Here is a 58,525-nt window from a genome sequence, read left to right as displayed (position 1 = left end):
ACATTGCACATCTGCAAAACATCACGTACAGGTTTAGGGAGAGCGACATCAGTTATTGGAAGGTTGGAAGTTTCGGGTCACTTTTTTATTATAGATTCAAGCAGCCCTGAATACCTTTTCAAGAAACATTTCAGAATCCCAGTCACATCCTGTATGATTGCTACACAGGTCTACAGTATACAATCAGAATACTGTTTGTGCATTATATAAAACACACCGCCCAAAGCATTTCTAAAACAGAAATTACATGTTTCTGAATGCGCCCTCCTTTATAAATAAAATAAAAGGTCTGAAGCCTGCTCCAAAGAAGCACTATATTCAGAGCTGACAAAGATGTGATAGGAAACATCTCGGAAAACGAAGATGCAGTCATTTCCACGCGTCGCACAACAAGAGCTGAACCCACCCGACGTTCTCCAAAAGAGTAAGGTGTTGGGAGTGTGGCTGGGTGGTCTATGTGCTGGGTTTGTGCTCCATTTTCTTCGCTGGGTTAGGTTTGAATCTTGCCGCTGCTAAGTGTTGGTGGGTTAAGACCTTCCTTCTATTGCGACTTCAATGGGTAAAAGCTTTGCTTGACAGTCTGTCGAGAGACTGAACTAGGTGTTTCAAGATAGTCTTTGTCAGCTTAACATCAAGGCATGAAAAAGCCTCATTTTGTGTTCCCAACAGCAATGCTCTTTGGTCCCTTCAGCATTATGCAGGGAACAACATCTGCCGTGATCACTTTTGAGTCAGTGTGAATCGTAGTGTGCCGCAATTGTTTTTAAAATTGGTTTTGTAGGCATGGTGCATTTGTCTGTGAAACTTGAAGGCTGTGCTTTTTCACGCAGAATCATCGGCAGGAGCAAAGCTTATTCAATCTTTGCGCACAGCGCTCCATCAGAAATACTTTGTCCAAGTTTTGAAGAGATTGTGGGATTCTCTGCACGCGTTCACATCACGTACCTCAGACAACACCACCATTCGATGGGAAATTGATTCTGCTTCTTGCAGTTGTTCCTGTGGTTGCAGTAGTTACAAAGTCTCACTTTCCTCCACCTTCTGCTATAGTATTCACTGGGTGAGCTTCATCATTTGGCTCAGAAAGGTCAACTGTGCTTCGGAAAAAATCAGCTGCAGTGTCGTTATTTTGTTGGTGAGTATTGCTGTCTTTAAAAGCACATGAAAAACACGAGTTTGTGGATTTCTCCAAATAGCAATGAATTCAGTTGTGCAGTGCTTTACTGCTTTCAGAGGGTCTTTTATCGATGCTGCTATAGTAGAGAAGTAACATAATCACAAACGCAACCATTTGTGCTGGCTGTTTCACTAAGTATTAAGCTTTTTCAACTATCACATGATTTTAACTAATTTAACATCATCTCCAGGAGAGCACCTCGCACTGCTCACTGAGCTGATGTACAGTATGTGCCCATTTCTCAAAAATTAAATATCATCTGAACTGATTTTTTCTATTTTAAATGCTTTCCTACTCTTTTAATATTTCAGTTAAATCTTGAAGTACTTTCCATTGATATTAATCCTAGTCCCGATGAAATATTCCAGGACATGGTATACCTTGAATAATGTTCTTATAGGTTTCAGTTTGGAAAAGTGCGCTCTCCAGAAGCTACCGAAACCTCTAATGGTCGCACAAAGCTTAATGCATTAGCAACGTTTGGGGTTGAAAAAGAATATTACTTGCTATGAATACGAACACTGTTACAGGAGGCGCGTAAGGACTATTTTAGCTCAGATCATCAATTTATCTTACATTTCTACTCCATTAATATCGCTATTGAGTCCTAAAGGTAGGTCCTGGCAATACTTCATGAGATCTTCTTAAGAAAACGTAAAAAATATATTCCCAGTGCTGAACAAAAAGTAAAAAATACCGATTATGTGCAACTGATAAAATCTCTCTTCCAGGGATGTTGTAGCCACATGCAAATTACTTTATCAGCTTTAAAAGTTTCCTTTGCATTTATAAGACGATCAGCATGACACTCAAAACATACCTCTATTCAGTAAGCGCTGAGTCTGCTGGCTGAGCTAGTTGCCTCCTCACACATAATAGCAGCCCAGAAGCTAAGATAAATGAAGAGAAATTGCTTTTAGTGGGCACTTTTCATATCCGATGAGCTTGACATCTCCCAAGGGTGACGGAGTTCTTTTGCGACACTGCTTTTCCCTTTTTTCTTCTTTCTGTACTCTGATGGAAAAAAAACGAGAAAGCATGTAAGGAAAAAATGTATTTTTTTCAAGGAGAAAATGTGCACCAGGAAATGTTTGGTTTTGAAGAAGTGATTTAACATGATACATGACCTAATTTACTGTAGCAAATGCTCACACTGCAAGGTCTGCTTTACTGCTAGAGAGAAGTAGAGTGAAGATGTCATAATTTCACTGCGTTGTTGAAGAAAACATCTTTTTCTTTGAATTCTAAATCAATCAGAATTTCAAAGTGACACACAAACCCTTTGTCTGTATTAAAGAGATGATATTTTAAAACTGATAAAAATGTAGAAAACACGTTTCTCACTTAGAAATTTTAGATGGGATGGTGTATTACTAGTTGCAGTGCTGAACTCACCATGGTGCCATTCAGTTACATGATTGGCCAGTGGTTTAATGGATAACGCGTCTGATTTTGCATCATGAGATTGTGGGTTCGACTTCTACCGGGTTCGTGTGATTTTAAATCAGACTACTCAGAAATAGATGTCCATTATGTGAATGAACCACACCTGAAAGCAAACGTTGGTCGGGTTTCCTTCTTTCCAGCATGAAATAGCAAATCGTTACAAAAAGCACCAGCTAATGTCCAATAGCGTTAGTCATTTTAATTAACATGAATATACTGTAAGGTCTTGGTACATGGGAGTGGATTTCATCCACAATTTAAAAAAGGGCAAATTATATTTACAGGCTTCAGACACTTTTTAATACAAAAGTGACCTAAAACTCTGTAACTTTCAGGTTTGTTTGAACCTGTAATGAAAAAGGGGCCTGAAACTTCCATTCTGTGATGTAACTGTCTCTAAAGTCGGATGTGATGTTTCACGGATGTGCAGTGTGCCTTTTCTCTTGTCGTGTTCAAAATGACTTGCTGTGTAATTTCCTGAATGCGTGTCCTGTACTGCTCTGTTATTTCATTTAGATTATCTATGTGGTGTACAGATAAAATCAAACTGCATGGTCTAATTTCCAGGTTCGGCACCAGCTGAACCTGAACATACACCAGCCGATCTCGACATGATTTGAGCACACAACCTTTTGATGTGGTATCAGATGCACTACTGTTGCACCACGAGGTCACTCCCCATAAGGGCTTTTAATTCCCGCAAGGAGAAAAATCAGCGTCCCTGAAAAAGATTTTTTTTTTTCATTCTCTCCTGTGAGAAGCGCCGCTCTTCCAACGAGGGTCTCTTCTTCCCAGACCACAGATTATTCTTCCTGTCCGGCTCTCACACAGAGAGCAGACACACTGTCTCCACTAATGTGTTTACTACATCTATAGATCTGACCCCCTTACAGCCCTGATATTCCTGGACAGGATCCCATATTGAGCAGTATTTCTCGCGTTCTGAACTTACAGTGTGTACACAATGTACTTTATACACAAAGTAAGTGTTTTCGTAACTCTTGGATGTTTTGTGAAAATGTTACTGGCATGCCAAAATCGCCCCCTCAACTGAACAGTCCCACCCACCTCAGTTTTGGATAAAAGGTTTGGATAAAAAGTTTTTGAACACTTTCACTTACTTAACTTGAGCCGTAAAAAATAGTTGTACTTTGTCAATGGTCAGATAACTACACTAACCCCGAATTCACAGTTACTACATCAGACTGTTTGATGTGCAGGAGGGCTATCCATCCAGGAACAGCACGTTACATAGTGTCTATGTTTTTGGGTGTCAACATTATTATGACCTTATTTGCTCAGGTGGACCAATGCCTTGCAGTAGTTTATCCTCATACTTACAATCGTTATATAACTAGGACTGTAGTTATAGAAGTTTGTACTTTCTGTTGGTTTTACAATGATTTCTTAATGATTCAGAACCTCGTTACCGTTGATGTTGTTGCAAAAATGAACACATATGGTTGATGCTCCAGGAAAAAATAATCACGTGAGTTCTGATGAACGTGGAACTGTTCTTCATCACTAAATACCAGATTGCTTGTCGTTATCTTCTAACATGAAATACTAATCAGTGGCATGCTTGTGAGAATTCACTTGGATGGTTGTAATGGCTCCGTTTAAACCGAAATATCACTGCCCCCCTCAGGATTTCAGACCCCCCCCTCCCTACAGATCATTCCCCTGGCGCCAGTCCTGGGTATAATGATGAACATAGCTGCCTTGCAAGCAGTGAATCCAGGTGTGATTCCCACCTGACCCATCGACAAACCTTTTCCAATGAATCTTTGATCAATTTAAAAAAAGTCTTGAAGCTGGTAGGCTAGGGAAGAAGCACTGTTTGAGTGCACTGAGGAAAATGTGCTACTGTGCTGTGCTGCTCCAGTAGCGCAATTTGTCAGGTTGTGGTGCTTTTATAGTGGAGTTATGCTGAGGTTGTGAGTTCACTTATCACAGGGAATAGTTTCTGTTTTCAGCCGCAGAAACTTGCTGTTTAATTTAAGGCAGTTCTTGTGTTACTTTTTCCGCTCGATGGAGCTGTATTAATGCAGGCACACCTGCTTCCACGTACACGAGGGTAATTTTCCTCTTCCACCTACAATTTCAACATTTACCTTGGGAGATGTCAAACCACAGAGCCTGTGCTGCGTGTCAGTGCCGGCTTATTGGACACCCCGTTGAACATAAAAAGCATATTGAGCTCCTTGGACATAAGCCATTTCTCGTCACTTGCTCAGCGAGCAGGCTCAGCGCACACTGAATGCAGGTGTCTCAGAGCAATTGAGATGTGTCCAAGTGGCTGTAAAAGGGATATATATGATGCCAGTGCTGTGGCTTAGTTCTCCAACGGCAGGTGTAGCGGCACGCCGGTTGGAGTATTCTCGGTCGCATTTAATGGCAACGTCAGCTCAAAGATTTGGTTCAAACCACCAAATGGAGACGGGTGTGCAGACAAGCTGACCCTGCTGATGTGGGATTAACACTAGGATGAGTGAGTGCTGTGGCTTAGGTGGTTAAAGCGCCTGCCTTGTAAACAGATGATCCTGGGTTGAATCCTAGTGGTGCCATTCTTCCTGTCTTGCTGCACAGTTTATCATTATGGACGGCAACATGCTTCTACATTAAATGTAATGGAAGTGTTCATTTAATTTTTGGAACAACTTTTTAAAAAAAAATCCATACAAATTGCAAAAGATAAAATAGTCATCTTTCTTGTCGGTGCAGAGGAATTACTGCCAGCTGGCCAAGAAATGAAACGATTTTTTTGTCTTTAGCCAAAAACCTGTGAATGTAGAAAAAAGGTGACGTGCGTTAGTTTCTATGGCACAATCAGTCATCGTATCCTTCAGTAAAACATAACGTTGGTAAATCAAAAGTCCCCACAGACGCATTTCAAATTAATCTGACCTCAACACCGTCTCCCCTAAATGTGATGGGGTTTCTTTGGATGTCCTTAAGCATCCTGATAGTTGCAGAGATTTCAAACTTTTGGCACAAGTCAAACTCCAAGAAGTTAATAGTTGAGCGCCTAAGTCAATATCACCTGGAATGTGACTATGTAAACTTAAATAGTATTCAAAATATTGCAATTTTGTTGTAGTTTAAAAAGATATTTTAGCTGGGGATTCTCAAATGATGAGGGTAGAAAAGAGAACCATTCGACACCATCAGGAATGCTTAACGTGTGATAAAAGTGTTTTTTTAATCACAAAGTGAAAATAGTGAATTTGTCTTTCATTTAGACGTTCATCAAAAGCTCTTTAAACGATGAAGGAGAGGTTTGTGTTCCGAATTCTCTTCGTGTCTCATTGTCTTGCTTTGATTTTTAAAATGTACACTGTTGACTATTCACTCTTCCTAACACAATTAAAGAGCCGAGTTTAGTTCAGAGGTAAAGCATCTCATGCATCGTATGAAGCTCTGTTTTCTATCACCAGCGTCTCCACTCTGGATTTCTTTTTAAGTGCGATATCTTTTCTGTGATTTCTTTCGTTTGAATACCCTCATGTGTGATGTAAGAGAAAACCGGCTCAGGGACGCCAAATATGTAACGTTGTGGCTCTCTGAAGGCACCAGTTCTGTAGGGTTTGGGCATTTACTGTGACAATTATTAATTGTAGCAGTAAATCACAAAGTTGTTTCTTTTGATGGCTTTAGAACCCAACCATGCGACATAACTCAAACAATGCACACACACAGGTACTAATACACGAGGATACATTTATTAATACATAGAATATGCATATAAACCTAACAGATCTTATCGAGAGGGTTATCAGAATACAAAAGATATATATTCATTCAGTTACGAAGAGTTACACATCAAGAGGACATACGTGCAGTATATCATTCATTTAGACCGTTTCGTAAATGAACTTGGTTATAACTTCTACATTAGATACTCAAAACAAGTACATAACTCTTAGGAATTAAATTGATATCAACTGGTTTGGATAACAATTGAATTCTCGAGCTGTAATGCATTGAAGTTGAATACTCATCCAATTTCTTTGGGGATTCATATCTCCTGCAGGCTCAAAGAAACAGTTGCAGGCTGTTGCTGTCCAATCCGCGCTCTCTGGCTCGGTGCCAGGCTGTGCTGTGCGGCTTGCGACGGTGCGCTGCTGATGCTCACTGACCGGCTAGTTAGTGTTGGCTTTAACTAGCAAAGTTTTCGCACAGGAGAAAAGATGACTGTGGGTCCCAGCAAGTCAGGAAGAGGACCGGTTCGGTCCTGATGAAGAGCTAGTTCTGAATAGTGATTCAGCTGTCCACAGTTCCGACCTGTTCACGAGGCCTGCTGCTGGCGCTAACCTCGGGTGGATCCTCTGGTTATTCTCTGGCAACCTCCGCTCTAGACTCTTAGAACAAAGGAAAGTTCTGGCACTCGGACACACTGGCCGTTCCATGGTTGTCCGGGCTGAGTCTCAGGATGGTCAGGAGGCGCGCTGCGAGAATGTCCTGCCCTTGGGAGCCTTCTGCTCCTGGGCCGTCCTGCCCTGGAATTCTCCTTTGAATTCCCTTTAGAATAGTCCACAGAATCCTCTCCAGAATCCCTCTGAATCTCGTTTTTACCTGGAGGAACTTCAGCTCGTTGATTGGCTGAAAGTTCCATGGGCATCAGAGTCCCACGTGGGTTATTCAGCCCTACCAGTCCCTGATTGGTTGATCAAGGTGAGATATGAGTCATTTACTCCTGACACCTAGAAATGCAGTCCAGATGTCCATCTGGCACTCCCTAGACAGATAGGCGCCAATGGATGACCATTGATCATGATAGCCAGGCTTAGCTAAGTGCATCCCCCTTTGGGAGCTGTCCTAGGACCTTAAATCACCCTGCACTAATGGTCTCTCTGTGGCTGCACCACAGAGATGAACAGAGAAATGGGGCCTCATTTGGGAAGCTCAGAAACACTTAATTCTGCCTTATTATTAAGCCTCGCCGCTACAGTGAATTTCAGCGCTTTAAAGAGATGTAATTTTTAAAACAGACAAAATGAAAGACTTATTAACTAAATACACATAGAAAACCTGCACCTAATTGAGAAAATTTGGACTGGGGCGATGTATTATTGTAGCGGCGCAAGCTCACAGTGGTGCACTTGAGGAATGCGGTACAAGGGCCAGTGGTGCATTGGATAACGCATCTGATTATGGATCAGGAGACTGTAGGATCGTAATGCTCTTAAACCCAGTACCATAACCGCAGTGTGTTCAGTCCTACACAACCTTTCTATCGACTGAATAAACCTCCTGTTCCATCTCCATCTTCTTCCCACACATTCCGGCTATTTCACCACCGTTACTGTTGGACCACAGTCACAGATACGTAAGGGACACTATTCTGAAGAACCATCTTAAATAAATAACGTTGCAAAAGGTAACAATAAGGGTTTCTTAACGTAACCTTACATCTGGCCATACAATACAATTTCTGTACCCTCAAATAAAAAAAAAAATTGTACTGCTTTCTCCTGAGAAGTGTAGTGTCAAATACAAGTGTAGTGTCAAATCACAATAAATAATACATCAAATATACTAAATTAACACCCAGATATGACAGATGTGACAACACACAGCTATGACAGAACACATTGAAGACTTAAGCCCTTTAAATTTTTATTTCCTTAATTTCCATTCTCTTCCCTACCCAGGATAACTGAAAACTAACTGTAATAAAGACTGTATATGCATTACTTGTAATACAGCTATTAATAAAGATATACATGGAACCTAATTATTCATAAATAACACTTGTATTACTAAAAATGTGTTATGATAACATTCATTGTGAATATTTGTGGTGTCTGGAAAGCAATTTTGGTTAAATATAATAATAATTTTCAAGCAAGTGGTGCATAAGCTTGTTAATTAATGAGTACATTATTTCCATTACATTCAAGACAGTTCTAATGTGATCAATTGTTCTGCTTAGTCCGCTACCGAGTTGCTTAAAACCTATGAAGAGGTGGTTTAAGCTAGACTCCTAATGCAGTAACATCTAATGGGCAGCAGCTGTTATTTTAGGTTTGTTGCAATCGAGAACAGGTTTAGTACAGAGCTGCTGACAAATTTCAGCGGAGTTTATTGTATATAAGTTTATTGCAATTGACCCATTGTAGCTACCAATCAGCAGCAAGGAAAAACAAACTTCACTTGTGCCTTTTAAAAAAAGGGAAACAGAGTAGTAGTTTATGTGGTAATTTCAGGTACTGTACAATGTAAGAACTAAAGTTAACTACTCCCATAGTAATGCGTGGGGTCCTATCAATAGAAAAAAAAATGTTGTAACCCAAAAAAACAACAAACACAAAACGAGAATCTTCCAGGAACCCAGGTAAATCCCTGTAGTAGTCTAACAACTATGAAAAAAAAAACCAAACGCAACACCTTCAAAAGAAAAAGAACATTAAAAACAAATCTGGGGAACAACAAAAACACAGAATCTAATGTGAGAGCTTTTTCAAGTCTTCAGTGCTCCTCTCATCTCAGTAGACCTCTCTCATATATTTGTGTACAGGTCAGTTGGAGGTACACAGCTGATGGTAATTTTAGTAGGGAGCTGCGTCAAGGTTTATTCCATGCTGAAAAGAGAAGGAAACATAATGTTTCAGCTGTGGAGCCTTCTTTGATTGTGACTCAAAATAAACCTTTACTTGTTCATTTGATGTTAGTTTATCTCCATCAAATACCTAAGAGTATCTAAACTCGACAGTTGCTTTCAGTAGCTGAAAACACTGCTCCAGGTGAGGCTTGAACTCACAACCCCAGCATAACTCCGCTGTGCACTGTTGTATAAGTACCACGCGCTGATTGATTGCGCCACTGGAGCTGTGCAAGTTGTGATCCTTATACAGACTGACGCTGCAGAAACACAGGGTGAAAACAGTTTCGGTTGTGGATCCATCTCCACATGGGGAACACTAAAATAGCAAGGAAAATACAAGAAAAGAAACTGAAAGAATTGTGCTAACAGCAAATGGGGACGGAGGGAGGTGGTCGAACAAGTAAATAAGCCTGGCAGATTATTTGTAGCGACATTTTTTGAGTCAATCAGCACACTGATTTCTCTTCATGTACCTTAAACTGTGCAGTTTGTATTTTCGTTGTAGATAGGTTTCTTCAGAAGTCCAGTAAATTGACGATAATGGAGAACTAGCTGACACACCCCGTCGTGAAGACCCTCTGTAAGGTGATTACACGTTTCATTTTCAAGTCGCCTCCTTTACACGCAATTGCAGCTCCGACACTGAGAGAAAGCATGAGAAATGGCAGTACAGGCTCGATGGCTTCACATCTCCTATCAATCACATAAAATTGCAGTAAAGCGCTCTAAATATGACTCTGAAGTACTGGGAAAGATGATTATTTTGAGCGTGCCTCCCAGGGTCTGCTACAAGGCTGAAGTTGGCTTCTTATTCGCGTTTTTCGTTCCGCCTTAAATGCTGCTGCTGTGATGTTATGTCGCCTTTCGCCTGTAGATGGCTCTATTCGATCAGTACTAATTCGGCTGGAAAACTGTAGACATCCTCAGTGAAAGGGAATATCCAAATAAATAGCGACTGTCCAAATTATATTTTTGTATGGAATATATTTTAGAAAATCGCAAACCAATTTTAAAAACTCACCATAACATGGACTTGCACTGGGAAAAAGGTGATTGTGCTTTCTGCTTATTGCTACGGCCCTCCCCCCTGATTATAAAAACGTCTCACAATTCTGACACCGAGGTGTGAGAGACAATGTAATAGACTTTCAAAATCCTGAAGTACAAGACATTTTAATGCACCATTTTTCAAATATGACCCTCTGATCTTGGCTTGTCAGAATACATTGCGAAAAAGTATGGCACGAATTGCAATGGCACAAATTGTTGAGAATATCACTGACCATGCCGATATTTGCAGGGGATATGAGTGTTTTGCGCACGTTGAACTACAGCACGTAAGAATTGAGCTTCTTAGTCAATATCACCGGGGAATGTCCAATAATGACGAACATCTGTAGCTTCAAGGAAACTTCGACTCGCACATGGAGTTTTATCTTCGAATGGAGGGTGGGAGAATTCATTTATACTCTCGTTGCTCATTAGCTAAACTATTTTAAAAATATGACGCAGATTTGTTCGAGAAACTTGTAATCGTCTTAAAGAGAGTCTTCTTGAAGACGTGCACCAGGTAGCTCTCCACTGTTAATTGACAGGACTTTAGAATAAACTGTTCTCATACAAATTACTGTTTGTTCAAACATACAAATTACACATCTTAAGGAACATGAAGAGAAATCTGTGTACTAAATAACATAAAACTGTCGCTGCAAATTATCGCCAAGCTGTTTTACGTGTCCTAACACCTCTTTCTTTCCTATTTTGCAGCGAGCACAATTCTTTCTGTTTCTTCGTCGCTATTTTACTGTCTCTTCCCCCATGTGCAGATGGATCCACAGCCGAAACTTGAGGTCGGTTCCTATTACTCTGTCTGATTGAAAGAGCTGTATTAAGGGCACTCCCATCTCTGCAGGAAAGTTATTGCTGCTCTCAACACAATATACTGCAGACAAATATAGCGATACTGTCACGTGTTCCTGCTGTCAGTCTATTATGTCATGTTCATCCACACCCAGAAACATTACTGCTGTAGCACCAGAGTTATATAGGCGCAGTCCAAAGAGCAAGAATCTCTTAATCTCAGAACTGTGGGTTCAGCCCCCACATTGGGTCCCTCTGTGTCAATTTGATCCCGCCAATCCTCCTAGCATGACCTGATGGCGTAACAGTGATACCCAGTACCCAGCGTAATTCAGCTTTCTTTCCACTTGATTCAGATTTTGATCTGAAATCATCGGCCGAACAAGAGTTTGTCTAAATCGAGGGAGATCTGCTCACAAGCAAGTATTAAACACTTCAGGATTATCTGTTCGAATACCACACTTTGTCAAAACACTGCCGCTTCTTAAGCTAATAAGTAATGGTTTTTGAGCACGCATTGTATTGTTAATGCTTATATTAAAAAAGCATAAATTCACATAATGGAATTTGGACTGAACAAAGTAGTCCAGCCCCTTTACAACATTACATACCCACTGATTAAAGCTTAAAACTACAGCAGCAGGAGTAACAATAATGGCAACAACATGTTTGGAGTTCGGCATTTCATTTATACTGCGGAAACATCGTATCGGAATGAACTGCCCGAGATAAAAGAGCAATTGCGGCTTCAGATCGTTTTTACAGAGCATTGCGTTGTTCTGTTCATGCTGACTACACGCTTTAAATTTGTCATTTACTGCAAGCGTTGCTTTTCCAGGTTTTTCTGAAATTCCTCGCATTTGAGCCAGCACTAAAATATTTCATTCCCGTCGCTGAATACATCGTGGAAACGGTATTTGCAACGGAATGCTGTCACACATGAAATCTTTTTGTTATTCGGTTCTGAAGTTTGAAAATGAAAATAAAACGGGGGTCACTTCATAGGCTTGAAAGAAATCCAAGCAGCATAAAAACCAGCGAACTCTCACAAATTGCATTGTGCTGCACCTTTCTTCTGCTGCTTTTATAAATCTGCCTTAAACATTTGAATGCATACCTTACTGCTGCTAATCACATTCACGTGCTTACGAAGCTTTTTTCTGTCCGTTATGTTTTTCCAAAGCGGTTTCTCCGTTTTCCTTGTACTGTGATTGTCAGCGAGCACAACAAGACTGAAATAGTGTAAAGGCAGGTAAAAAAGACAAGGTAAAACGCCTGACTGTCGGGAGTGGGATTTGAACCCGTGCTTCTATTTGGAGAGCGGAACACAAAGATTGAAAGACACAAAACTGTGAATTTGCTGTTTTAAACCGCTCCACTATCCTGAAGAAATGGGTGCTGACTGTACCAGTTGCATCCGATTTTCTGTAACTTTAGGACGATTGATACGACTGGACGAACACAATTTGTGGCGTTTAGCATGACATGGAAAACGGTACCGGAGCATTCGGGTCCGGAGTACCAGACTCAGAAACAGTTTTTACCCCCGCACTATCAAACTATTAAACTCCCAGCCTCTCTCACTCTCACCTCACCTCTCACCTATGATCTGAACCTCACAGTGCCTTCTTTCTTACCAAAAACCCAAACACATTGAAAATCTACCTCTACCATACATGTCAAAAGTTCACTCCCCATAATTTCTATCCCTTTATTTCATTCTTTTGATGCATGTTTTTGCACATAACCTGTTACCTTTTTGTTGTTTTGCACACTGCCTGTTGTTGTTTTTTGCACATCGGCTGTTGTCTCTGTCTCTGTGTTTTTTTCTTTGTACTACTTATGTCCGAGAGCTAGCTAAATAGCATTTCGTTATAATATATACCTGTATATGAGTATAATGACAATAAACTTGAATTTGAACTTGAACTTGACATAGTCTTGCAGGCAGTATATTATTTTATCGTTTACTCGTTAAAAAAACACGGTCTTCTCGTTCCAAAGTCAGATTTTTAGTGCTTTCGAACGTCACTTCCAACCTGGACTGACAGCTCACCCGATCTGTTTGTGATCAGACCATGGGGGGGGTTTACCAAGCGCACGTTCCTTCCCAGTGCTGAGGCGATCATTCGGAAGATGGGTGTGAAGAGAGACAAGCTTTGTCGACTAAAAAACAAGGCAGGATATGCAAGAATAGTAATCACTGGCGACAGTTATGTTCTTTTACTATTGAGACTCCTACATTACGAGTTCTTTGAAGACATTGAAACTGAAGGAAAGCGGCGACAAATGAAACAGGCACGGGTGGGGATTGAACCGACGGTCTTCAGTTAACGAGACAGACGCCTTACCACTTGGCCACCGCGCCTTCGAGCAAATATGGGAATAATGTTGTTCAAATTATTTTTTTCTGAATCTGGTTTACATCGCCTGGAGGCAGCAACAACAATAAAAGGGATACTTAACAAGGAGATATGCTGTAGCAGTGCGAATCCAACAGATGCTCCTGAAGAGACTGGAGGTTTAAGCCAACTCCTTAGAGCGCTCGGCCGCGTTACTCTCTTCAGCTCTTGTTGTTTGACCTAGTGGTTTTATAACGCGTGGAAACGACCGCAACTTCGTTTTCTGAGATGCTTTCTCTCACGTGGTGAAATCTCGACCTCTTTGGCATCTCTGGCTATAGTTCTTCTGTAGAGCAGGCTTTCACACCTCTGCTTATAGTGCCCTTGAAGTCATTTTATTTTTACAGGAAGACGCATTCCCTAACGATCTCTCCTGTTTTAGAAATGCTTCATAAGGCGTGTTTGATTCAACGGACAAACAGTATACTAATTGTACAATGCAGATTTATGCGGCATTCGTACTGGATTTGAGTGGGATTCTGAAATACTTCTTGCAAAGGTATTCAGACTTTCTTGAACCTATAATAAAAACACAGACCTGAAACTCCCTAGCTTCCAATCTCTGATGTTGCTGTCCTTAAACTCGGACGTGATGTTCTGCAGACGTGTGCATAATGTCCTGTTTTCTTACAGTGTACACATTTTGCTGTTCACGCTCCGCATTCATCTGCTTTGTGCATTGTTAGTCCGCACCTGTAACATGTAATGTCAGCCGTCCCCTGTTCTTCTACAGTATATCTCTAGCATGACTGCGTCCTGCTGCTCGGCTTTTGTTTGTAAAGTTTGAGCGAGCGCCCCGTTCAGTGTCACTTTGTCACTGTGGTCAGAAAGCATTCTTGATTCTGCTTGAGCTGCTTCATGAATTCTAGCGACTGTAAGAGCTCTTTCTAAAGTCAGCCCTTCCTCCTGCAGCAATTTATAGTCTCTTATGTGCACATTTTTCCACAAGTTGATCTCTTAACATGTCAGTTTCCAATACTCCAAAGTCACAAGATTTAGCCAGTCCTCTTAGTGCAGTCACAAAAGCATCAACTGAAGTTCTCTGCCTAAATTTATGCCGTTCCAAAACCACATTTCTCTGCGGTGTAAAGTAAGCGTCTAAGGCAGCTACAGTCTGTTCATATGTACCTTTTTCAACAGGGAGGTTGGCGAAAATCCGCTGCACGGGCACCCAGATACAGTGCAGTAATGTAGCACGTCTCACGGCATCCGGAGCTTCTGTAGATCCACTGGCTATTTAAAAAAATCTGTACGACTCCATCCATATCTTGTATTCCGCATACAAATCCGGAGCTCCGAGTTTCAGTAGAAGCGGTAGAAAAAGCTGGGCATAAGCAAAGCTTCTCGGCGCGGCTGCCATATCTTCCATGGCGCAAGCTAAACGAAAAGTCCGAAAATTCAAAAGTTCGTTTCTACCAGCAAGAGAACAAAAATCTGCAGTATTCTGCTCGCTTTGAGTCCGTCAAGCACTCATCTCTCGTCGCCATAAATGTTGTGTATCTTAATAAAGAGACGTTTTTATATTATTTTAACTATTTTGTTAACTACACAGATCACGCCCTTACACCATATATTCCCGCCTTCTACTCTCTCGTTCTGTTGTCTCGCGATTTCTACTCACTATACTACATTTAGTATGACTTCTTGTTGCAGTTGAGCTCAAAGCTGGAGATGATCTCCATATTCTACCGCACTAACTAGTCCGAAACGTAGTACACAGTACACACTTTTTAAGTGAAGTCAGGTTGTTAAAAAATTAAACCAGCGCCCTGTCACAGAAACGTACCCCGGTCTACCGCGCAACAAGCGGGGGTACTCAGCAGTATACTGTAACGCAACGGGGGCTCAGGCGGGCGCCCTTGCCGCATCAGGTCGGCCCCACACCGTCCGGGGCTCGAACCCGGGACTTCCGCGTCTCTCTGCAGCGACCCAGCCCCGTGAGCTAAAGAGAGATCTCTCCACAGCCCAGTAGCTGTAGTCCTGCTATCACAGGGAAGGGCGGTGACGTCACCTGCTCTGGTACGCCGGCTCTTACACAGTACCTGTCGGCCGTAAGCGTTACACTCTCCCCCGCTTAAATCGCCGTCCCCGGCGAAGGGCTATCCCACCCCGCTTCTGACACCAATGTAACGCAACGGGGGCTCAGGCGGGCGCCCTTGCCGCATCAGGTCGGCCCCACACCGTCCGGGGCTCGAACCCGGGACTTCCGCGTCTCTCTGCAGCGACCCAGCCCCGTGAGCTAAAGAGAGATCTCTCCACAGCCCACTAGCTGTAGTCCTGCTATCACAGGGAAGGGCGGTGACGTCACCTGCTCTGGTACGCCGGCTCTTACACAGTACCTGTCGGCCGTAAGCGTTACAATACTAACGAGGAGCGCTTGTCTGCAGCTGAGCGTCAGCTCTGTTTACTGTTAGCAGTCATTGCCTCATTTCCAAACACTTTTTCACCTGCTCTCAGCTTTTAAAGACAGTCATAAACGCTCAAGAAGTAATTCATGTCAGTTTGAAGTCTGTTTCTGTTGTCTCAGCTCTTGATAAAGAAAAGCCGTGCGTGGGAGACTCCCTCTCTGAAGAAGTTTGCCGTCACCCTGCGAGGGAAAAGAGCCATCAATCACCGAGGCAACCACTGAGACAGTTAACATTAAACACGTGAAATGCGAGATGTTGTGATTTTTTTCCTGCTTAAGGCTTCTATCGTTTCTATTCTAACGAGAAAGACCTCTTTATTAGAAGTGAGATTTTAACAAACGTCTCCAGGGGTAACTGCGACCTGAACGCAACGCCTTAGACCACCAGCCATCTTGCCTGTGGTACTTATAATGAAGTATATATTTTATTTCTACTCGTTGATAAGAAAAGTGAAATCATGTAATTAGGGATATGTCTTTTTTTCATGGGGAAAACTAGCCCGAGCAAATGTAAAGTTTAGAGCAGCGCTCAATAAAAATGATCAGAAACCGAAAGCGCTTCTTATACGGATCAATATATTCCGATACCACTGGTTCTGCAGAAGAAATAAGAAAAGCCGAACTCAAAGCACTGTGTTGCCATTACGGCTACTCCATCTGCAGCTGCTTTAAGATTACTCACACTGTGTTGCCATTAAGGCTACCTAGTTAAAAAAAAAAACTTATCGTCACCTTTTTGAACGTGATTGTTAGACACCCGTTAAATCTCAACCGAGGTTTCTTGAGAGATCGTTCAGCGAGCGAGTAATAAAAAACTACTTCGCTTCTAACCTCTGCTGTCGCTGTAAACTCGGACGTGATGTTCTGCAGATGTGCAGTGTGCCTTTCCTCTCGTCGTATTCAAGAGTACTCACTGTGTGAGCTCCTCACTGCGTGTTCTGTATTCTACTGTGATTTAATTTAGATGATTACGTGGAGTAGAGTGACAAGATCTATTGAACATTTTCGGTTTGTGAAATGAAACACTAAATACACTACAGTAAATACAAGTAATGGACATTTAAAATAACCACAGTACAGCTAGAAGAGTGAAAGATAAAAGACTATTTAGAATGAGATTCACAATAGACTTAAGAAAGGCACAACCGCCCGAACAGGGACTTGAACCGTGGGCCCTCAGATTAAAAGTCTGATGCTCTACCGACTGAGCTATCCGGGCTCTGAAAGAAAGTCTACACTGTCGGGATCCTCGCAAGTCACGTGTCTCTTGTGCCGAAGAGCAGTCATACCTGACCCGTCTGGGATGACCACTGACAGACTTTATCCAGAAGCGACGGCACCACTCCCAGTAGAATGAGTGAGAAATACAGCATGACATGGGTAGTTAAGGGGCTCCCACAATCCATCTTTCCTCACATTACTGATTTTTTTCAATAGCATTTTGACCTTTTTTCACATTCAGATTTTTTTCACATTTAATAAAATCTTTCAATCAACAACAGTTGGGGTTAAGGGCCTTGTTCTGGAGCCCCATGGAGTAGGATTCCTCTGCCGACCGTGGGATGTAAACCAGCAACCTTCCAGCCACAGGTGCAGATCCTTAGCCACAGAGCCACCAAATGTGCCAATTCTTTAGAAAGAAGTCCAAAGAATGCAAATTTACTTTTTTAAAATAGCTGTTGTAAATAACATCAGTGGCTATTGAAGAGTACATACAAGCACAGAGACAAGTTAATAAACTTGGAATGACTACTTACAGCTCTGGAAAGACCGAAGATATTGTTTCCGGTTGTTAAGGAACAAGTAATAGGTTTATTCCATGCTGAAAAAAAGAAAACAATGTTTCGGCCGTGGAGCCTTCTTCAGGTGTGAGAGAGAAGGCAGTAGGCAAAGGTAATGTAGTGGGAGAACAAAAGCTGGGAGGGAGGAAGGGTGAGAGGCGGGAGCAGGGGACAGAAAGAGAGGCCAATCAAGAGGTGTGAAGTCAGAATAGGTGTTGAGAGGTGTGAAATGAAACTTCCAATGAATGGAGAAAATTTAGTAGAATAGTAGTCTGTCGTTTAGAGAAAGGGGAAGTTGTGATCCTAGCTGCAGGATAAGTTTGGTTTGGTATCGGTAGTCTTTCTAATGTATGAGTTCAGAAAACCATCTTTGAGAACAAAGACGGAGAGATTAGAGTGGTCATGGCCATCAGAGGTTAAATGAGAAACAATGGTTTTTGGAGAGATCTTTAATCTTCACAGCCCTGACATGTTCTCTGAAGCGGTCTCCAAGTCCCCTTCCTGTTTCTCCAATATAGAGAGAAACTGGGCATTTACTGCAAGAGATACAGTAAATAAGGTTGCTGGAGGTACAAGATGCCATCTGGGTGATCCAGAATTGTCCTGAGGGGCCTTGAATGAGTGTGGTGTTGGATGTGTACTTGCAGGCGATACAGCGAGCTCTGTTGCAGGGGAAAGTACCTGGTGTGGAGGGTTGCTGAGGGCGGTCAAGGGAGCTGTGAACAAGAAGGTTGCGCAGATTAGGTGATTGACGATATAAGATGATGGGGCAGTCAGAAAAGAGGGCCCCAATGGAGGGATCATCCTGTAGGATGGAAAAGTTGTCGTTAACAGTCCTGGGGATAGGAAGTGTGTTAGGGAAGCACCAAAGGAATGCGGTTGTTACGGTGGGAGTTCCTGATTGGGTTGATGGTCCAAGGGGTGTTTTTGGCTCGGGCAAGGGCCCTGTCAATAACACTGCTGGGGTATCCTCTGTTGTTGAAAAAGGAGTACATTTTGAGGGTTTGGTTCTGGAAGTCGATGTCGTCGCTGCATATTTGTTGTAGCCGAAGGAACTGTGAAAAAGGGAGAGAATTTTTAGTATGTTTGGGGTGAAATTAGCTATACAAGAGATAGCTGTATGAAACCGTGGGTTTGTAATAAACAGAAGTGGAGAGTCTGGGGTAGTTGATGGAGAAGTTGATGTCCAGAAACGGAAGAGTAGTGGAAGATATGTTAACCATATATTTGAGGGACAGGTGGAAGTTGGTGAAATGGTGCAGGAAGCACTTAAGCTGATCGTTGGAGCATGTGGCGGCACTGACGCAGTCATCAATATATCGCTTGAAGAGGTCAGGGACATAGCCAGTGTAGCAAGCTAAGAAACGTTCTTCTACCCAGCCAACAAAGATATTGGCATAGCTGGGTCCCATTCTGGTGCCCATGGCAACTCCACTCACCTGTTGGTAAAAAAGATTATTGAAGGAGAATGCATTCAGTGTGAGAACCAGTGTTTCTGGTTGTTGTCCTTTAATTGATCTGCCACCAAAACATTAATCCTAAACAGTCAAACAAGTCCATGTGATGAAAACCTTTATGCTCTTTAATGTTTTTTTATGGATTGTGCATCTGCACTAATTTCCCCCCCTCCTACTCATCAGCTTTTGGATGAGAGATTCTGACCACTGTATAAGATCAGAAGCAATAGAAGAAACGGGCTTCTTTTCTGCTTATTAAACACACTCCTAATGCAAACAACACATTACAAGTACAACGCAAAGGTTGCACCAAATGGGATCAAGCAATTTAAAACATATGTTCAGGGTACAGGAAAGTTGTTATAGAGATGAATGGTATTCATGAAACAAATAATGTTGCAAAAAACTTTGCCAAAAGTCACAACCCATTTAACATTCATCAGACAGGTTGAATCAGTTGGATATCTCTTAGGTTTAAAATGCACTCAACGGCTGTATAATGCAAGCTCAAGAGTCAAAAGAACAATAGTGAACTACAGTTCTTACAATAATAAACAGCCATTTGATCTTGTGAATGATCTATCATACACCCTTGAAATGATGTTACAGATTTGGAAGTTTGCACAGCTTGTAGTCTTTCTAACTCCATGAGACACACAGACAGGGAGAGAAGCTGGGGGTCAGAGCGCAGGGTCAGCCACTGTGCTCTTGTGCCAAACAGGTCATACAAAGACCGCCATTCCTTATATCTTTCCCTGAACCTGTGCGTCACTACCTCACCTTCCAGAAGCAAAATATCGAGCTTCCACACACCCTTCTCCACAGTAACAGCTGTTGGAATAGAAATTGTAAATGACAGTAGACAATGGTCAGAGAAAAAAAAAAACAGGGGTTAGGCCTGCGGTCATGCAAGTAAAATCAAGTACCAAAACAAAATGCGTGAGCCTTGGGTCCCATTAGACTTGTGGCATGTGAAACCTGCCCTCCCCTGACTATGAAGTTTGAAGCCATCTTTCAGTTTAAAATCTTTACATAATGTTTGCAATAATATTGATGATTTATCAAATTGGACCTGTCTCTCGCCCGTTATTCTGCCTTCTCTTTCTAAAAGAGAATTAAAATCCCATCCCAATAAATATACTCAGTTCCTGAATTAGGACATATCTGTCATGTGAGCAACTCAGACAATATATATTTAAGCGTTTAAATTAGACATTCATGAAACCCAGATATACCACCAGTGCTCTCCCTGGTTTCATTACAAGGTGCTGTCGTACCTCTACCATCTTATTTTTAATTAGAACAGCTATACCATCAGATTTATTTTCTTTGGACCCACACCAGGTTGATCGGCCCAATGTCCACAGTTCTTCCATATCCTTATAGCAGTTTTTAAAGGGTAACCCACACTCCTGTAACAACACAATATCAGCAGTTACCTTCCTCACAAATGATAATATAGTCCTTGCCCTTAACTTGGAGCGAATGCTTCTCACATTTATGGACACAATATTAAGAGCCACACTTAAAGTAGGACCAGGGGAGACTAAAAGATCTGGCTACAATCATTCAAGTGTATAGACACCTACTATACAGGCCTCCCCCCCCCACTTTTGCTTTAATTGTCTCCTCCTCCACCACCCCCACAATCCATAGGATATTTCTCCACCTGCCATCCTTGAGTCTCTGGTTCTGAAGCTTGGTCAGTAAGATCACATATATTGGAGACATCTAAACCCATGGGAGAACCTACCTGAGGACTTGGAAAATGATCTTCCCTCACTCTGCTCGGAGTTAAATCATTTTCTAAATCCAATGTCTCTTTTAGACTGCACCCACTGTTCTGTACATTTCATTTGAGCACTTTCAGTCTCCACAGGTGGCAGGCTATTGGAAGAGATGCTACCAATCAAATCAGATTCCACCTCACTTTTTGCAACATTATCATTCTCTTCTACCTCAGCCTCATCTCCTTCACTCCATTCTGAACCCTCGCTCTCTTTTTCACCACTTTCTTCAACGTCAACCACATCCAGTTCCTGATCCAGAACCACTGCTCCAGCCCTAAATACCTCTTCAAACTCTTCCTGTTTTTGCATCGGTCTTACCAGTTTTGTTCTATTTGCAAAGGAATTTGGACAGTCTTTAAACACATGACCTTCACACTCACAGAGATTACATTTCCTCACGCTTGTACATTCAGTATATGCATGTCCAGTTTCCTTGCACTTACCACACACCACCTTTGTACAGGCATCCACAAAGTGACCCAGCTCCCCACATCTCCTGCACGGTTTTGGCTGCCCTTGGTAGAACACAAGGCCTCTATTTTCACATAATCCAATCAAAGAAGGAATGTGTTTAAATCCACCATAACCATTTTTTGTCTTCATGCAATGAAACAGGTACTCTCCATGAACAGTTCCAGATGCCATCATCATCCAAGACTTTCTGAAGCTCACCTTTCACTAAACAATACTTAGACAACCATGTCACAACATCTTCCTTCATCACCATCTCATTAAACATGCGAACAATCACAGTCCTATTAATCAATAATAATTGCTTACACTTATATAGCGCTTTTCTGGACACTCCACTCAAAGCACTTTACAGGTAATAGGGACTCCCCTCCACCACCACCAATGTGCAGCATCCACCTGGATGATGCGACAGCAGCAATAGTGCGCCAGAACGCTCACCACACATCAGCTCTCAGTGGGGAGGAGAGCAGAGTAATGTAGCCAATTCATAGAGGGGGATTATTAGGAGGCCATCATTGGTAAGGGCCAATGGGAAATTTGGTCAGGATGCCGGGGTTACACCCCTACTCTTTTCGAGAAACGCCCTGGGATTTTTAATGACCCCAGAGAGTCAGGACCTCGGTTTTACGTCTCATCCGAAGGACGGCGCCTGTTTACAGTATAGTGTCCCCGTCACTATACTGGGGCATTAGGACCCACACAGACCACAGGGTGAGCGCCCCCTGCTGGCACCACTAACACCTCTTCCAGCAGCAACCTTGGTTTTTCCCAGGAGGTCTCCCCTCCAGGTACTGACCAGGCTCACACCACATTAGAAAGATCCATCAGCTTCTGCCATTCAAACATTCTAATTAGGCCCACATCTTTTTTTCTCCTCTATTTTCATCCAAAATTCTTCCAGTAACTTCGCCGATTGAAACTAATGTCAAAACCAATTCCCTTCAGAAAAGTGATTAAGCATTTGACATCTAATGCCTTAATCCTTTCTGTAACACCTTCCTTAAAAAGTCCAACCGTGAAATATCACCCGAGTGAGCCGAACCCTCACCACCCTTATTCACCAAACGTGCGCAAAAGTAACGGCGCATGCCGAATCTACAGGCCGCCATGGCCGTTACAAATGTGTCAAAAGCAAACTAAACCTAAACCGAAACCTCTTCTGTGCACCAAACTCCCCAAAACCCTATTCCCTTAATCTTACACTTATACAAAAACTCCACTCTCGACTTCTGGGTTTAACCCTTTACATCGCCAACGCTGGTTAGAGATTCAGTGTGTCCCAGGCTCAGCGGTTATATAGGACAGGACTCGGTGAGCTGCAGGGGAAACTCGTTGTTCTGCGCTCCCCGTGCGGAATGCGCGTCTCCACCCTCCAGACTCGTCACACCGCCTTCATACTCTACAGCGGGAAAAAAAACTCCCTTTACTGTCTTCATACAGTACATCCCTCTTAAATCCCAGAAACACAGAAACTCCGGGGCGTTTCTGTGAGTCAGTACCGGGTTTCTCTGTTCGAGGTTACAAGCAGAAACAATAAAAGCGCTGAAAGCAGGAAGTTATTTCTGCTCGTAGGCATAAACGTACAAATAAATTTTCTGATTCCTAAAACCTAATAAAATCCATGTACAGTGCCTTGCGAAAGTATTCGGCCCCCTTGAACTTTTCAACCTTTTGCCACATTTCAGGCTTCAAACATAAAGATATAAATTTTTTATTTTATGTGAAGAATCACCAACAAGTGGGACACAATTGTGAAGTGGAACGAAATCTATTGGATTTTTGAAACTTTTTTAACTAATAAAAAAATGAAAAGCGGGGCGTGCAAAATTATTCGGCCCCTTTACTTTCAGTGCAGCAAACTCACTCCAGAAGTTCAGCGAGGATCTCTGAATGATCCAATGTTGTCCTAAATGACTGATGGTGATAAATAGAATCCACCTGTGTGTAATCAAGTCTCTGTATAAATGCACCTGCTCTGTGATAGTCTCAAGGTTCTGTTGAAAGCGCAGAGAGCATCATGAAGACCAAGGAACACACCAGGCAGGTCCGTAATACTGTTGTGGAGAAGTTTAAAGCCGGATTTGGATACAAAAAGATTTCCCAAGCTTCAAACATCCCAAGGAGCACTGTGCAAGCGACCATCTTGAAATGGAAGGAGTATCAGACCACTGCAAATCTACCAAGACCTGGCCGTCCCTCTAAACTTTCAGCTCAGACAAGGAGAAGACTGATCAGAGATGCAGCCAAGAGGCCCATGATCACTCTGGATGAACTGCAGAGAACTACAGCTGAGGTGGGAGAGTCTGTCCATAGGACAACAATCAGTCTTACACTGCACAAATCTGGCCTTTATGGAAGAGTGGCAAGAAGAAAGCCATTTCTCAAAGATATCCATAAAAAGTCTCGTCTAAAGTTTGCCACAAGCCACCTGGGAGACACCCCAAACATGTGGAAGAAGGTGCTCTGGTCAGATGAAACCAAAATCGAACTTTTTGGCCACAATGCAAAACGATATGTTTGGCGTAAAAGCAACACAGCTCATCACCCTCAACACACCATCCCCACTGTCAAACATGGTGGTGGCAGCATCATGGTTTGGGCCTGCTTTTCTTCAGCAGGGACAGGGAAGATGGTTACAATTGAGGGGAAGATGGATGCAGCCAAATACAGGACCATTCTGGATGAAAACCTGTTGGAGTCTGCAAAAGACCTGAGACTGGGACGGAGATTTATCTTCCAACAAGACAATGATCCCAAACATACAGCAAAATCTACAAAGGAATGGTTCACAAATAAACGTATCCAGGTGTTTGAATGGCCAAGTCAAAGTCCAGACCTGAATCCAATCGAGAATCTGTGGAAAGAGCTGAAAACTGCTGTTCACAAACGCTCTCCATCCAACCTCACTGAGCTCGAGCTGTTTTGCAAGGAAGAATGGGCAAGAATTTCAGTCTCTCGATGTGCAAAACTGATAGAGACATACCCCAAGCAACTTGCAGCTGTAATCGCAGCAAAAGGTGGCTCTACAAAGTATTAACGCAAGGGGGCCGAATAATTTTGCACGCCCCACTTTTCATTTTTTTATTAGTTAAAAAAGTTTCAAAAATCCAATAGATTTCGTTCCACTTCACAATTGTGTCCCACTTGTTGGTGATTCTTCACATAAAATAAAAAATTTATATCTTTATGTTTGAAGCCTGAAATGTGGCAAAAGGTTGAAAAGTTCAAAGGGGCCGAATACTTTCGCAAGGCACTGTAAGTCTCCTTTTCGTCCCCAATGCATATAACTGAATATAAATCAGTCAAGTTCAGCTACTTTTCTGATGTATATGAATACACTAGTTCTGGTGCAGCTGTTACAACAAAGATACTGAAGAACTTTTTTTTCATACGAGCTCTTGCCGTTTTTTAAATTGAATATTTTTTTCATTTCGGTAAATCACACGAAACACCAGCAACACTCATCGTAAGCATCTGACCAATCACATTCCTGAATTTTAAAACCATTTAGTATTTATTTTTAACTTGTTTTATTTATTTTTTAATTTTACACACCTGTTTTAAGTATTCTTGCCATTTTTAGCATATTGTAAGTGGATTTTTTTCAAACATTTTATTTTTTAAATCATATCAACCCATTGTAACTTCCCATTGATAATTCCTGAGCTTTATAACTGTGTATTATTTATTTTTACCTTGTTTTATTTTTTATTATTTTACAGAGCTTTTTAATATATTGTGAGCATTTTAGTGTCATTTTCAAATAGGACTATCAATGCTCTTGACTTTTAAACCTGTATTTATTCTGACATTATTCTCTCCACCTGCAGATGAGGGAGGTATTTGATTTTAAATTTGTTGATTTTGGGGGATAATGTACATTCATTTCCTTGTATGTATCACCAGTGGGAAACTTTTTTTGGATGAATTGCATTTTTGGATGAATTGCAATCTTTACTTCAAGGCCTTCAGACTGATATAGAAATGACGGGAGATTTAAATGACACATTTGATAAATCAGACAGGAACAGCATAACATCTAAAATGGCAGAACCCTCTAAAGTACTGAAAAATTTCCGGCACATTCATAATAAATAAAATGTATTGAATTTGAAGCATAAAATTTGCTTTTTTTCCCACCTCACCTCACCTAATGCTATTGCATTAACGAGGCTGAAGTTGGCTTCTTATTCGCCAGCTTCTTCGCGTTTTTCGTTCCATCTTAAATGCTGCTGTTGTGATGTCATGCCGCCTTTCGCCTGTAGATGGCTCTCTACAGTCATTTTTAAAAATACTTATCCGGATGTATTACTGTACATATCCTCAGTAAAGGGGAATATGTAAGTAGAGACTGTCCAAATTGCATTTTTGTATGAAACACATTTCAGAAACACAACTCACAATAATACAATCTGGCATGTTATACAACGAGTAAATAAGACAAAGGCAAAACATAAGTTCACTGGCACTTTCTGCATATTTTCCACGACCTTGCCTTCTGGTCATAAAAAGTCTCAAACTCTTGGATTTTGCAAGAAATTTTAATATAGCAGTTTTAAATGGGATATTTAGAACATGGCATATGAGAATATATGGTTAACTGAGGATGAGCAGAGGGTGATCACACTTTCTGCTTATTGCTGTGAACCTACCTCCTGGTTATAAAAATGTCTAAAAATTCTGACACAGATGAGTGAGAGACAATGGAAAAGACTATCAAAATCCTGAACTTCAGGACATTGTACTGTACCGTTTTTTAAATACGACCCTCTGAACATGGCATGAGAGAATACATTGTCAAATGGTAAATGCAATGTTTGTTATATTGCTAGGGCCCTCCCTCCTGATTTTAAAATTGTCTCATATTTCTGACATCAAGGTGTGAGACACAATATAACAGACTGTCACAATCCTGAACTTCAGGACATTTTACTGTACCATTTTAAAAATATGACCCTCTGAACATGGCATGGGAGAAAATGGCATGTGAGAATGCATTGGGAAAAGGTGAATGCAATTTCTGCTGATTACAAAATCGTCTCACAATTCTGACACTGAGGTGTGAGACACAATGTAACAGGCACTCATAATCGTGAAGTACAAGAGATTTTACTGTTACGTTTTTTTTAATAATGACCCTCTGAACACAGCATGTGGGGATTTATAGTCAACAAAATAGCACACATTCTGCCAAATTGCTTTGTCCCTCCTTCCTCGTTACCAAAACATCTTAGTATATCGACACTAAGGTAAATATCGGAGTCAACCGATACTGATCAGGGTCTGCTGCTGCTGAGCCCGCAGCCTTCACCATAAGGTCCAATTCCCCAAGCCTGCTGACCATATATGTCTATCCCTTCTCGTCAAAACTCGTATTTTCACAGGGTACCCTTCAGAAATCGCAGTATAGAATGAAAAAAAAAACCTCCAATAGATCTCGGCCGCTGTTGGTGATTTTCCTTTAAAAACAAATGAATGTCTTGAAATTTTACGGAGTGTATCACTTTCACCGAGACCGAGAAGTCTCCACGACCGGTCTTGTACCGCAATGAAATACAGAGCCCGTAGGGGGCAGTAGGCTTGCAAATATAGCTCACTGTGTATATAATGAAGAAGCAGAGATTAGTTCCTCGTCTGCATGTTGCAGAGCCTTACGCTACTCGTACCAGCAGCTGGGGTTTGATCCCTGCACGGGCGATTAGTTGAAAGACCATTTAGCCGGCTGGCTTTTATGTTTCACACTAAATTGAGATCTCGAAACCAAAATAGTTAGAAATATGGAACACAACCGTTGTTCCCCAAGAAGGAAAGCTGTTTTGTACTGACGTCACTCCTTTTGATTTAACCCAGATTGTGAAGACAACTCCGCCCTATCAAAGAAAAATGTTACTCAAAAGTTGGAAAGCACACTCTTAACCCATCTTATATCTGATTCCCGCGATCCGTTCAAAGCTGCTTAGTGTTTCGCAAGCAAATCATTTCAGGGAAGAAACTCAGTTTAGTGAACTACTTTTGTATTTTCACTCATTGAATTTGATATTTGTACTCTCTTTGCATTCTCAGCAATAATAATTCAAAATTACAGTTCGGATTTATTGGAAAACTTCACAAGCATTGTTAGGTTAGGACTTTAAAATTGTATTTTAATATCTTGGTATATTTACCTTCATTTTAATATAGATATAACCATAAATGTTGTTAAGCATATTGTACTTATGTCGTACTTTTTAAAACATTTTAGCTGAGGACGCACAGCGACTATTATACCTTGTGATACATGCAAGACATCTGTAAACAAAGATGTAATTACAATAAAATTGGCAATTAACAGAAAACCACAATTTGTGTAATATTATTCCTCGATATCGATGATCAGTTGAAGGATTTGAAGAAACTATCAAAGAAACAGCAGCAATAGCAGATGATTGGTTTTGAACCCATCTTTACACCTCAATAATCCATTTGTCCTCAAAAAAAGAAAAGACAGGCATGTTTCGAGTCTCATAATTATCCTCCTCTCGATCCAAAAGAAACGTATACCTTTGATTGCTTCTGTAGTATTTTGGATTTTCTTACAAAGATCTCACGAAGTATTGCCAGGATCTATATTTAGCGTTCGGTAGCGATAACACTGCTGATATTGATTGAGTAAAAATCTATGATGTATTGACAGCTTTATCCGAAGCGAGAAGTCCTTGAACGCCGCTTATGAAGTGTTGGGATCCATACCAAGAAATGCCTTTTGTTTTCTCACCCAAAATACTGCTATTGCATTACACATTACATGAACATTACCAGTTTTGGTAGCTTCTGGGTGCGATTTTCCAAAACTGAAACTAATTACAAAATTATTTAAGATGAACCATGTCCAAAAATTGTAAATCAGGATTAATATAATATCAAATGAAATTACTACAGAAGAAAATGTTTAACTGAAATATGAATAAGACTATGCAAGCCTACAAAATAGAACAATTCAATATTTATAACTTATTTTTTTTATATTTTGAGAAATGGGCTCACAAACTGGAAGACACTAACGTTTCTCTTTGTTAGAGTATGTGAATAACAGTTTAACCCCAAATGTCTGTAATTGTGATTTTGTTAAAATTCCAAAAAAGCATCTATCAATACTAAGAAATTATTAAGAAAGGAAGAAATTGTATTTCATAACCTGTAAGACATGAAGACATTTACAGGTTATATCCTTTGCTTTGTCTTTTAACGCAAGCGTTAAAAAACAGCAGTACTGATGATTTTCATGGACTGATGCACACTTGTTCTGTACAACTCCAGTGATAAAACCTTGTCTGTAAAAATTGTAGAATGTAAAAGGGCGAAACAACGCTCCAACCACAGGAATGGTATCATAAAGGATCATTTTCTTATTTAATACATCCTTTTGAGATGCCTTGTCAACGCACACAGACGTTAGAGCTGAACAAATATTTTGTACACAAGACGGCAGTGCGATATTAGTTTTCCTGTCTTCTTGATGGATTCAGAGGTCCTTGCTCACCACATAACTTTACAGCTAAGGAACAGTAGCTTGGAAAATACCCAACTCAACAAGTGAGCATGTTGGTTGCTCTTGCTCTGAATGCAAGGAGCTGTTTTTTTTTCGCATTAATCATTATTAACCAGAAACAGCTGCACAACTGGTCGCATTTGTGATTATGTCACTTCTCTGCTTCAGCAAGGTCAATAAAAAACTCTGAAAGTAGTAGAGAAAAACTGAATTAAAATCATATTAGCAATTCTGAGCGATATCTGCATACAGGCAATCCAATAAGAACATTGAAATCTTTGAATATCATCTCTCTATATATTGCGCTGCTTTTTACTTGGAGTAAAACTATTGGATTGGAGGAATGCTAACCGCTGGGTTAAAATGTATTGTTGTTATTTGGAGAAATCAATGAACTCGTGATTTTATATGTTTTAAAAGACGGTCATGCACACAGAAAAAAGACAGTGCTGATTATTTTTCTGGAGACGGAGCACTGATGACCTATCCGAGCCAATTGATAAAGCCCACCCAGTGGATACTCTAGCAGAACGTGGAAGAATGTTCACCATTGTAACCAAGGCAACCACAGGAACAACATCAAGAAGCACAATCAATTCCCCATTTAAATCTTTCGTGTAAGGTATGCTATGTGAAAGTATGAAGTAAATCCTCTGATCTCTTTTGAACATGGACAAGGTATTTCTGATGGAGCGCTATGAGCAAAGATTTAATAAACTACTCCTGCCGATAATTCAGCTTGAAGAAGTAAAAGCCTCACAAACAAAAGCAGCTCGCTACCACAGCCAATATTAAATGTACTTGGTGGCACATTACCATGTGCACTGGCTCAAAAGTGATCTCAGCAGATGTTATTCCCTACGTAAAGCTGAAAGCGCTGATGAGCATTTCCATTGAGAAAAAATAAATCTGCCTTGATGTTAAACATAGAGAGCCTGTCTTTTAGACGTTCTCCCTCTAAACACCTTGTGCAGCCTCCCGACAGACTAACAAAAAGCGCATTTTCACCAACTCAATTTATAATACGCCCCTCAAAACTCACAACCAAATAACAATCCATCCGTATATTTGAATTCCAAGATCCATTCAAGGCAACTTGGCTCTTCGCAAGCAAATAATTTCAGGGAAGAATCTCAGTTTAGTCAACTACTGGTGCATTCAGCACACACCTTGCTTTTGCTTGTCAGGGTGGCCGAGTGGTCTAAGGCGCCAGACTCAAGGATGTGTGTCTTTTCAGCTGGCTTGGGTGTTCTGGTCTCCAAATGGAGGCGTGGGTTCAAACCCCACTCCTGACTGCTTCTGTTTTTACCTCTCTTGAATTGTTCCAGTGCTAGCTGACAGTGAATGACTGAAATATAAAAGCAGCAGAAGAAAGCAAGCAACTCAGTGCAATTTGTGAGTATTCTGCACTGTTAAAATGCACAGGTTTTCATACTTTTTGGAATTTGTAGCTCAAGAAGTGACTCCTGTTTCATTTTCTATTCACCAACTCGATTTGCATTCCGCCCCTCACACCTCACAACAGAATAACAAACGGCTTCATGTGCCACACCATTCCCCTGTAGATTCGGTTTGCACTATGAATTAGGCGACCCCAAATGAAATATTTTAGTGTTGGCTCAAATGTGAGGAATTTCATGAACCCTCAAAAAGGAACGCTTTCAGAGAATGCCAGCAATTCAAAGCGTGTAGGCAGCAATTCTGCAATTTATTTTATCGGGGCTGGTGCTTTCCGAGTCGATGGCTCCGCATTAGAAATGAGAAGTGCTGAACTCTAAACATGTTCTTGCCATTACTGCTACTCCTGCTCCTACTCCTTCGTCCTCGAAAAAAGAAAAGACAGGCATGTTTTGAGTCTCAAAATGATCTTCTGGATCCACAAGAAACATGTAAATTTGATTGATTCCGCAGTATTTTGGATGTACTGTACTTATAACTTCCATCGAAGAGAGATTTCATCAGTTGCATGAAATTGAAACTTTCGACTTTTTGTCTGGTATTGAAAATATGTTAAAAAAAAACATAAACAATTTTCTAATGAACAACTCATGAAGTATTGCCAGGATCTATATTTAGCGTTTGGTAGTGATAACACTGCTGATATTGACTGAGTAGAAATCTATGTTGTATTGACAGCTTTATCTGAAGCAAGAAATCCTAGAACGCCATCTATGAAGTTTTAGGATTCATACCAAAAGATGCCTTTTGTTTCCCACCCCAACTGCTGCTATTGCATTACACATTATGTGAACATTACCAGTTTTGGTAGCTTTGGGGCATGATTTTCCTAAACTGAAACTTATTACAAAATTATTTAAGATGAACCATGTCCAAAAATTGTAAATCAGGACTAATTTTAATATCAAATGAAATTACTACAGAAGAAAAGGTTTGATTTATATAACTTATTTTTTTTATTTTTTGAAATGGGCTCACACATTCAGATTCGTTCTCAGTGGTTCTTGCTCACCAAATAACTTAAAAGCTGAAGAAGAATGCTACGAAAAATACTAATCAAAATACAAAATAATAATCATTATTAACCAGAAACAGCAAAAAAACTGGTCACATTTGTGATTATGTCGCTTCTCTGCTTCAGCAAGGTCAATAAAGGACTCTCTGAAAGTAGTAAAACACTAAAGAACTGCAAAACTGAATTCAGAATCATATTAGGAATTCTGAGTGATGCCTGCTTACATGCAATCCAATACGGATGTTGTCTTTAAATAAGAATTCTCTATGTTTCCCTGCCTTTTCCCTGGAGTGAAACTATTGGATTGAAGGAATTCTTATCACAGGTTTACAAGGTGTCGTTGATATTTGGAGAAATCTATGAACTCGTGATTTTTATATACTTTAAATAACGGCCATACGCACAGAATAAAATGACAGTACTGATGATTTTTTCCTGAGACGAAGCACAGATTATCTTTCCAACACAGCTGATAAAGGCAAGCCAATAGATACTCTAGCAGAACATAAAAAAACAGAATCAATTCCCCACTTAGATCTGACATCTGAGGTATGCAATCAGGACTCTGTATTAGCTACTATTGATCCATGCAGGACACAGCACAATTTGAGCCACCACTTAGACCTGGTGCCCTCTTGTCTTGGATGAGATTGGCACAGCGATTGATTACTGGGGATCATCTTCTTCATCCCTGAACTACCTCACTCACACCGAGATCCCTGGCTGTAGTCCCCTTTACCTAAAGTGGGGTCTCCCTCACTGTCATCCACACTGTATCCAGAAGGTGCCGCATCAGAGAGGAGTCTCCCTGTGAACAGAAGAGCAGGTCAGTAATCTCGCTGTCATTCTGACACATACTGGCTTGTCAGAGACTATTTCTCTTCCAGGTAGTGTTTATTTCTAATGACAAAGGCTAATGCAGGCTGGTACAGAGTGTACTACCAAGTCTTATTTATGATAACTCACCTGACACTGTGTCTGGGCTCTGGGGCACAGTTACAGCATCATCATAGTACTCTGGAGCCTCTTCTTTCACAGAAGTCATCAGCTCTCCTGAAGCACACAGAGACAGTTTTACTGTTACACATCAGATTTAAAATACAGGGGATCAGGCAACCTGATTATATAATACATTTCAAACCCATTCCATTTTTTTAAATTGAGATGGTGACTGACAACAGTGCAGCCTGTATCAGAACAGAGAAGGCAATGCTTTGTATCCTTGTGAAATATTTGAAGAGGAGCTGGACACTGGCAGCAGAATAAACAGACTCAGTGTGATGTGGTCTGCAGTACATAGAGGAGAGAGACTCAGAGTTTCTGGGATTGGTACAAGGTTTCTCTTTGGGACTGGACTGAAATAACCCACCTGACAAGGCATCTGGACTCTGAGGTATAGTTACAGCATCGTCATAGTACTCTGGGGCCTCTTCTTTCACAGAGGACATCAGCTCTCCTAAAGCACACAGAGCAGAGCTTCACTGTCACTGTCACACATCAGAACACTGATTCACTCGGCGTCAACATGACAGAACAGCAATCACTTGAAAACAATGTTCCACACTCCGTAAGCAAGAACTTCAGTGTTTGCAGTCACCCGATATGCCGATAGTCAAAGGAGCGCAAAACACGAAGCGTCAAAAGACAAGATGAGTTGATGGAAAGAGGGTTGAATTGATGAGCACAAAAGTTCAGCTCGTACAATAGGCAACGAAGGTCCCAGCGTCGTCATCGCACTTGAAAGGACTGCCTTGCAGACCAAGGGCAGTGGGCGGTGCCTGGCAAGAGGGGCAGAGGCGTTAAGACATGATGCCGAGAAGCATGAAGCGCGGGGGATTAGCTCAAATGGTAGAGCGCTCGCTTCGCATGCGAGAGATAGCGGGATCGATTCCCGCATCCTCCAGGTCTGAGTTTGGAGCTCTGGGAGCCCGGTGCTCTAATTTAGCCTCTGCGACTTCTGATAGGTGCTCCTCCGTTGTGGAGAGAATGTCCTTCAGTTGTCAAGCGTTGAAGGGCCACACCTCCTTCCCAACCTCAGTCTGCACTGAGTGCGTCTCCAGCATTTTCTCGTCCAGTTTGTCAGCTTAGCAAGTGAGAAGTATATCCGAGTGAAAACAGTGCTGATAATACTCTCACAAATTGTTAGAAGACGTGCTTTTGATCATCGATTGCTTAACAATCACATTTGTTCGACTTGAGCCATCAAGCTCGTAGTTTTCCTTCAAATCTTGAAAGCTCTCAGTGAGAACATCATAGGCTGCAGGACGCCCCGTAACTTGAGTACTTCAACAGAAAGAAGAGCAGACAGCTCCACAAATATGCGAGGCGCAGAGAGCGCAAGGCGAGCCGCACACGTTTCGGTGGCTGAGAGAGGGCAGTTTTTGCTTTTGCATTTCCCAAGTAAGGACGCATGACAACAAGCGATCGCGGTGCTCATCTACGACATAGTGGTGATGAGTTTTCAGTACGTGTTCTTTTGAACGAGCAATGAGGTTGCCGCCTTGGAGAGCTGACTGCACGCTCTCATTGTGCCACGTGATGAGAATTCGCCAGGCTCGTTCAGTCATTAGTCACATTCCATCGTTTGCCATAAGCAGACGCTGCGAAGTGATGTGGATATCAGTTCCCAGTCTTGTGGAAGAGGAGGAAAAGAGCACACGAGGGCTCGTCCGGGAGTCGAACCCGGGACCTCTCGCACCCTAAGCGAGAATCATACCACTAGACCAACGAGCCACGGCAACATTGGCTATTTCAATCTGTCAGTGAGCTTGAGGATGGGGGAGAGGCGTCATTCGCTCGTCCAGTCAGACCTTCATCAATAAGTCAAGAAAGCCGCAATTACACGGCTGCCTTGCAGACGAAGGGCAGTGAACTTTGCCTGGTAAGAGGGGAACAAGTGGCACTAGGTGACGCCGAGGCATAAGCCCCAGCAAGCGGGTTTGGCTTGTATGGTACAGCGCTTGCCTTGCATGTGGGAAGTAGCAGCATCAATTCCTGCGTTCTCTAGGTGTGTGCTTAGAGCTTGATGTGCTGAAAGGTGTCTTTTAGCCTGTGGTCATGCCTTTCATGGAGAGCATCGTGCAGCTGTCAAGCATTTCGCAGCCACGCCCCCTTTTCATCTTCTCTCTGGCTTAAGCGTCTCCGCCACTCTCTCTTGACATTTCATGTCAGCATGTCAGAAGTCCGAGTGACATTTTTAATGGCTGAGTGAGGGCACGATGCTGAAGCAGAGAGGCCACTTCAGCCAGAGAGACTTGTGCTAGGTGAGATCTGAAAGACGGACTCGCAACAGAAACAGACCAAAAAAGTATCGGTGAGATCAAAAGGCAAATGCAACATCCAGCAGAGGGCATCGCAAGATTAGTGTATAGGTGACTGAAATTCACGTGAGGCAAACTTTCCGACACATGCACTGCAGCCGGCCTCATTGGCGTAGTAGGTAGTGTGTCAATCTCATAATCTGAAGGTCGTGAGTTTGTTCCTCACATGGGGCAGGGTTGCTTCCTCTCTTGCTCTTTTCAGACTCTTGTGCCAACTGTTCACTCATAACCACGTCTGGAATGCGTGACCTTTACACGGGCGAGAAGCAACGCCGCATCCCTTTCCTAAAGAACATTCACATTCAGAAATAAGTCAAGAAATTTGCCATTACTTTCGCTCGCGCTGCTGTCGGCCTGCCCATGTTGCCAAAGAAAGATTCACTCGGCGTCAACATGACAGAACAGCGATCACTTGAAAACAATGTTCCACACTCCGTAAGCAAGAACTTCAGTGTTTGCAGTCACCCGATATGCCGATAGTCAAAGGAGCGCAAAACACGAAGCGTCAAAAGACAAGATGAGTTGATGGAAAGAGCGTTGAATTGATGAGCACAAAAGTTCAGCTCGTACAATAGGCAACGAAGGTCCCAGCGTCGTCATCACACTTGAAAGGACTGCCTTGCAGACTAAGTGCAGTGGGAGGTTGGTGTTTTGAGACGGAGGCATTGGGATGGTGGGCTGAGATCTATTCTTCTTAAGGAATTCTTCATCGTGAAAGATCGGTCCACAGGTCATCCAAAGAACTCAGGGAATCATGTGCTACTGAAGGGAGTGAAGTGCTGAAACACATGACATGCCCCCTTGATCTCACATGCACAATTCTGCTGCAACATGCACAGCTACCGTCCACACCAGGCAGTGGGGCTTCAGCAGAATTTGCTACACCACCTGCAATTACATATCCAGCTGCACACATATACATGGCCCCTCTGTCCTTTTCAGGATCTCAAAAAAAGCAAAAAGCATAGCGTGGTTTTCCTGCCACCTGATTGACCTCATCTCCCTCAGAATATGCCCCGCCACATTCATTGCTGAAGCAGGACGTAGGCTAACGGACATGTCAGAACAGTGAGGTTCAACGATCTCTCCAAAATATTGTGGTTGTAGTGGAAGAGATATGTTTTAAATTGTACCTTGGTATTTCAAACTCTCTCTAGAATGTTTTCCATTTCTATTTTATTTTGACAGGAACTGTTAAAAGGCTAATGACACTAGATGAAAAGAGAAGAAAGAAAACACAACGTTTCAGCCGTGGAGCCTTCTTCAGGTGTGAGGGCTCCACGGCTGAAATGTTGTGTTTTCTTTCTTTTCTTTTAAGCATGGAATAGACCTATTACTTGTTCCTTTGCAGCCTACACATGGTGACGCAGCTCCCCACCTGAACTGCTAATGATACTAGATGCCTGGTAGTTTGTGGTACTTGGTTATTGTCTTATGTTTGCTCAAACTGCATATGTGTTGTAGCGGCGAGGCTTATTAATAAGAAAGAATTAAGTGTTCTGAGCCTTCCCAAATGAGGCCCCATCTCTGTTCATCTCTGTGGTGCAGCCACAGAGAAACTATTCATGCAGGCTGATTTAAGGTTTCCTTTGATAAGGGACAGCTCCCAAAGGGGGATGCACTTAGCTAAGCCTGGCTATCATGATCAATGGTCATCCATTGGCGCCTATCTGTCTAGGGAGTGCCAGATGGACTGCATTCCTAGGTGTCAGGAGTAAATGACTCATATCTCACCTTGATCAACCAATCAGGGACTGGTAGGGCCAAGTAACCCACGTGGGACTCTGATGCCCATGGAACGTTCAGCCAATCAACGAGCTGGAGTTCCTCCAGGTAAAAACAGGCAACACAGAGAGCCTGTAGTAAGATTCAGGAGAATTCTGTGGACTTTTCTAAAGGGAATTCAAAGGAGAATTCCAGGGCAGGACGGCCCAGGAGCAGAAGGCTCCCAAGGGCAGGACATTCTCACAGCGCACCTCCTGACCATCTTGAGACTCAGCCCGGACAACCACGGAACGGCCAGTGTGTCCGAGTGCCAGAACTTTCCTTTGTTCTAAGAGTCTAGAGCGGAGGTTGCCAGAGAGTAACCAGAGGATCCACCCGAGGTTAGCACCAGCAGCAGGCCTCGTGAACAGGTCGGAACTGTGGACAGCTGAATCACTATTCAGAACTAGCGCTTCATCAGGAACGAACCGGTCTTTTTCCTGACTTGCTGGGACCCACAGTCATCTTTTCTCCTGTGCGCAAACTTTGCTAGTTAAAGCCAACACTAACCAGCCGGTCAGTGAGCATCAGCACCACACCGTCACAAGCCGCACAGCACAGCCTGGCACCGAGCCAGAGAGCGCGGATTGGACAGCAACAGCCTGCAACTGTTTCTTTGAGTCTGCAGGAGATCTGAATCCCCAGAGATTGGATGAGTATTCAACTTCACTGCATTACAGCTAGAGAATTCAATTGTTATCCCAACCAGTTGATATCACTTTAATTCCTAAGAGTTATGTACTTGTTTTGAGAATCTAATATAGAAGTTATAACCAAGTTCATTTACGAAACGGTCTAAATGAATGATATATTGAACGTATGTCCTTTTGATATGTGTAACACTTTGTATCTGACTGAATATATACCTTTTGTATTCTGATAACCCTCTCGATAAGATCTGTTAGGTTTATATGCATATTCTATGTATTAATAAATGTATCCTCGTGTATTAGTACCTGTGTGTGTGCGTTGTTCGAGTTATGTCGCATGGTTGGATTCTAAAGCCATCAAAAGAATCAATTTTGTGATTTACTGCTACAATTAATAATTGTCCCAGTAAATGCCCAAACCCTACAGAACTGGTGCCTTCAGAGAGCACACTACAGTGTGATTGCATATTTTTGTGTATTTTCATATGTCAATATTTAATTCACTCACATTCCTTTATGCTTGGAAGGAAGGCAGATTGGATTTGGCACAGGACGCCTGCTCATATATGTTGATCTTTGTTGGGCTGGAAAAACAATGATAAAAAGTGAATGAAAAAAGATCTCTCCAACATTTCCCTTCTCTTGGCCATGGTTACACTGCCCTTTCTTTCCATCTTTTGTCCTTCTACAAAGATTCCAGGGCTCTTTATCCACCATAATATCAGAAGCCAAAAATAACCATCTAATGTGTAAACAGCATTTGTAATGTTGGTAGCTGGAAGAGGTTAAGTATGTTTGCAAGACCTAGTTGATTACACCACAGACTTACCTTGTTTTTTTTCTCTTTTAAAGGCTGTGCTGGACTGTACCACTATCATAGAAGATTTTTTTCAAGACACATCGCAGTTCCATAGTAGAGTTTATCAACAGTAGAATTCCATAGGACATTATTTATCAACATCTAACATTACCCAGTGTGAGACTCTGCCAGTAAACCTCAGAGCATTGAGTTCTCCACTAGTGAAGATGGCTTTCTGAAGTCATGAAATCCACTGCTGGGATGCCTGAGAGACAGTGATTGAATCCTGGCTGGAATTAGGCTCTCTGTTAGTGTTGATCTGTGGGAATTATGTGGTAAAAAGGGAAAACTCCTTTACTTTAGTCACTTTGAAAGTTCAAATGTACAGATCTTCAGAAACCCCAGTCTGAAGGGTGAAGCAGGTTCTGCTCAAGGAGTTGCCTGCGTTTTGCTCCATTCAATCCAAGCAGATAGTCCAACATTTGCCTTTTCTTGGCCATGATTACACTGCCCTTTCTTTCATCTTTGTACTTCTACAAAGATTTCAGGACTCTTAATCCACCATAATATCAGAAGCCAAAATTAACCTTCTAACATGTACAAATCATTTGCAGTGAAAGGAGGTGGAAGGGTTTAAGAATGTTTGTAAGACCTGGTTGATTACCACACATAGACATACTTTGTTGTCAGTTTTTTTTTTTCTCTTTGAAAGGCTATAGGAGGGGTTTGATGGACTGTACCACTATCATAGAAGATATTTTTCTTCTAAGGACACTTATGTAGCGGCAAGGCGTATTTAAAATACAGGAATTAAGTTTGCTGCTCCCTTGCCAGTCCCTCTCTCCCTCATCTCAGTGCAGCTGGATACAGAGAGGCCATTCCATCTGGTTCACATTTAAGGTGTTTTGCTAGCTGATAGAGTTTCCTGATAAGGAACAGCTCCCAAGGCTGAGATTCACCAGCCACCCTAATAAATGGTCATCTCTGGCGCCTTACTGTCTGGGAGATTCCATGGGAGAGGCTCATCCCAAGGTTTACAACCCTAAGGTCAGAGGTCACTGTTACTCATCCTCCACCTCAATCAGCCAATCAGGAACTGGTAGGGCAGGGTAACCCCACGTGGGTCTCGAATGCCCGCGGAACTTTAAGCCACTGAACTACCGTAGTTCCTCCAGATAAAACAGGCAGCACAATGCCCAGAAGGTGCCCCTAACAAAAAGATCTGCCCAAGGTTAGCCCAGCTGACAGCCTCGTGAACCACCGGTACTCCACCGCCAAAGCTCGCCTGATCAACGAGTGAACTACGGTCGGAACTGTCGACAGCTGAATCTCAGGATTCAGGGCTAGCGCTACATCGGGAACGAACTGGTCTTCTTCCCATCTAAAGAGTGTGACTGGCTTGGACCCGCAGTCACTTTCCATATGCACAAGCTCTGCTAGTTTCAGCCAACACTAACTAGCCGGTCTTCAAAGAGCATCAGCAGCGCATCGCAGCAGGAATCTCTCCCTCCTCTCCTTCTCGCCAGCCGCACCGGCCACTGCCTGGCACCGAGCCAGAGAGTGCCGATTGCACACAGCAACAGCCTGCCACTACTTCTTTGTGTCCGCGGGAGATCTGAATCCACACAGATCGGATGAGTATTCAACATTCTGCATTACAGTTCGAGAATTCAATTGTTACCTCAACCACAATTGATATCAATCTAATACCTATGAGTGATGTACTTGCTTTTGAGTATCTAGTGTAGAAGTTGTAATCCCAGTTCATTTACGAAACAGTCTAAATGAATGGTATACTGAATGTATGTCCCTCTTGGTTTGGAACTCTTCATGATTTAATATATACCTTTTGTATTCTGCTAACCCACACTCTTAAGATCTGTTATGTTTATATGCACATTTTATGTATTAATAAGTGTATTAGTATCTGTGTGTGTGCGTTAATGAGTTAACTCACAAGGTCGGTTTTCTAATAGCCATCAAAGAATCATTTTGTGACTTACTGCTACAATTAATAATTGTCCCAGTAAATACACAAAACCCCTACACATTCATGGAAACCAATATTTACCTGCTAATCCAGAATGCAGCAGAGAACAGTTGGACAGAAGGTTAGTATTTGTCGATACTGCATCACAGAAGTCAGTCTCTTCCCCCTCATTATGCAGGCTGACTTGTTGAACGATGAACTGTCCTCCAGTGACAGTCAGCTGCAATCACTGACTCAGACATGGTGTTGATCCATTGATGGCACTTTGGCTGATTTGGTTAACATGCTTTCCTCTTAAAACAGGAGATGCTGAGTTCAAATCCCAGCAGTGCTTGTCTTACAAAATGAATCACTATGGATGATTACGTACAGCTTGATTTTGTTTAACGCAAGTTTTCATTTTCTTTCTGGAACAACTTGCTTTTCATGAAATTCATACAGCTTGTGAAAGATGAAATACAAATCTTGCCTTGTATATCGCAGGCTGGTAAGAAAAAAGCATTATTTTCTTTTTTTAAGCTTGCAAATGGAGAAAAGGGACACATGTGAGTCTCTGTTAATTGAAAGGTTAGTGGTTTGAGCCCACCCAGAAATGCACTTCTCATTATTGCAATGTAAACCTCATCTCTACTTATTCGGATTTCTTAGCAAAACCTTAACCCACTTGATATTTGCAAGACATGTGAATGTTTTTGTTAAACAATTAAGTATGTAAGTCAATATCACTGGGAATGGCCAATAATGACCAACATTCAAGGACATCATATTCAGCCAAGGACTGAACGGCTGGCAGAAGAATTCATTTATGCTCTTGATGCATCCTTAGTTAGAATATTTAAAATTACGACACAGATTTGTTGGAGAACTTGACAAGCAAAAAAGACAGTTGGACAGCATGATTATGTTAGGACTGTACATTTGTATTTTAATACTTTTGTATATTTATCTTAATTTTAATATACATGTAACCATAAGTGCTGTTCTATGTAAATAAATTTTGTTGTATTTTATCATATTTTAGCTGAGGGCACAAGGGGGTATATTATACCTTTCGAAACTTCCAAGACAACTACAGTATAACAGAGGCTCATACTTTAATATAATTTGCTTTAAAAGAAAACCACAATTTGTACGATATCATCCCTCAATATCGACGTTCAAATGAAGGATTTAAAGAAGCAACAGCGATAGGAGAGTACATTGATTTTGGACCAATGTTTGCATCTGAACAATCCTTCCTCCTGGAAAGAAGAAAAAACAGGTATGTTTTGAGTCTCATGATGATGCTCTTCTGGATAAAAAAAACAGTGCAAATTTGTTTCGGATGTATTTTAGATAAAATTATAACTGTCATCGAAGAGAACTTTGATCAGTTGAATGCAGTTGAAACTTTTGACATTTTATATGATGACAGGACGTACATTTAGGACTCAGTACCGATAACGCTGCTGCTATTGATGGAGTAGAAATAAGTGTATTGGCAATTTTATCTGAGGCAAGAAGTACTAGAACACCTCCTATAAAAATGTTAGGATTCAGAGCAAGAAATATTTTTCCACTTCACCCAATGGTATTGCATTAACGAGGCTGAAGCTGGCTTCTTATTCGCCAGCTTCTTCTTCTGCCTTAAATGCTGCTGCTGTGATGTTATGCCGCCTTTCGCCTGTAGATGGCTCTTTACAGTAATTTTTAAAAGTACTAATCGGGATGGATTACTGTATTTATCCTCAGTAAATGGGAATATGTAAGTAGTGACTATCCAAATAACATTTTTGTGTGAAACACATTTCAGAAAATTGTAAACCAATTTTCAAAACTCACAGTAACACAAACACAATAAGTAAATAAGACAAAACAGAAGTTCACAGGCACTTTCTGCATATTTACCACGACCTTGCCTTCTGACCATAAAAAGTCTTAAAATCTTGCATTTTACAAGAACTTTTTAATATAAATGGGACGTCTAGAACATGGCATATGAGAATATATGGTTAACCGAGGATGAGCAACGGGTGATGGCACTTTCTGCTTCTTGCTATAAACCTACCCCCTGGTTATAAAAACATCTAAAAATTCTGACACTGAGGTGTGAGAGACAATGGAACAGACTATCAAAATCCTGAACTTTAGGAAATTTTACTGTGCCATTTTTTTAAATATGACCCTGTGAACATGGCATGTCCCTCCTTCCTCATTATCAAAACATCTCAATGTTCCGACACTATGTACATTGGTAATTACAACACTTCACTGTTGCATTTCTGAGTTGTGACATTGTGAACATGGCATGTTAAAGTATATAGACAATCTAGATCAGAACAGGCTTAATGCAATTCATAGTGATTTATCATTTTCTTACTTTCTAAATGAAAAAAAAAATTCAGTGATTATGACACTTCGGTATGACATAAAATATGCTTCAATGACAGAATAAATAATCATGGAAAAAATACCCACAGTAGACATTCATATTTGTGATTATAGGAAATTTAAATATCAGGTGAGTAGCTGCGTCAGCATGCGTAGGCTGCAAAGGAACAAGTAAAGGGTTATTCCATGCTGAAAAGAGAAGAAAGGAAACACAACGTGTTGGCCGTGGAGCCTTCTTCAGGTGTGAGAAAGACAAGGCAGTATGCAAAGATCATTTTCTTTTTATCTTTGCTGACTGCAGTTTATCTTTGATGACAACATCAAAGACATTAAGGAATTCTTACGGCTAACAGCTCCACATCAACTTCCTTCTATAACTAACCTCATCAGATCTCTCAACTCCCAACTCTTCCAGTTTCTCACTTCAGAGAAGGATAAAAAACTCAATCATCCTCTACAGAGAAAAACCATCAACACCCCTACCACCTCCACCAATCCTAACCTTGTTGTTACTATACCCTCTGACCTTTCCCTTTCACCCCTTTGCATCCTCAGCTAACATATTTTAATATTACAACACAATTACAACAGATTGTACAGTATTTACAGTTTAAAATTAGGGTAAATATGTCAAAATATCAAAATCCAGATGCACAGTGCTAACAAAACAATGCTTGTCAAGCTCTCAAACAAATCTGCGTTGTATTTTTAAAATATTTCAGCAGAGGATGTGAGGGGAGTATAAATGACGATTAGACGATCATTTTCCTTGGGTGAATATGGTTTTCTGGGGAGTTGCGATGTTGGGCATTATTGGACATTTTTGACACGTGTTGAACAGTCGCATCTCCTACAAATATTAAAATGGCTATGGTTTAGCTGAGAAATCCAATCGACCTATGCAAAAACAATGTTTACATCGCAAAAAAAACCACGTCCCTGGGTGGACTTGAACCACCAACCTTACGGTTCATAGCCGAACGCGCTAACCGATTGCACCACAGAGACTGACTGGTGGAGTCTTTTCTCGAATCAAAAAAAAATCTCTTACCGTTCTTTTTGCCAGCCGGTAATATTTCTTCTGCACTGATAACCAAGAACTGAATTTCATGTTTCGCAAGCTGTGTGAATTTCATCAAAAAACAAGTTTTCCAGAAAGGAAATGAACACATGCATTTAACGAAATCAAGCCCTTTGTGAGTGCCCAAAATGGTAAGATCTATACTACAAGATAGGAAGAAATACACGGCTGGGATTTGAACATAGGTTCTTTTGTTTAATAGAAAGGTGCTTTAACCAACGAAGCTATGGTGACAAGATAACCATCACCTTTAACAGCTACTTGGACACACCGCTCTGAGACATCTGCGTTCAGAAAGCGCTGAAACTGCTCTCAGAGAAAATTGCCTCTTTTACATACAGTAGCAGCCCCGACACTGAGAAACGAAGAGAAATGGCTTTTATTGGGCATTTTTCATGTCCAATGCGTTTGACATCTCCCAAGGGCGACAGAGTTCTTTTGCGACACTATTTCTTCTTCTTTTTTCTTGCTGTACGTTTTGATAAAAAACGAAAAATCGTGCAAGGGAAAAATGTATTTTTTTCATAGAGAAAATGTGCACCAGGAAATGTTGTGTTGAGAAGAAGTGATTTAACATGATACGTGACCTAATTTATCGGAGCAAATGCTCACCCAGCAAGGTCTGGAGAAGTTGGAGAGTCTGGGGGATGTGATAATTATACGGTGTTGTGGAAGAAAACAGTCTTTCTTTGAATTCTCAATCAATCGGAATTTCGGAATCGGAATCGAAATTTTAGACGTGGCGGTGGATTACTAGTAGCGACGCTGAGCACACTATGAGGGAATTCAGGTTATGTGAAATGCCAGCGGTTTAATAAATAACGCATCTGATTTCGGATCGTAAGATTGTAGGTTCGACTTCTACCTGGCTCGTTTAAATTTTATTCGAGCTCCTCAGTAATATCTTTTATGTAATGAACCGCACCTGAAAGCAAACATTGGGTCTGTTTCCTTTGTTTTCCAGCATGAAATAGCAAATCGTTACAAAAAGTACCTGCTATTGTCCAATAGCGGGTTTTTTTTCAAATTACATTTTCAGGCTTCAGACACTTTTTAATAAAACAAAAGTGTCCGGAAACTCCCTAACTTTCAGGTTTGCTTGAACCTGTATTAAAAGAAGTTATTTTAAACTTCCGGGATTCCATTCTCTGATGTAGCTGTCTCTAAAGACAGAGGTGATGTTTCGCAGATTTGAACTGTGCCTTCTCTCTTGTGTTCAAGGGTATTCGCTGTGTGAGACCCTAACTGCGTGTCCTGTAGGGTTCTATTGTGTTTAGATTATCTATGTGGTGTACAGATAGAACTCAACTACATGGTGTGAATTCCGTGTTCCGGACCAACAGAACCTGATAAACTAATAGCAGACCTCGACGCGATTTGAACACGCAGCCTTCTAATGTGGAGTCAGACATGCTACCTTTGCGCCACAGATATCAGCAATTTTGAAATCCCCAAAGGAGACAAATCAGCTTCACAAAAAATTCTCCTGTGAAGCGCGCCGCTCTTCCGAAGAGAGTCTCTTCTTCCCAGACCACATTTTATTCTTCCTGCGCAGCTCTTGTGCAGGTGTTGTTCTCGATAACAGATCCAGGAACACTGACTGTTTTTCTATTTTTTTAAATCAAATACCCCATGGTGCAACGGTAGCACGTCTGACTCTAAATCCCGAAGTTATTTTTCAAAGTATATCGGAGTCAACTGACACTGATCAGGTTCTGCTGCTGCTGAACCCGCAGTCTTCACCTTAAAGTTCAATTCCCCAAGCCTTCTGACCTTATATGTCCATCCCTTCTCGTCAAATTTCGTATTTTCACAGGGTACCCTACAGAAATCGCAGTATAGAATGAAAAACTCCAGTAGATCTCGGCCGCTGTTGGTGATTTTCCTTTAAAAACAAATTAACCTCCAGAAATTTTACCGAGTGTATCACTTTCACTGAGACCGAGAAGTGTTAAGCTGTACATGAGTCCTTGTGGCTCGGTTGTTAACCAAAAGGGTGGTGGTTTAAGACCTCCCAGGGACGCTATGAGCCTTTTAATGAACACACCCTCTTCACTTCATTTCTCCACGGCCGGTCTTGTACCGCAATCAAATACAGAGCCTGTAGGGGGCAGTAAGCCCGCATATATAGCTCACTGTGTATATAATGAAGAAGCGGAGGTTAGTTTCTCATCTGCATGTTGCAGAGCCTTACGCAACTCGTACCAACAGTTGGGGTTTGATCCCTGCGTGGGCTATTAGTTGAAAGACCATTTAGCCGGCTGGCTTTTATGTTTCACACTAAATTGAGATCTCGAAACCAAAATAGTTAGAAATATGGAACACAACCGTTGTTCCCCAAGAAGGAAAGCTGTTTTGTACTGACGTCACTCCTTTTGATTTAACCCAGATTGTGAAGACAACTCTGCCCTATCAAAGGAAAATGTTACACAAAAGTTGGAAAGCACACTCTGAACCCATCTGTATATTTGATTCCCGCGATCTGTTCAAAGCTGCTTAGTGCTTCGCAAGCAAATCAAATCATTTCAGGGAAGAAACTCAGTTTAGTGAACTACTTTTGTATTTTCACTCATTGAATTTGATCTTTGTATTCTCTTTGCATTCTCAGCAATAATATTTCAAAATTACAGTTCAGATTTATTGGAAAACTTCACAAGCATTATTAGGTTAGGACTGTACAATTGTTTTTTAATATCTTGGTATATTTACCTTCATTTTAATATAGATATAACCATAAATGTTGTTAAGCATATTGTACTTTTGTCGTACTTTTTAAAACATTTTAGCTGAGGACACACGGCGACTATTATACCTTGTGATACATGGAAGACATCTGTAAACGAAGATGTAACAATAAAATTGGCAATTAACAGAAAACCACAATTTGTATAATATTATTCCTCGATATCAATGATCAATTGAAGGATTTGAAGAAACTATCAAAGAAACAGCAGCAATAGCAGATGACTTTGGTTTTGAACCCAACTTTACACCTCAATAATCCATTTGTCCTCGAAAAAAGAAAAGACAGGCATATTTTGAGTCTCATAATTATCCTCTTCTCGATCCAAAAGAAACGTTGATTGCTTCTGTCCTTTTTTGGATTTTCTTACGAAGATCTCACGAAGTATTGCCAGGATCTATATTTAGTGTTCGGTAGCGATAACACTGCTGATATTGATTGAGTAAAAATCTATGATGTATTGACAGCTTTATCTGAAGCGAGAAATCCTCGAACGCCGCTTATGAAGTGTTGGGATTCATACCAAGAAATGCCTTTTGTTTTCCCACCCAAAATGCTACTATTACATTACACATTATGCAAACATAACCAGTTTTAGTAGCTTCTGGGCGCGATTTTCCAAAACTGAAACTAATTACAAATTATTTAAGATGAACCATGTCCAAAAATTGTAAATCAGGATTAATATAATATCAAATGAAATTACTACAGAAGAAAATGTTTAACTGAAATATGAATGACTATGCAAGCCTACAAAATAGAACAATTCAATATTTATAACTTATTTTTTTATTTTTTGAGAAATGGGCTCACAAACCGGAAGACACTAACGTTTCTCTTCGTTAGAGTATGTGAATAACAGTTTAACCCCAAATGTCTGTAATTGTGATTCTGTTAAAATTCAAAAAACCATCTATCAATAGTAAGAAATTATTAAGAAAGGAAGCAATTGTGTTATTTCATAAACTGTAAGACATGAAGACATTTACAGGTTATATCCTTTGCTTTGTCTTTTAACGCAAGCATTCAGGATCCAAGCCCATGTTCGGACGGTTGTGTTTCTCTTGTAATCATCAAATGGCATTGTTTTGTCCGTCAGTTCCTTCTCGAGTTGTACCATGGATATTTTATGCCATCAATACTTTTCATGCTCTTTTGCATTTTCCTTCACATCCGGAAAAAAACACTCAAGGCGTTCTTGTCACTGTGCTACACAGTACAGGACACACAATGAGGAATTCGCGCAGCTTTCAGCTCAGTGCGGAATCCAGATGGAGGACTCGCTCGGTGAATGATCTCTCAGGAAAACCCGGGTGAGATTCAACATCCCGGGTGAGGTTTTTCTGCAACAGCCATGACAAGTGTGAAGACGTTCTCTGGATTTCCTGAATGTGACTTTAAATTAGTTCACATTCTTTGGTAGTTAACAGAACTAAATGCTTTGGAGGTACATTTAAAACTGCAGAGAACACTGTAGCACTTCGAGTTTAATTGTGTAAACCTGGCTCTCTATGAGCACGAGCAAAGAGTTCTCACTCAACAGAAGACAGCAATGTGAGCACAGTAACATAAAGCACTTGGAGATGCCTGGGATTGAACCCAGGACCTCATACATGCAAAGCATATGCTCTACCACTGAGCTACATCCCCCACATAAAAGGCTGTGGAAGTGACTTAGAGATGTGCAGGTGCTCACAGAACACAATCCATCTTTTGCATCTTTTAAGTGCTCTTGATTAAACTATGCATAGAAAAACAGCAGTACTGATGATTTTCATGGACTGATGCACACTTGTTCTGTACAACTCCAGTGATAAAACCTTGTCTGTAAATATTGTAGAACGTAAAAGGGTGAAACAATGCTCCAACTACAGGAATGGTAACAGAAAGGATCATTTTCTTATTTAATACATCCTTTTGAGATGCCTTGTCAACGCACACAGACGTTAGAGCTGAACAAATATTTTGTACACAAGACGGCAGTGCGATATTAGAATTCCTGTCTTCTTGATGGATTCAGACTCCTTCTCAGAGGTCCATGCTCGCCAAATAAGTTTACAGCTCTAGCGGCAATGCTTGTTAATAAGACAGAATTAAGCGTTGCTGTGCTTTCCTAAATGAGGCCCCATCTCACTCTCCCTCTCTGTGGTGCAGCCACAGAGAAAGTATTCATGCAGGCTGATTAAAGATGTTTTCTTTTGATAAGGGACAGTTCCCAAACGGAGATGCACTTAGCTAAGCCTGGCTATCATGATCAATGGTCATCCATTGGCACCTATCTGTCTAGGGAGTGCCGAATGGACATCTGGACTGCATTCCTAAGTGTCAGGAGTAAGTGACTCATATCTCACCTTCATCAACCAATCAGGGATTGCCAGGGCGTGGTAACACCACGTGGGTCTCCAATGCCCGCCAAACTCTCAACCAATCAGCACACATCTGTGTCTTGGTCAAAAAGGGAGCAAAAGAGTAGCTCGGAAAATACCCAACTCAACAAGCAAGCGCGTTGGTTGCTCTTGCTCTTAATGCAAGGAGCTGTTTTTTTTCCGCATTAATCATTATTAACCAGAAACAGCTGCACAACTGGTCGCATTTGTGGTTATGTCACTTCTCTGCTTCAGCAAGGTCAATAAAAGACTCTGAAAGTAGTAGAGAAAAACTGAATTAAAATCATATTAGCAATTCTGAGCGATATCTGCATACAGGCAATCCAATAAGAATGTTGAAATCTTTGAATATCATCTCTCTATATATTGCGCTGCTTTTTACTTGGAGTAAAACTATTGGATTGGAGGAATGCTAACCGCTGGGTTAAAATGTATTGTTGTTATTTGGAGAAATCAATGAACGCGTGATTTCATAATCACGTTTTAAAAGACGGTCATGTGCACAGAAAAAAGACAGTGCTGATTATTTTTCTGGAGACGGAGCACTGATGACCTATCCGAGCCAATTGATAAAGCTCACCCAGTGGATACTCTAGCAGAACATGGAAGAACGTTCACCATTGTAACCAAGGCAACCACAGGAACAACATCAAGAAGCACAATCAATTCCCCATTTAAATCTTTCGTGTAAGGTATGCTATGTGAAAGCATGAAGTAAATCCCCTGATCTCTTTTGAACATGGACAAGGTATTTCTGATGGAGCGCTATGAGCAAAGATTTAATAAGCTAGTCCTGCCGATGATTCAGCTTAAAGAAGTAAAAGCTTCACAAACAAAAGCAGCTCGCTACCACAGCCAATATTAAATATAATTGGTGGCACTTTACCATGTGCACTGGCTCAAAAGTGATCTCGGCAGACGTTGTTCCCTACGTAAAGCTGAAAGCGCCAAAGAGCATTTCCATTGAGAAAAAAAAAATCTGCCTTGATGTTAAACATAGAGGGCCGGTCTTTTAGAAGTTCTCCCTCTAAACACCTTGTGCAGCCTCCCGACAGACTAACATAAAGCGCCTTTTCACCAACTCAATTTATAATACACCCCTCAAAACTCACAACCGAATAACAATCCATCCGTATATTTGATTTCCAAGATCCATTCAAGGCAACTTGGCTCTTCGCAAGCAAATAATTTCAGGGAAGAATCTCAGTTTAGTCAACTACTGGTGCATTCAGCACACCACTTGCTTTTGCTTGTCAGGGTGGCCGAGTGGTCTAAGGCGCCAGACTCAAAGATGTGTGTTTTTTCAGCTGGCTTGGGTGTTCTGGTCTCCAAATGGAGGCGTGGGTTCAAATCCTGACCGCTTCTGTTTTTACCTCTCTTGAATTGTTCCAGTGCTAGCTGACAGTGAATGACTGAAATATAAAAGCAGCAGAAGAAAGCAAGCAACTCAGTGCAATTTGTGAGTATTCTGCACTGTTAAAATGCACAGGTTTTCATACTTTTTGGAATTTGTAGCTCAAGAAGTGACTCCTGTTTCATTTTCTATTCACCAACTCGATTTGCATTCCGCCCCTCACACCTCACAACAGAATAACAAACGGCTTCATGTGCCACAGCATTCCCCTGTAGATTCGGTTTGCACTATGAATTAGGTGACCCCGAATGAAATATTTTAGTGTTGGCTCAAATGTGAGGAATTTCATGAACCCTCAAAAAGGAACGCTTTCAGAGAATGCCAGCAATTCAAAGCGTGTAAGCAGCAATTCTGCAATTTATTTTATCGGGGCTGGTGCTTTCCGAGTCGATGGCTCCGCATTAGAAATGAGAAGTGCTGAACTCTAAACATGTTCTTGCCATTACTGCTACTCCTGCTGCTACTCCTTCGTCCTCGAAAAAAGAAAAGACAGGCATGTTTTGAGTCTCAAAATGATCTTCTGGATCCACAAGAAACATGTAAATTTGATTGATTCCGCAGTATTTTGGATGTACTGTACTTATAACTTCCATCGAAGAGAGATTTCATCAGTTGCATGAAATTGAAACTTTCGACTTTTTGTCTGGTATTGAAAATATGTTAAAAAAAACATAAACAATTTTCTAATGAACAACTCATGAAGTATTGCCAGGATCTATATTTAGCGTTTGGTAGTGATAACACTGCTGATATTGACTGAGTAGAAATCTATGTTGTATTGACAGCTTTATCTGAAGCAAGAAATCCTAGAACGCCCTCTATGAAGTTTTAGGATTCATACCAAAAGATGCCTTTTGTTTCCCACCCCAACTGCTGCTATTGCATTACACATTATGTGAACATTACCAGTTTTGGTAGCTTCTGGGCATGATTTTCCTAAACTGAAACTTATTACAAAATTATTTAAGATGAACCATGTCCAAAAATTGTAAATCAGGACTAATTTTAATATCAAATGAAATTACTACAGAAGAAAAGGTTTGATTTATATAACTTATTTTTTTTATTTTTTGAAATGGGCTCACACATTCAGATTCGTTCTCAGTGGTTCTTGCTCACCAAATAACTTAAAAGCTGAAGAAGAATGCTACGAAAAATACTAATCAAAATACAAAATAATAATCATTATTAACCAGAAACAGCAAAAAAACTGGTCACATTTGTGATTATGTCGCTTCTCTGCTTCAGCAAGGTCAATAAAGGACTCTCTGAAAGTAGTAAAACACTAAAGAACTGCAAAACTGAATTCAGAATCATATTAGGAATTCTGAGTGATGCCTGCTTACATGCAATCCAATACGGATGTTGTCTTTAAATAAGAATTCTCTATGTTTCCCTGCCTTTTCCCTGGAGTGAAACTATTGGATTGAAGGAATTCTTATCACAGGTTTACAAGGTGTCGTTGATATTTGGAGAAATCTATGAACTCGTGATTTTTATATACTTTAAATAACAGCCATACGCACAGAATAAAATGACGGTACTGATGATTTTTTTCTGAGACGAAGCACAGATTATCTTTCCAACACAGCTGATAAAGGCAAGCCAATAGATACTCTAGCAGAACATAAAAAAAACAGAATCAATTCCCCACTTAGATCTGACATGTGAGGTATGCTTTGTGATCGCTTGAAGTAAAACCCACGATCTCTTTTGAACTTGGACAAGTTATTTCTGATAGAGCGCTATGCAGAAAGACTTTATCAGCTCTACCTCTGAGGACGACTCGACTTGAAGACGCAGAACGATAAAAGGACCACAACCGACATCATAATTGAGGGCACACTGTGATTTTCACTGAATCAAAAGTGATCTTGGTAGACAAACTTCCCTGCTGAAGGTGGAAACGAGAATTTGTGTTGAAAAGACGAAACATTTTTTTTCCCTGCTTTGATGTTAAGCTGATAAAATAGCTTTTGCTCCATTTATCAAAAAAACACATGTCCCCCCATTGGATTCCTAAACAGTAGGAAGGTGGTTCTAACACAAAAACACCAGACAGCAATGGGATTGGATTCCACACCTCCGAAAAGACTGAAGCCTTAAGCCAGAGCCTTAAACCACTGAGCCACATTACCTGCCTGGATAAAACAGGGTGGCTTTTGCTCTTGTCGCCCGACTTAGTGGCGTTATGACCGTGGAACCAACTGCACCTGCTTTTTCTGAGATGCTTCCCCTCTCATGGCAAGATCTCGACTTCTTTAACACCTCTGGATATAGTTCTTCTGTGAAACAGGCTTCACACCTCTGCGTACAGCGCCCTTGATGTCATTTTATTTTTACAGCAGCCGCATCCGGAAAGTTGTGTCTTTTATTTTTTATTTGAACAACAAAACTACATACAATACCAAAAAGAGCACATATAACGTATCAAGAAAATCGTCAGCGGTACATGCTATAATACAATTACACTTTATGAAAAACGATTACACAAGGTAAATAAAGATAAGGTCCACACAGCTTGTTCTTACATTTCGAAAGAGTCCGTAAATACCCCTTTATGTCTATTTTGAACTGTTCAAACGTAGGACTCTTCCCAGAACATTTCACTCTATACCACATTCCTAAACGAGGATGCATCTCCTGTTTTAGAACTATTTTGGCCGTGTGGCTTATACAACACACCCACAGTATTCTAATGGTGGACTGCAGATCTGTGCTATAGTTCAGTCGAATTCGAAGGATCCAGCAATCGTACTGGATTTGAATGGGATTCTGAAATGTCTCTTGCAAAAGTATTTGGGTTTGCTTGAACCTTTGATAAAAAAAAGTGATCTGATCTGAAACTACCCAGCTTACAATCTCTGAGGTAGTTGTCACTAAACTCGGACGTGATGTGGCACACATGTGCCGTGTGCCTTTACTTTTGTAAAAAACTGGTATCGGGAAAAGTTTCTTAATATTTCTTTTGATTAGCATGCAAGAAAATGTGATCATTACCTATGGAATTTCCCGCCAGCCTGGAGCTTGAATTCACAACCTTGAGATTCAGTGTTCAAGAGTCACAGAAGAGGTCGGCCTGGTCTTCAGTCTGCCAACAATAAGCTCCGGCAGTGCTCCTCTGTAAAGCAGATTGTTCAGATCGGTTATGTGGGACGGCACTTCGATATTAAGATCGTTTGCAGCACACGCATGGTTTCCCCCCTTCACGCAAAAAACATAGACGAAGGAAGCTCTCTTGTCTTGGGCTGCTGACTCCCGGATTTAAAGCGCTCTGGGTGCCAGCTAAGTCTCTAACAAGCACACTATAAAGACAGGAATTACACTTTGCTCACGTCACGCATGGAATGGCGAGGCTACTTGTTCCAATATTATCTAGTCACACCTCATATGGTGCCGATTCCTGGATTTCATTTAAGAAAGAGCACTGCTAACACCGTAAACAGTGCAAAACGTGTGATGAAAGAAGTCTTTTCCCCCCTTTGTCTAAAGCAGAACACAGCGGAGTCATGCCGAGGGTTGTGAGATCAAGATTTCAGTGGAGCACTGTCGTCTACGTCTTTAGCTACATGAGTTGGACATCCTCTTGTACACGGAAAGCAGATTGAGATCCTCTGACATGAAAAGTGCCAGATAAAAGCCATTTCTCATCCTTTCTCTTAGTGGTGGAGCTATCGCATGTACAGATGCAGCCATTCAAAATGAGCGGTAAAAACCCGCAGTGCAGTAACCAACCCGCAGGGCACCGTAGGGCACCGCGGTAAGTGATTGGCTGGCCAAAATGACCGACAGGGGCACTCGTGGTGCATTGGTTGGTAGTGAAAAGATTTAATCATTCAATGTCTTTACTGTGCACATTTCAATCCACTTAGTTTTGAATATTTATATGGAATTTTACCACTAAAGGGAAATTTTAGTAGCTGAGCATAAAAAGAAGAGGAGCATAACGCATCTGAAGGTCATAAACGATATTAATTTTGGAACATAAACATACAGTATATAGCTGGTCTTGGTACTTTAAAGAAAAAAATACACACCAGTATTCCATTTCTCCCTAAACATTTTAAGCTTTGAAGTCTTTAACTAACGTGATACCAGAGTCAACAAGCATACTTTTAGAATTTGATTAAAAGGGAATATAATATGGAATCGCGTATCTAAAGAATTTAATAACGGTATGATTATATCCGTGTACTGCGACAGGGCTGTGTAGGGCTGTTTTGCCTGCCTGTTCATGCGACCTGTCTTGTAGCCTACTGGTCTAGGTGTGTGACTACCAACTGGCAGGTTGTGTGTTCGAATCCAGCTGGTTCTGGACTTTTCATTTAACAAACATTTCTTCGAAAAAGTAGAATAGCGATATTAGGGACAATCAATTGACTTTTATATTTCAAAATATCGCAACATGATCGATATTTGCGATATTTTGAACATATCTTCCCTTCTGACAGCGGTTCCTGCTTCTAGTGTGTGTGTGTGCAACAGAGTAAATTTTTATAGAGAAATGGAGGCTGGACAGTATGTGTTACAATATAAACATTTATATTGATTTAAATCGTGTTCTGATTTAAATCGCAAACGCGTGTTTAATTATGTGTTTTTTAATCATAATCAGGCTAATGCATTTCTACATTTTCTGTATGAACCAGCTTAGAGGTTCATACAGAAAGACAGCTTGTGTTTAAATTGAGTGTAAGGTAATTTATGCTTCTAAAGTCATGGTCAGCATTTATTATTGTACTGTGCTGTAAACTTTTTCTGTGCCTAGTCACATTATTTTATTGCATTTTTATTGCGTTATTAAATCCGGTGGCGCTGTGTGTTAGTTTCCTGACTCCCATGTTACATGGTCTGTGATTGAATCCCATAGAACTATGACTTTATTTTTTAACAAACATTTCTTTGAAAAAATGAAACGTTTCCCTTGGTCAGAGATTAAATAAAACCTCACTCGCACCAAACAAATTTATATTTCTAAATATCACAAAATACGTTCATTGTCTTCCAATCAAGTCGAGTTGACATTGGAAGCCTGCCACACCCGGACTGTTAAACCAACGCATTAGCACGTCAAAGCCCATCGAGGGTATTGAGCCAGTATTGGCTTTAGTATTCCCCCCTCTCCCCTCAGTTCAATTCAAGGTGTTTTATTTGCATGACAGATGGGTACAAGCAGTGTTGGGTATGTATATTGTAACGCTTACGGCAGACAGGCACTGTGTAAGAGCCGGCGCACCAGAGCAGCGTACCGAGGGAGCGTCTGCATTTCTAACTTAGTTTTTAAAATTAGTCAAGCAATATGAAGCATCTCCTTTTACTTAGTGCCTGAGCATAAAAAGAATAGGAGCATACTGCAACGCATGTGAAGTCCATAAACGATATTAATTTTGGAACTTAAACATACAGTATATGGCTGGTCTCGGTACTTTAAAGAAAACATACACACCAGTATTCCATTTCTCCCTAAACATTTTAAGCATCGAAGTCTTTAACTAACGCGATACCGGAGTCAACAAGCATACTTTTAGAATTTGATTAAAAGGGAATATAATATGGAATCGCGTATCTCAAGAAATTAATAACGATATAATTATATTCATGTTGCAAAAGAACTGCAACGGACATAAAAACTCCCTTGCTTTTAACAGAGCGTTCCATAATTTCTAACTATGAAAATGCCAGGTGAAAGGATTTGTAAACATATTTTGTTAAAGCAAGTCAGTTTTTTCTGCAACACATAAAAGACATTTTTCCAAGAAAGTTTAGCCTTTGTCACTAATGAAACCACTAAATAAAGACATAAATATAGAAATCTTAAGATTTGTTTTATTTAATGTTGGTAGCAGGATGAACTGTCAGAGTGTATATTTTGTCGCAGAGTTGCTGCAAGATGTTAACAGTGAAAAAGGTATTTAGAAATGAGTTATTTCAAGATGAAAATTTTCAGAATAATTGCAAATCTAGCAGGATAGAGAAAGCACAGAAAACTGGCAGTTAGATTGATCAGATTAGTATGAAAAGTCATTTAGCAAAGGGAATTAGAAGAGTGACAAACTAGTATACTTTAGATCTTTTTTTCTGAACCAGGGACAATCTGATCATGTTTCCCTATAACAATAATAAAAAACTTTATTTGATATATCACCATTAAAGGTGGCATCTCAAAGCAATACAGTAGATGTAAAAACAGATAAAAGGACCACAGATTACAAAGTAAATGCATATAAGAAAGACAAGCAGTTAGAGGTGCTACCAAAATTAGAAAATGAAGCAGATACAGACACTAAGTCTTCTGAAAAGAAAGGTTCTGAGGTTAGATTTAAACTGGCCCTGGTGTGTGTGTGTTTGTGTCTGTCTGTCCTGTGATGGACTGGCGCTATGTCCAGGGTGTATTCTGCCTTGTGTCTGTCGCTTACTGGGATAGGCTCCAAATCCTCTGTACTGGATAAAGAGATTAGAAATGGATGGAAGTAAAGGCACTGTGTGGATGGAACTATACACAGTGTTAGAAACCCACTATGAAATGGCAGCATCTCACTGAGAATAAAACATTTTATACTGCTGGCTTAAGGAAACAGCCTTTCCACCTCTCTTGCACATCAGTATCCATACCTAGTTATTTAAACAAATTGCCTCTAATTATAAACATCTTAATATGCTGGCTCTGTGGATCCGCATCAGCTATGTTTGCCCATTCCTTCAATTCATGTGCATCCAACACACAGTTCAACGCTAGCAACTACACAAAATCTAAAATATGAGCTCTACTTGCCACTTACAGTACCAACAGTACCAGCTAACTTTAGTAGTGACATTTTCATGGATCTTTTTAACAATAAAATTTACAACATCAGACTTCAGACACAATTAAACAGGCCTCAAAAAAGTCTGGTACAAACATTTTCAGCATGGAATAAACCGTTACTTTAATGGTATAAACCTTAAATGGATTCATATTCTCAATAAGATTTGGTGCTCAGTAACATGACTTAGAAAATGACAGAAGACATACGTATCATGCTTATCCTTCTATTTTTCATAATCGTAAACTCCTTAAGGCAGTTACATTTTCTCTGTTCTGACCTGGAGTTACAGAGAAATTTAAATTCTAATAAGAGATTTGTAATGAGGAAAGTCATACCAATCACTCATACAGTACCAGGATTTGCAATTACAATACAAATACTTTCTTTCTGTATGTGTTTATTTTGCAGTTTGAGTCTATGGCATTCCTTTGGGGGTCCATACTCCAAGGCATGACTTTTTTATGTATAAACATCAGTATTTACTGCTATTAATTACTGTACGATTTATAGTTGAAATCTGAGCCTAGATATAAAGTTAGATATAAAGTTAAAATCTCGACAAAGCAATGTAGGAAATACAGAGAAAATAAATCCTTTCTGACATCTAAAATCAGTTTCGATCAAGGTCTCTAAAACGAACAAGAAAAAGAAGATTTTCGGAGGGCAATTACGCTGTGTTTATATAGAATAAGTGATTTATGAGCAATCTAATTTCTTGTTCGTTTAAAACAGTGAAATGTCAGCTGCAAAAGATCACACCAGAAACAGCACTCTCTCTGCCTGTCATAGACGTTCAGGAAAGGCTGAATGAAGTCATGTCAAGTACAATAATTCGGAGATCAACAATAACAGTTGTAGGACAGTATATAAGGAGGATAAGGATTTTGAAGTTGACTCGAAATCTGATAGGTAACCAGTGCAAGGACTTGAAAACAGGTGTAATGCATCCCTGATAGGATTCTTGCTGTCATATTCTGAACATATTGAAGATTGCTCAGTGTGGATTTAATTTCCCCAGTGAACAGGATGTGCATTTATTAATTCTAGAAAAAAAGCCTTTCTTGATTTCTCTAGTTCTTAGTTTCTCTAGTTCCCTTTAAAATAAACTATTATTCCACAATGCAGAGTATTACATGCCCAGTATTTACACATGATATTTGTGATTTAAAGAAATTAACACAAGCAGCTTTTGGAGATTTAAGTGTTGACTGAGTTATTGCAGGATAAAAGACTAGAGATGTTGGCAAGAAGAAGATAGTTTGGGGAAAGCTGAGGAATACACTTATAACAAGAACACTTCCTAATGGGGTTAGGCATACTTTTGATGAAGATGATGAAGTTAACAGACTATATGTTTACATAGATACTGAAATAAGGATTGTATTTTAGATTATGTGTAGTTGCTGGCATTGAACTGTGTGTTGGATGCACATGAATTGAAGGAATGGGCAAACATAGCTGATGCGGATCCACAGAGCCAGCATATTAAGATGTTTATAATTAGAGGCAATTTGTTTAAATAACTAGGTATGGATACTGATGTGCAAGAGAGGTGGAAAGGCTGTTTCCTTAAGCCAGCAGTATAAAATGTTTTATTCTCAGTGAGATGCTGCCATTTCATAGTGGGTTTCTAACACTGTGTATAGTTCCATCCACACAGTGCCTTTACTTCCATTTCTAATCTCTTTATCCAGTACAGAGGATTTGGAGCCTATCTCAGTAAGCAACGGACACAAGGCAGAATACACCCTGGACATAGCGCCAGTCCATCACAGGACAGACATACACAAACACACACA

General features: G+C 40.8%; 6 non-coding genes across 6 annotated transcripts; 2 read left to right on the top strand and 4 right to left on the bottom strand.

The window, feature by feature from the left end:
* Nucleotides 1-13,386: 13,386 nt before the first annotated feature.
* trnat-cgu (transfer RNA threonine (anticodon CGU)) lies at nt 13,387-13,458 on the bottom strand. Its single transcript has one exon. It is a non-coding gene; the product is annotated as a tRNA-Thr (tRNA).
* A 16,653-nt stretch (nt 13,459-30,111) lies between these two features.
* trnal-caa (transfer RNA leucine (anticodon CAA)) lies at nt 30,112-30,224 on the top strand. Its single transcript has 2 exons — nt 30,112-30,149; nt 30,179-30,224. It is a non-coding gene; the product is annotated as a tRNA-Leu (tRNA).
* Nucleotides 30,225-33,232: 3,008 nt separating this feature from the next.
* On the top strand, nt 33,233-33,305 carry trnaa-cgc (transfer RNA alanine (anticodon CGC)). The gene has a single exon. It is a non-coding gene; the product is annotated as a tRNA-Ala (tRNA).
* Nucleotides 33,306-34,063: 758 nt separating this feature from the next.
* Nucleotides 34,064-34,135, bottom strand: trnap-agg (transfer RNA proline (anticodon AGG)). The gene has a single exon. It is a non-coding gene; the product is annotated as a tRNA-Pro (tRNA).
* A 9,094-nt stretch (nt 34,136-43,229) lies between these two features.
* Nucleotides 43,230-43,303, bottom strand: trnah-aug (transfer RNA histidin (anticodon AUG)). The gene has a single exon. It is a non-coding gene; the product is annotated as a tRNA-His (tRNA).
* Nucleotides 43,304-47,697: 4,394 nt separating this feature from the next.
* Nucleotides 47,698-47,769, bottom strand: trnaa-ugc (transfer RNA alanine (anticodon UGC)). Its single transcript has one exon. It is a non-coding gene; the product is annotated as a tRNA-Ala (tRNA).
* Between the last annotated feature and the right edge of the window lie 10,756 nt (nt 47,770-58,525).

This window comes from Atractosteus spatula, assembly GCF_055471065.1.
Source record: "Atractosteus spatula isolate fAtrSpa1 chromosome 10 unlocalized genomic scaffold, fAtrSpa1.hap1 SUPER_10_unloc_7, whole genome shotgun sequence".
Lineage (NCBI taxonomy): Eukaryota > Metazoa > Chordata > Actinopteri > Semionotiformes > Lepisosteidae > Atractosteus > Atractosteus spatula.
The sequence above is the reverse complement of the archived record's forward strand: the minus strand, read 5'-3'. Positions and strand labels throughout refer to the sequence as shown.